Raw genomic sequence first — 54,659 nt, forward strand, 5'->3', positions numbered from 1 at the left:
AAGTTGAATGGAGGTTGTGTTTTCACCCGTTTGTCTGTCTGTCTGTGAGCACGATATCTCAACGAGTTATGGACGGATTCAGACGAAACTTGGTGGACACGTTGGGTGTGTGACGAGGCCAAATTGATTCGATTTTGCTGAAGATCCAGATCCGGATCCAAGAATTTTTTAAAAGTAATTCTTCACCATTGAGTGATAGGGCCAAAAACGACATGCAGCAGGAGAGCTCAAAAAGTTATGGACGGATTCAGACAAAACTTGGTGGATGCGTTGGTTATGTGACAAGAACAAGCTGATTCCAATTTGGTTAAGGTATGGATCCAGATCCGGCCTATCAGTGGGATACAAAACATAAACTGTTCAGGCTGGCGGAGGTATGCGCTCTCACGAGGGCCGTGCTGGTTTCCTCTCTCGTGTAGTTCACTGTTTTACACACAGCACTCCCAAGCAACTTCGGGAAGCATATTCTTCCAATAAAAGCAACCCCCATCCTGGTTCTTCCAAAATCCAGGCTTGTAGCCCATCTCTGTTCCTTTTGTGGAACTGCCAGTCTGGAGGCAGTTCTATCCCACTTATCCCTCCAATGCAAGTTAGTGGTACTCCACCATCTCATGTCATCCTCCATCTCTACCTGCTTAATGAAATCCTCTTTATTTGTAGGGTCTTGTTTCCTCCCCTCTTTTTCTGTTCATTCGTTCCCTTGCTTACTGCCATCCATCTGTGGGCCTATTGTTAGTACGTTGTCCTTTTACCCTCTGTCCTCCTCTCTCTGTTCCACGCGTCCAGAAAAGGGGGGGGGGGAAATAACAATAACGACATGCCAAATTAAGTCACTCAAAAGTTAAAAAGAGGGGATTACAAAATTTACAATGAACTCTTCAAATGCTGCATTTATTACCTGGTCAGTTTTGGACTTCACTCTTTTTGTATTAAATTTAAAATGCACAAACTACTTGGGCCCATTGGCATACCCGATAAGTGTTGGGCTAATAAATCAATTTGAAAAGACACAGACCCGACTTTCAAAGACACAGATCCTACTAACTATAGATGAGTGAGCTTTCTCCCAATTACAAGCGAAGCCATGGAATCCATCATTACTTCTGATGTCATCTTTCCTGTAAAACAGCCTGATCTCGGACCATCGGTTTGGATTCAAACCCAGGCACACCTCTGGTAATGCTTCGGCTCCTCTCTCAGAAATGGTTGGAGGCCATCAGTCTCAAACAAGATGATTGAACCATCTCCGTCCACGTACAGATCGTGGACTAAAAGAAATGGAAACACCAACAGATTGTCACTTATTTGGGTGTTGGGCCACCACGTGTATCCACGATGGCATGGATACGACGTGGCATGGAGTCAAGGGTCTGGAACTGTCCTGCAGGAATGTGGCACCATTGTTCCGCAAGGAAGTCCTCCAATTCACGTTGGTTTGATGGAGATGGAAACCACTGCCTTAAACGCCTCTCCAGACCGTCCCACAGATGCTCTATGGGAATGAGGTCCGGTGATTGTGAAGACCATGGAAGATGGGTAACTTTGTCCTCCACAAACCACCTGGTGAGATGGCAACAAAGCCGGCTGCATCAACCCTGCCTTCTCATGGCATGAATGGATCCAGGCCACGCCAGGAAAATGCACCCTACACAATTATAGAATCGCCAGAACCTTTTACTGTTGGAACCAGGCACTTGGGGCTGCAGAAATCCCTGGGCTGTCGCCAAACGTGCACATGTCCATAAGTCAAGAACATGGTGAAGGATGATTCATCATATTATATCACATTCCTCCATTGCTCGGCAGTCCATTGCCTATGTTCCTTGCACCACAAGACCCACAAACGGACATTTCCCGTGAAGTTCCCACTCTGTGAAGTTCCCCTCTGACTGTTTTCAACGATACAGGATGCTCACGGGCCACGTTGAACTCGACACCACAGTTTGTCTGCCATTGCTTTCCTGTTTCGCCTCGTGGTCCAGACTAATGCTCATGCATCACTTCAGTCCAATAAGTGCTTCCGGTCACTGTTGCCTTTCGATGTTGATGCCTCTCCTTCCCAGACTAGTATCACCTTCGAGGAAGTTCCTCATTAGACGTTATCAATTTCCCCAGCCTTTGTCACTGAAGCGCCCACCAACAATGACATATACCCAGGTCTAAGTCACTGCGGTCTCCAATTGTGACCATTCTGGCTCTTAACACCGGACTCGAGCTGCAGCTCAATTACAGAAACATGACGAGAGTGCTGCCAAAAATAAATTTGCATATTTCACGTGCCGGTCATGTACTTATGGCAGTCCAAAACTTTGCATATATGTTGTACAGCCCGTGTACCGTGGTATTTTCATTAATTATTTTGTCCATTATCTGTATATCGGGAATTTGACAGTCTGGCATTCAGACATGCTTGCCAAGCTCTGCATATGGTATAGAAAGCCACCTTCATTCTTGGATTTCTGACTTCTTCCACTCACGGTCAACACGTGACCATCATTTGAGCCCTCTCCTCTCTCTCCCAGTGGAGGTTGGAGTTTCCTAAGGCAGAGTTTTTGATCCAGTTTTGTTCCTCTTATATACAGTACAAATGACCTCTCTGATGCTCTGGAAAACACTATTTTTGCAGCTCACTCCAGTCATCCAATCCCCAATCCCAGTCCTGGGCAGACTCACCTGCATCACTCTGCTGATCTGGAATCGATTTGATGCTCGTCTGACAAATGGAAACGTCCTTCAATCCTTGAAAATCTTAGTCTCACCCTGTTGCTCCAGAAGGATTGTCAAACTAACCCACCTGTCCATTTTCACGGTCAGTCACGAGAAGAGGTTCAGTATCTTGCACTTCTCGGCCTGATCGTCAGCTTTGACCCTTCCTGGGCCAATCACAGAGAAAAGCTGACCTCCAAAGACAACTGTTGACTGGGCATCCTCCGTCGATCCTAGTCCTCCTTGGAAAATCAGAGCGACTCAATCGACAAGAGCTTTGTCCATAGCTAAATGGAGTACTGCTTTCCACTATGGGCTGGCACCCATTCCTCAAACTGTCTCCTGGATTTTGTGGCATCAAAAGTTCTTTAGAACTGGAATGGCACTGTTCGTCAACCAGGTATGCCTCTGCCCACATTATTACATAATTTTACATGCATATGCCGAGTGTTGGCTTAATGGTTAGGGTGGTGGACTTGGGATCCGAGGGTCCTGAGTTCAAATCCCGCCCCAAACTGTTGAATGAATACCAGGTGGGGTTGACTCAGCTTGTCATCCTTCTGAGATTGGCAAACTGAGTACCAGCTTGCTGAGATGATTGAGTCATTGGAATATCCTGCGTCGGAGTGGTGGCCTGTCCAGGATTGTGCCCAATAACCCAGGAGACTGCTTCGGCAGCAACAACGCTCTCCATAGAGTATGGTCCCAATGGATTTGGATTGGATTTTTTTTTTGTACATGCGTGTACCAAGTTTAATTTAAATCCCTTCAGCTGTTCTCAAATATCACATCTTTACCGGCCGTGACCTTTGACCTCTTGATCTAACCAGTTCATCTTTGCATCATAATATATTGTTGCGGACTCAGGGTTCAAGGTTCGCCATGAGGGGAAGCGCTCGGGTACTTCTCGAACGACGGGTCCTGAGGCCGCCGGGCACAGATAACTCTGCACACCGGCAGGTTGCTAGGCAACCATGAACGCCAATTAGCATGGCCAATCTGGGCAGGGTTACTCTACTTCACGTAATACCTTACCTGTGGACAGCCGGCTCATTAGGGTCACGTGCCCTCAGTGCACACTCAGATTACTGCCGAGTGATACAATGAGTGTTTGCCAACCAACAAGACAGATTGTTGGGGAATGACCTCCCAGATAAGCTGATGGGAGGAACATGCTGGACCAATAAAGGAAAAGATGAAACGAGCTGGGTACATAAAGCAATTTATTACAAACAAGGCAAGGAAGGTTTTAAAAAGGGGTTTATTCACAAAATGTTCAGCAGGGGAAAGCAAGGAATTTGCTGGTGCAGCAAAAGAAATGCAATGATTATTTCAAAAAGAAAGAGGACACAGAGCAGAATTAACCCGAGATAAACTTTTACACTCAACTTATGTTACACATCACAGGTGCCATCACAAACACACCCAAGGAATCTGGAGTCCAGAAAGAGGAGAAGCAGTTGAGGTGTAGGTGTCCTCATTGTACCTGGCGCGGTCGATGGACCTACGCAACCGAATCGCTTAGGAAGGGGGAGGAGGGAAGAAAACTGGGAGTGTCTACACAGTGTGTGAATGGGAGGTGAAAATGTGAAGTGCAGAGTGATGGAAGAGGAAGGTGTGAAAGGTGCAAATCGGTAATGCTCTTTTTGTGGGCGAGATGCAGATGGAGAAAAGATGCGTGAGAGATAGCTTTACGGGACACATGTGAGAAAGTTTTTAAATGTTTGGTTAATGAGGATGACTGTGGAACGCCATCAAAGCCAAGCGCCGATGACCAGGCAACGCTTCCTCCATCGTGCAAGCTTTGCTCGGTTGCGCTGCCCTCTCAGCTCGGATGACGCTTGGCTTGGCAAAGGCTCTGGCCGAAAGAGACTCTCTTAACGGCTTCAATTTGCTCTCTTTTATAGAGCCTGGAGTGGAGGAGGGGCCAGAAAGCAGATCAAAAGACCCCGTAGGCGTTTTCACATGTCCCCATTGGTACGTGGATGTCACCCCGAGCCGTAGCCATGCCCCGCCAGACTCCAGAGCTGAAAATGGCTTCAGTTATGCTCCAGCTTGGCCACATGACACAGCTCCGTAATTAACATTGGCCGAGGGTCTTCGGGAGCGCTCTCCGGCAATGAACGTGCACTGAACTCCATTTGAGTGCTACTGAGAGCACAAAAAGTCTTTTGTTCCCCTGGCATCCTCATAGACTGTGGTGAGTGTCCAGGGAGTTAAATGTGGTTGCGGCGGTTTGCAGCGGTTGTTGTTAAGTAGAGGAAGTGCTGTGGAAGTGGTTGAGGCGTTTGTGGTGGAGGTTGGGCGTAGATTGTTGTGGGGATTTTTATAAGGTGTTGTGAGAATTATGGTTAGGGTTGTAGCGTTGTGGTGAGGGTCTGAGATGAGGCGTCGGCCTCCCAGAGGCCGTTCTTTCCCACTGCTCCCCCTCCAGGGATTCAAGCAGGCAATGCACCGCCACATTCTCATCCTGACCCATGATCTTCATTACCCCATTAACCCCTGCTAACCCAACCCATTTGCTGGCTTCAGGTTCCTCCCCTTCTCCCTTCCTGGTCATGCCTATGTGCGGCCCTGCTACCTATTCCCTGAAGTGCAGAGAAATTATTCACTCTTCCTTCACACAAAGATTTCTGGTACCGGTTGCTGCACATTTGAAATTGCCCTCGCCCAGCTATCTCACAATTTTAGTGAGAACTAGATGACCCGTGAACCCGTTGGGTTCCCATTGTGACAGCGGCTGATGAAAAAAATTTCAAGAAAACAAAAAAGATAGCTCCAGCGAACTATACCACTGAGGTTGTTTGCATTGATCAAATTCTCCCGGAGTACTTGACTGAACTGGGAATTGATTTTTTTTAGAATTTTTTTCGTTGCCCGATTTGAACGAAACTTGATACTGCCCACCGCAGGCGAATGGTGAGTAAGGTGGCCCTAAAATTTTTGTGCTATCGTGTACTGTTTTGGCTGTATTTCCGGAACATACATACATATATACAAGATGAGAGTTTTCGTAATATATCGATGTCAGTTTCAAAAAAAAAAAGAAAAAAAACAAGAAAAAGAGCAATCAGAGATTGCAGACCTTCGTCAGGACTTGTTTTGTATAGTTTTGTGTAATGGTGAGTTACATAATTAATAATAGACACAACTAGAAGGGCACTCGGTAGAGCGCATATCTCTGCCGCGCAATGCCTGATCCACGAGAACATATCAGTCCCAATACAATTTTGAAATATCATGCGATGTACTACTATATCATTTTTTGCCCGATCTCTCAATGGTGAAGAATCACTTTGATCATTAAAATAATATGCAAAAAGCAAAGATGAAGTCATCAGGAGGAATCTGGATAGGATTTAGGCTTCAGCTGCTACTCTTCTACCCTCAAACCCAGCCAGGTGCAGTGAGTGGTGAGCCTTATTCCAAAAAAACAAAACCCATATGAAAAAACTTAAATAATTCTGGTCAGAACATGCGTCTTATCAAGTTGAAATTTAAAACTTACATTCACTATCACTACTCGATCATAATTGCAAAGGTTCATGTCAATCGATGAAGCGGTTCAAGAGAAAAGATTTTAAAAAAGATTTTTGTTCATTCCAATATGGCTGCCAGACCATGTGACCAATCAATTATTAGTTCAGTAAAATGAGCAAATGAGATGGAGTAGCATCAGTAGGTGAGCGAGTCAGTCAGTCCATAAACAGTTCACTCATCGCTTGAACTAAACACACGATTTTGATGAAACTTGGCCATAAGCTTTATATCTGATGCCGAACGAAGGTTGATTGACCGCATCAAAATCTGCGCTCATTATGGGGGTCTTCGGGGTTTGTTCGTTTTTTGACCCCACCAAAATAGGTGTTTTTTTCCTCTTCTTCAAAACTACACACAATTTCGATGAAAGTTGACCACAATCTTCATCACCTGTAGCGTTCCAAAGTGTATCAACTGCATCAAAATCTGCACTCATTAATTTCTGTGCCTTCTTGATGCTCGGATTAAGGGTCAACGGATGGGCTGGGGGTTGAAACCTCTAAAATAGATGAGCTCTCTTCTCCAAAACTACACATACGATTTTGATGAAACATGACCATAAACTTCATCACCAGTGATATACCAAAAAGTGTATCGATGGCATTAACATCTGCGCTCATTATGGGGGTCTACGGAAGAGGGGGGGGGGAGAAGTTAACCCTTCAAAAATAGGTATTTGCTGTCTCCTCCGAAACTAGGAAACGGAGGAAGAACGGCTGTTCTTCTTCCGCTCCAATCGGTTCTTCTGACCACGTGCTTGTCAAAGTATACATCTCTCTGGCTGTTATGAGAGAACCACCTCAGCACCGTCGAGTCTGTCACTTCACTCAAGCTGACTGGCAGGGTCTCCGAGCAGCCATCAAACTTCTAGACTGGTCTCCCATCGCTACTTTCTCAAACATCACCTCGTCATGGGAATTCTTTCAAAGAAACTTGCTCTCCCTCCTGCACAGATTTATCCCCTCTCGTCTTCAGTTGGCCTCTCGTCTACAGAGTTTCAGTAGAATAAACAACTTCTACTGAAGCTTGTGGTGAGGCAGTTGTCCTGAAACAACTTGCCTTTGCCTTATGGAAAGCAAACCCAACTGTGGGTAATCTCAGTTCCTTCCATAAAGCTCAGAACAAGTGCGTCTACCCTCAGGAGAGCCAGAAAACATCTTTCTAATCTCAACTCTGAACTCTCAAACCTCTCTCCCTCTTCTAAATCCTGGTGGCATCTAATCAAATCTGTTTCTGGTGTATGTTCCCCCTCCATCCCTTCCCTTACCTCAAATGGCCGCACTGCTGATTCCACACGTGAAAAAGACTGAATACCTAAACTCGGTCTTTGCATCTAAGTCTTGTGTCCCAAACCCATCACTTTCTGTACCCACCTTACCCAGTCGCACCCAACTGTCCCTGGACTCTGTGTCCTTTTCTCCTGACAAGGTGGAGAGCTTGCTGTCAAACCTCAACTCAGATTCTGCAACTGGTCCAGACGGCATCAGCAGTGTCGTAAAAACCTGCTCCTCTGCTCTTGCTCACCCTCTCTCTGTTCTATTCACCCTCTCATGTGCTCAAGGTCATCTGACATCTGCTTGGAAATCAGCAAACATTACTGCCCAGCATAAAAAGATCCCTGCAACGACAGACCAATCAGCCTTCTCCCATTCATCAGCAAGGTTGTGGAATCCATCATCGCTTCAGACATTAAATCCTTCCTCTTCTCCAATGGCTTGATTTCCGATCATCAATTTGGTTTCAGAACAGGTCTCTCTACCCTGGATATGCTGCTTCTGCTCTCCCAACAATGGATGGAGGTCCTCAATGCCAAATATGAAATCAGAGCCATATCCCGAGACATATCATGTGCTTTTGACACAGTCTGGCACGCTGCCCTGCTCACCAAACTCTCTTCCTATGGTATCCAAGGCCATCTCCACTCATGACTCGCAGACTCTCTCCTGTCGCAGTCAACGTGTGGCCCTAAATGGAGTTCTTTCATCCCCTCTTCCTGTCCAGGCTGGAGTTCCTCAAGGCAGCGTTCTGAGCCCTGTTATTTTTCTGGTCTTCATAAGTGATCTCTCCAACTCTGGAAAATCCTCTTTATCTCTTTGCTGATGACTCCACACTCTGTCGTATCATCTGTCATCCCTCAGACTGGCAAGTAACAGCTTCTTCGCTCTGCAGATCTGGATAAAATCACAAACTGGTCCAACACGTGGAAGACGTCTTTCAATCCGGACAAATCTCATACTCTATGTCTCTCCGAAAGAACCGCTTAGAACCACCCCCCCCTCCATCTACTTTCTCAACAATCCTGTGGAAGAAGTCCTTTCATTCAAGCTTCTGGTCTCACTATCTGCCATGATCTTTCCTGGGAAAGCCACATTTCCAACCTGGCCTCCAAAGCCAGTTGCCGACTGGGAATCCTCCATCGTGCAAAGCCCTTCCTCGGCCCACCTGAGCTCCTGACCACATACAAAGTTTTCGTCCGCAGCCCGATGGAGTACTGCTCACCCCTCTGGGCTGGTGGTCCTGCCTCTCACCTTTCTTGGTTTCACGCTGTGGCAAGCAAGGCATCTTGGATCATTGGCATCTACCGTGATGAGGCTGAGTCTTTGGGCCTCTCACTCTCCCACCGCAGGCAGGTCGGTGGTCTTTGTCTTCTACAGTCTCCTCTCTGGTCTCACCCCCTCACCCCACTTTGTCTGCGATATGTCCCCACCATATTTCCGTGGGGCGCTCAAGGTCCGCCAACAACCCCCTTCTGGTAAAACTACCAAAATCACTGTTCACCTTCACTCTTTCATTCCTGTTTTCCCCACCTTTGGAATAAACTCCCACTCTCTTCAATCCCATTCTTCCCTCCAGGCCATCAAAACAGCTGTTCACCACCACCTCTTATCTTCCCCCATCCAAAACCTCGATCTTTTCTACCCCCGTTAATCCACCCCAAACCAACTTCCTTCAAATTCCCTGCTTTCCTTCGTGAAAGTCCCTGTAATGTCCATCTTGTATACCCCATGTTCCCCACCCCATCCATCTCCCTTCTACAGATATGATGTCTGTTCCCCACTTTGTTCTCCCCTCTCCCACCCCTCTTGTTTCATGCCCCCCCCACCCCTTGATGTGCATTGTGTTAGCTCTCATACGAGCCTCGACAAAGTATACAAAAAAAAATTAAAAACCTACACACACAATTTCAATGAAACTTGACCACAACATCCATCACCCGTGATGAACCAAAGTTTATCGACCACAACCAAATTTGCACTCATTAAAGGGTTCTATGGGAGATGGGGTTTCAGAGATGGAGGGAGGTCCAAAGTTTTTTCCATTTTTTTACAACATGGCTGACACACCTCATGTCATAATTATCAATAAAACACTTTACACGAGGAGTCGCTCATGTGGTGGAAATTTCATGTCAATCCGACAAGCGGTTGCAGAGAAAAACACTCGCATTGTGTGGGAACAAACGGACCCAAATGCAATACTCTCTCCTCTGGGCGAAGGTAAAAAGGTAGTTGTAGGTTTGATACAGCATGAAGTACAAATGATATACTCTGTCATAACAAAACCAGAACATGTAGAATTTGTCACCAGAAGCACTCACTCCTTCCAAGAGGGGGTCATTATTATTATTAATTTTTTTTTATTAAAAGCTGCCTTTGAAAAATAAAATAAAAAAAAAAGACACTAAAGCTGCTGTGTGTATAAATGGCGTTTTTCCAAGGTGGAAAAAACGTAAGAAAACATGGGAATTCCTCCACATTCTTTGTGGTCGAGTTGAAAGCACCACAGGCTAAGCAAGTAAGCAAAAGCCTCTTACTCGTGACACAAGAGGCTTGTGAAACAGCACTCGTAATTACCTCTGCCGTCACCACTGGAAGGTGGTACGACAACAGAATTTGCACCGGTCCAATTTTTAAGAACCCCTGGGGAAATCAAGTAGCTACAAGCTTTATCTTACGACCATTAGGCCCCACCCCAGCTTAGCAAGTTTGGATAAGTGACAACCGAACGCATCGGCCACAGAGACAGACACCAGATTGCGTATTTTATTACCATTGTTTAAGAACTGTCCCAGTGTTCATTAAAAGTGCCTTTATAGCACGAGGGATGTGTAGAACACCTGATTGCGAATAAATATGAAAGCCTTTTTGAGACATCAGTCTGTGGATAATAATATAAATTACTACATTCTTCAGCAATCAAATACAGTGCCGAGTGTGTGTCAGAAAATGAGAAGAATCAAATCATTGAACACCTTCAAGCAAGGTCTTCCATTAACCATGTTGCAAGGCTCTATCATGAAGAAAGGAACTTGACCACAGAAATAATCAAACAAGACATATGCTAAAAAGTAGACGTCGCACGACAACTCCCACTTAGGATCGATACATTCGCACGACCCATCCACGTCATCAGTTTCAAACTACCCATAATGCAAACATAGCCCCTGGACCTCACAGGATGTTTCAACACCATCTTGAGGCATCTCCATAAGCACACTTGCATTGGTGAAATTAGCGTGACCAATGGCCATGTGTTATGTTGAGTGACCAATCCAGGTTTCTCCTTGAAAGGCATGATGGCCATGCATGGGTCTACAGAAGATTCAATGAACGATTTGCCCTAGGTGCGTCAGGAAGCCATAAATTTTGGACGTGGAAGTGTCATGACGTTGGGTGGTATTGCTGAAACCTTTCACACCGATTTGATCCCTGTCCATGGCAATATAATGGCAGATCGATACATTGAGATCTTGCAGCAGCAAGTTGCCTACCCTTCAACATGGTCCAGGAATCATCTTGATGCACAATAATGATCCTGCTCACAGGGCCATTCGACCAAGAAGCAGTTGTCAACGTCAGTATTAATGTGGCCTGCCATGTCGTCAGATTGAAATCTAATTGAACATCTCCAATGGCGATGAATGTCACAGTTGAACCTTGCCAAGGGCAACCACAGACCATCGATGAGCTGGAACAGGAGCCGATTCAGGCAAGGAATGCCATTCCCCAGGATCAGATACAAGTACTGATATGGTCAATGTGATGATGGTGTGATGCAGTGATTGCTGCCAGAAGGTGGACATGCTCCGTATTGAGATTCTTACTTCCACATTGGATCCTTGTGTGAAAACATTCACCACAACGTAGCATTAGGTGATGGGGTCACAATGACATGAACATGCAATTCTTCAGCATTCACCTGTCAGCGGCTTGCACCTCATCCGTCCCATGCTACAAAAAAAAAATTGCATCAACAATCAAGTGGTCAGTTTTTTTTTTATGGCGGAGAGTATATTTCACTATGGACAGAGGTGGAGTTTAATGGAGATATTAACATGCCAATCTTAATAAACAAGGCACGAACAAAAAATGAGGTCAAAAGAAAAACAAGGTGGGAAAAAAATAATTCTGAAGGAGCAAAGATAACTTCAAATATGCGCAGATCTTTTATTGCAAATTCATGGCCACCTTTACACAGCACTTGTCAGGTTGATTCCTTTTGAGTTTTTATATTTATTGGTCTTGCATGTCATGGCCTGACATCATTCTGCAGCTTGTTGCTGTTTGGCACGCAGGTAGCTGGCCTTCTTCTGGGCCACACGATCATTCCGCTGAGCTCGAGACAACCTGGCACGGTTCCATCTACACAAATGAAGATAAAATATGTTGGAAAACAGCGACGAGATGTACAACCCTTGCATTGGCAATCTCCAATCCACCACCACAAGCAAAACTCGCCCTACTTCTAACCATGTGGACGACGACATGACAACAGCAGCAGCATAATCTATCCCCATCTACAACGCACCTCTTGGGTTTACCAACCCACTTGGGTTTCTTCTTGTGCACTGGGTTCTTCCTTATTTGGGTGTGTGCGCTTTCATACATGGACTCCATCTGTATGGGAAACAAAAGAAAACCGTTACCCCCTTGAAACCTGAATTTTGACATGCCTGGACATCCAAGTACTGCACAAAAGTAACTACAGAAAAGAAACTAGAACTGCACTCGGTAGAATGCATACCTCTGTTGGCTGAACAGTTTTAGTTTTCTATCCCACTGATAGGCCGGATCTGCATCCGGACCCAAACCAAAATCTAATCGGCTTGTTCTTGTCACCTACCCAACTCATCCAAGTTTTATCATAATTAGTCAACAACTTTTTGAAATATCATTCGAATCGGTTTCATGCAACAAATAAATAAATAAGAGTTTTTGTCCCGATCTCTCAATGGTGAAGAATCACTTGATATTAAAAAAAAAATTCTCATGTCCAGATCCAGATCTTCACCCAAAGTCGAATCAATTCGTCCTCGCCACACACACAACCTGTCCCACCAAATTGCCCGAATCTGTCCACAACTTTGAGATATCCTGCTCACAGAGACAGGCAGATGGGGGTGAAAAAAATACCTCCGTCCACGGCAGAGGTAATAAAAACAAACAAACCATATCAGGAGTGATGGCATGTTTGATGTAGCGTGAAAACTGCCGTTTGTACGCATCTTCGTCGTCATCGAGCAACTGTTTCATGTAGTTACTGATATTCGTCCCAAATATGTGCTGGCGATGCATGTCAGGATTAAACTCCTTGCTTTCCGAATCGTATCCAGGGAATCGGCGCGTGCTGGAAGGAAAGGAAACAGAAAGACAGTCACCACGTGGGGTAAGAGGGAGTGCCAGCAGCAAGTTTACATGAAATTTACAGCAATACAGGGCTCTCAGGTACCTCACCTGTGAGGAATAGACAGCCCTCCATCTACCGCTCCCTTTAGTGCACCAAACACTTTGTTGCCTGTGGTCGTTCTGGCCAGCCCAGCGTCCAGATAGCAGGTGAATGCACCTGGCCCGTGTTCTACACTCTCCACATTGAATTCATCCCCAGTGACCTCAGCCTGACCCTCATACACACGGTCTATCCCAAACTTCCGCAACACCTGCAGTACAAAAGTTGGGGATGGGAGAGAAAAATACCTATTAAAAAGGCAAGTGGGGAGGGGAGGAGGAAGTACTGTGGAAGCAAACAATTAAAAAAACAAAAAAACAAAACAAAAACAACTAACAAACATTTCCTCAGTTACAAATTTAGCATCGACGTCACACTTTTTGACATTTGGAATGACCAAGTCACACCTTACCCTGCGTGCAACCATCAGACCGGTACAATAGGCAGCTGCATAGTTGGTGAGCCCCACTGGAATGCCATATCTTGGTAGTTCGTGCGAATAGGCAGCACACACGATGACATCACCCTCAATCTTGGCGTACGCCAGCTGGTGAACACAGGAAGAACAATAGGTCAAATTTTTTTTCAAAAATTGATTTTTATTTTTTAATAGACGATCCATGAACCCGTTGGGTTCCCGTTGTCACAGCGGTTGATAAAAAAAAATCATTTAAAAAACAAAAATAAAAGATAGCTCCAGCGAACGATACCGCTGAGGTTGTTTGCATTGATCAAATACTCCCGAAGAGTACTTGACTGAATCGGGAATTGATTTTTTAATTTTTTTCGTTGCCCGATTTGAACGAAACTTGATATTGCGCGTCAATGTGGAAGAAAAAAAAACGGAGAAAAGAAAGTCGAAGAAATTATTGTGCGTAATATTCTAAACACAATTTTATTTATTAATGAACACGGAAGAATTAGATCAAAATGGCGATGTTTATTTTATGCTTAAAAATAAATAGTTTTGTCGATACTAAATGTTTGAGATTTTTAAATAAATCATTGAAAAAAAAAAATAAAAAAAGAGATAGCTTCAGCGAACTATACCGCTGAGGTTGTTTGCATTGATTAAATACTCCTGAAGAGTACTTGACTGAATCAGGAATTGATTTTTTTAATAATTTTTTCGTTGCCCGATTTTAACAAAACTTGATATTGCGCGTCAATGTGATTAAAAAAAACCAACGGAGAAAAGAAAGTCGAAGAAATTATTGTGCGTAATCTTCTAAACACAATTTTATTTATCAATGAACATGGAAGTATTGTTACGAATTTGGAAGCTTACTGCACACAACAGCCAGAGTCCCTATAGATCAGTTATATCGGTATGTGTTTCTAGTTAGAATCCATCCCCTGTGTCTAATGGGAATTAAGTGAACGTGCACTGTGGGTTATTTTATAGATAGGATTTTTTACATCTTCACTTTCACACAACACTCTGCTCGCGACTTTCTTCACGCGCTCGCCAGCAAGTGCGCGCGTGGGCGGAGTCTAACATAGGCATGACGTCCCTCTTTGGCCAATCGACAAGGAGCGGGCGTCTCACCCACCGCATTTCCGATTCAACACCATCGCCATTACGCACGTGGCCAGAGGTGAGGAGGTAGGCAGAGCCACATACACCACCGATCGGGACTCTGCCCAGAAGGGTGGGAGTTGTCCCACCTACCGTGGGCCTGTCCAATGGGAGACGGCCAGGGAATCGTGCGATGGGTCCGACCAATCAAGAGGCAAGTGGCCAGGAGAAGAGGCCCCTCCCTCCAGAAGAGAAAGAGTGTGGTTGTCAGGATGAGCATGAGGAGATTGCGTCCCGTGTGCTCGAGCGAGTCTTCTGTCTGGTCTGCGGCTGACCGCACCCCACGCATCCGAGGCAATTTTTGACCAAGTTATAAAAATGATCAACATGATGTGGTAGGAGTGACAGGTTATTAGCTGCAAAATGTCGAAAACCCGGTTTCGTTCAACAACTTTCAAAATTTGACCTTTGCATAACCTTTAAAGGTCACAAAACAATGTTGTGGACATTAAAATAAGGAAACAGGATATGTGCTATAGCTTATTGGAGTTAGTTCGTCGAAGGTCGAAAACCCGGTTCGATTCCCACATCTTTGAAAATTTGACCTTTATGAACTTTAAAGGTCAAAGGTCAAGGATTATGACCTTTGGTGCAAAACTTCCTCTGGAACATTCCAGGAACAATATAACGTCATATAGGCCATATGGCATTTCACACTCCTCGGATTATCCATAATTTAATGAAATCAGCGTAAAACAAAGTGGAAGGGGGCGCCACGGGTAAGGTGTTCGAGATAGAGCAAAATGGTTTCAAGACTTTAGGTGGGGAATGACCTCAAGATTATGCATAAAAAAATATTGTCATCCTCGCTCTCAATGTTTGGGCGGTCATATGATTTTTAATGTCAAAATTTGCAATTTTCTAAGTTCGTGACCTTGTACGAAAATGAAAAATTGAGCTCCGTGGGGCTATGCAGGTGCCATTGGGCTAACTAAATACCGAAACCCCTGTCAGATTCGACAAACCCCTTGGAGAAGATAATTTTTTATGTCAAAATTCGCAATTTTCTAAGTTCGTGACCTTGTGACCTTGACCTTTGGACGAAAAAGAAAAATCGAGCTCCATGGGGCAGGTGCCATTGGGTTAACCAAATACCGAAACTCCTGCCAGATTCGACAAACCCCATTGGAGAAGATGCAAATTGAAATCGGCTACCCCCTAAAAACACGTTTTTTTGGGCGTGGCTCCACCCATAATGGGCGCATCACGCCCATTCTCAGGAAAACAACGAGATCATGATATAAACCTCCCACCAAAATTTTATCAGGATCGGATCAAAACCCACGGAGCTATGCTCGGGACAGACAGACAGACAGACACACAACAATAACAAATATAGTGGACACTTATTTTTTTCGTGAAAATTTTTTTTTGTGAACCAATCATTTCAAGAAAAAAAAAAAGATAGCTCCAGCGAACTATACCGCTGAGGTTGTTTGCATTGATCAAATTCTCCCGAAGAGTACTTGACTGAATCAGGAATTGATTTTATACAGCCCCCACCCCACCCCCCCCAGAGGGAGGGAGTGGGACATTGTAATAGTTTTGTTGGTTAATAATTGTTTTTTTGGGGAGTTGATCTCATCGGGAAAAATTTTTTTTTTGAGATTTGTTCTACCCTTATCAGTACAGTCATGCGCCACTTAACGACGGGGTTACGTTCTGAGAAACACGTCGTTAAGCGACATCGTCATTGTGCGAACATCATTTTTTTTTTCATTTTCGAACATCGTACTTACACAAAACTACACACCGAGGCTATATGGTATAGCCTATTGCTCCTCGGATACAAACCTGTACAGCATGTTACTGTACTGAATACTGTCGGCAATTGTAACACGCATCCAAGAGAGACTGAAGACACGTTGGTTTTACCTTTGTGCTGTTCATGCCGGCCATCGGTGTTGTTAGCAGGAGCTCACAATCTCCTCTCGCATCGATTATAGAAAGATGAATAAATAGCGTTTGGATTTTATAAATACGAAATCATTGCATCAATGTTATAATTTATAAATGAAGAAACGAGCTCCTGTCAATTGTGATATATATTTTCGGAAGTGCGCTTGTTTGAACAACATGAAAAGCTTCACCAAAAAGAAATATGTGTTTTAATTTCAACTGCAACAACGATTTATTCGGGGAATTCCTCAATGCAAAGGTAATTTACTTGCTGGAAGGTAAACGTGCAAACATTGGTTGTTTGAAAGCAGATTTCCTTGAATCACGATTTAGCACGACCCTGCCTTTTTCGCGATGACATTTTATGGACCTCAACGATCGCATTGTAACAGGGCCACTGTGATTTATTATCATTATGAAGTATTATGTACTGTACAGCGTACATAATTGTACGTGCTATTTTTATACGACTGGCAGCGCTACGTCGGCTACATCACTCGGCGATAGGAATTTTTCAGCTACATTTTTTTCATAGCTGTCAGATCCGTCGTATATGCGATCCGTCGTTGCCCGGAACGTCGTTAAGCGGCGCATGACTGTATTTAAAATGGCGATTTCAGTTAATACAATGGCGATTTCGATGAAACTTGGTTGGTAGATTCATACCATGACCTAGTTGTGTGCAAATGAGAACCGTTGCTGTGGACACCACCGTTGCATAGCAACGGGACTTTGAAATGTTTGAAAAATCATAAAAAATTAATTTTTTCGAAAATCAAAAATCGGGCCATGAGCGACTGTGGGCAGTACATTTCAGCCATATTGTCAAAAATTTCAGCCGGATCCTATGAAAACTGTCGGAGAAGATAGACTTTGAATGAACCCTGGTCGAAAACGATAAAAAAATGGTTCGTTATATCTCAGAGACTATGAGTCAGATATACATGAAACTGGTATGGTAGGTTCATGGAATGTCCTAGTTATGTGTGAGAAAGAACCGTTGCTGTGGACCCCTCCGTTGCCGAGCAACGGCCGAAAAACCTCTAAATGTGGGGGTATTTTAACGAAAAAGCAATCTGCAGCATTAACCCTTGAAGCTAGAATCATGAATTTTATTGTGCTTAATCCTCACGTCATTCCCCATCGAACAGGCCCATCACGTCAGGTAAGGTTCTATTGGGTAGTTGACTACCCATGTCCGCCTACCGGCTTGTCTGTCTGTTAGCAACTTTACGGAAAAACGGCTTTAGCAAACACTATCAAATTTAATCCACAGGTGGGCAATGAACCTTGGATGACCCCATTAACTTTTGGGTCCAATTGGATCAAAGATCAAGGTCACGAAAAGATCAAAATCGTTTTTCGCTCATAACTTCGTCAAAAATGATCTGATTTACTTCAAACTAAGCTTATAGTGAACCTTATTCTATTTGTCACTTATAATCCTACCCATTCCTATTGTGAAAAATGCTGATTTGTGAAGATCGGTAGAGTCCAAAGTTTTGGGGGTCATGGTCATCGGTAAAAATTACAAATTTTCCATTATAAATCAAAAAAGGTTAGGAATATGCGTGTTTACTATGGAATACATATATCAAGTCCTTTATTGGCTTTCATTTGACACCATGACCTTTGACCTTACGTGGCGTTGAAAGGTCAAAATCATTTTACGGTCATAACTTCGTCAAAAATGGTTTAATTGACTTCAAACCAAGACTAAAATATTCCTTATAACCAACATTTAGGTTAACGATGTATCAAATTTAAATTTGATCCCCAAAATAACTTTATGCCTGAAATGGGCGGGATTTGTTGTGCCTGGCACGACTTTTTAAATAATTTTTTCGTTGCCCGATTTGAACGAAACTTGATACTGCATACTGCAGGAGAATGGTGAACAAGGTGGGCTGAAAATGTTTGCACTGTCGTGTACCGTTTTAGCTGCATTTCAGGAACATGCATACATACAAGATGAGTTTTAGTAATATATAGATAGACGGGTGAATGGAGAGTTCCTTGAACAAATAAATAAAATAAAAAATTAAACCCAAAGCCCGAGACAGTATAAAGTTCAAACGAGAAAGAAGATTTTTATGTGACATCATCAATGGATATGTCTGTCCACATCAGAGGTCAGAGGTCGAGAGAAAGAGGAGACATCAGATGCTTCGAACTCGAGTTATGGTCTGTAAAATGATTTTCAAAGGGCACATGACCTTTGACCTGTTCAATAAAATGGCACAAAAATTGAATCTGTTGACCTTTGTATTCCTGTCAACACACAAGTATGGTTTAAATCTCTTCAGTAATTCATAAGTTATTGCAGAAACAGATTTTCAACAAGAGTAATCGGTGGAGCGCATAGCCACCATGCAATACCTGTTCCACAAGAGCATATTGGACCCAATACATTTTTCAAATATCATGCTATTCAGTCCGAGAACGTTTTTGTCCCCATCTCTCAATGGTGAAGAATCACTTTGAAGAATAATTAATTCTCATATCCAGATCCGGATCTTCACCAAAATCTAATCAATTCGTACTTACCACACACCCAACGTGTCCATCAAGTTTCATCCAAATTTATCCAGAACTTTTTGAGATATCGTGATACGAGTTTAGCCCCATCTCTCAATGGTGAGGAATCACTTAAAAAATTATTGGATCGAGATTCAGATCTTCACTAAAATTGGATCAATTCGTCCTTGTCACACACCCAACATGTCTGCCAAGTTTCATCTGAATCCCTCCACAAGTTTTTGAGATACTGTGCTCTATATCATTTTTGGCCCTGTCAATGGTGAAGAATCACTTTAAAAATTCTAGTAGTCTGATCCGAATCCGGATCTTCATCAAAATCTAATCAGTTAATCCTTGTCACACACCGAACCTGATCACAAAATTTCATCCAGATCTGTCCACAACTTTTTGAGATATCCTGTAAACAAATAAACAGACAGACAGAAAGGGGTGAAAAATATAACCTCTTCCACCTTCGGTGGCGAAGGTAATAAGAGGAACAAAAAAGTGGAAGTGAACAGTGATTCTGGAATTTGGATGTTTCACTAGGAGTGGGTTTACTGGTCGACCACTTGCACCCTGTAGATACTTGGGGGGGGGGGGAGAAAAAGGCATGGAATGGGCAGAGGGTGCAAGACCAGATACGAGACGGATTAAGAGAGACCACCGAACAACCGGCGATGCCAAAGTGATAGGCCCATCGACTCAGCTTCGATACGGGAGATCCCGAGGTACGTCCCCACGTCCACCACTGAAAGCTCGTGAAAAATGGTTCTGAAAGCCCCCCCCCCCCCTTTCCAATTCCTCAACACGTGAGAATTCAGCTATTTATATCGTGGGTAGTAATTTTCCCACGGAGGGAGAGGATGCGCATTGCACACATTTAAGTACGCTGAAGTGGGCTATATAATCACCAGACAGTTTACTTGAGCAAATGCAATCACTTCTGATATGCGCGCGTGTGTGTGTGTGTGTGTGTGTGTGTGTGTGTGTGTGTGTGTGTGTGTGTGTGTGTGTGTGTGTGTGTGTGTGTGTGTGTGTGTGTGTGTGTGTGTGTGTGTGTGTGTGTGTGTGTGTGTGTGTGTGTGTGTGTGTGTGTGTGTGTGTGTGTGTATATGTATATGTATATGTATATGTATATGTATATGTATATGTATATGTATATGTATATGTATATATATATGAATATGTATATGTATATGTATATATATATATATATATATATATGTATATATATATATATATATATATATATATATATATATATATATATATATATATATATATATATATGTATATATATATGTATATGTATATATATATATATATGTGTATATATATATATATATATATATATATATATATATTGTTGCGGATTCGCGCCCGCCGGCGTGCGAGCGGCCACGTAACTCGAATCGCGGCACGTCGCCCACCGGACGGACAATCCCGTCGTGACCCTCTCGGACTAACGCCGGGAACTAGTCACGGGTGGACCTTTCGGCCTCACCACCATCGTGCCAATCGGCCCCCGCGTGGGATAGGGTTGCTCGCCAAATTCGACTTACCTAAGTATCCACACGGAGGGTAGACCGGGCGATCGCACCTCGCCGCAGGTCGACTTCGGACACGGGCCACTTTAAGCGACCCGTTCCGTACTATCGGGATAACCATCGGTGTTATCGTCAGCCTCGACGGTTCGATTAATTATCGGGCGTTTTAGCCCACGACCAACCCTTTACGTGAAGTAAGATGGAGATTCAATTAGAGAAAAGACGAAGCGAAACGGGAGAAACAGTTCAACATAGAGCACATTTATTTCGCGATGGCACACGGATAGCACACATATACAATTATACACCAAAAGCAAATGTAAAAGAAGAAGAAACACACAATAATGCACAAAAAGCAAATGTAAAAGCAAAACACAATGCAGATCTACCACCGACTACCGAGCACACGGCAACACTTATACAGTTTTACTTCACAGACGGCGCCGACAACACATATACTCAAAGCAAAAGAAAAAGGGACCACCCTCCACTATGAGGGGGCAGACGGGCCTGGGGGCCGAGACCGCGTCGAGCTTACCCGTCTGGTGATGAGCCGCAAAATGGCGGTGGTGCCCCGACTCCGCGGGCCTCGCGGACAGTGTCTGGAATGGGGTGGGAACGGGGCCCCCTTCTCGCACTATCTCAGCGCGGGGGGGGGGGAAACAGGAGGGGGTTGTTGATGCTCGGGGGGATGAGGATATCTCGCTGGTTCGGGTCCCGCGACGAGCGTCTCCACCGGGACCTCGGTCGCGTTGCCGGCCTCTCCCCTCCGCAGCTCCCCGACTCTGACACGAGCACCCCCTCGACTGCCTTCGCCGCCGCCACCTCTCCAACTCTCCACAGCTCCGTCCAACCGCCTTCTCAGACTCCTCTCCTGACTGGCTCTTCCCAACTCCACCGACTCGTTACTACTGCCCCAACTCAACTTGACTGACTCCTACTACTTCTTCCCAACTCAACTCCGAACTGCACTTGACTGACTCAACTATGAGCGAACGCGGTCCTTTATAGCCCCCGGGGCCTCGCTCCTTCGCCTTCGACCCTTCACCTCTGGCTGGCTCCCCATTGGACCGAGGAAAAGTGGGCGTGAATGCTTTTTGATCCATGAATTTGCATATAGCGATATTACTCCAACGCACCTGGAGGCGGGGCCAAATCGCCCCACGCTCGCCGATAGGACGGAACAGAAGTGGGCGTGAGTCGTTTTTGATCCGTTTTCTTCGGAAAGGCTGTGATGTTTCTGCACACGCTGCTCGATGCACGCCCTGCACGAGTCCAGTATCGGTGCCCACAAGCGGCGCGGAAATGGCGGTGATGCGATGGTTGCGAGAGCGAGATGTGACGGTAAAGGTCGTGGCTGTTGGCGTTGTTGTTGTTGTGAAGCGGCGTTGCGGCTGGTGGTTGTTGTGTGATGGCTGTTGAGACGTGGTTGGTGGTGGTAGTAATGGCGGCTGGTCCAAAATAAAGATAGTAAAAGAAAAACGGCTATCTGGAAGGGTCGCAGCCCGAATGAATGACATTTATTCCCTCGAAACAACGGGTTTGGGCCTAACTACACATATACTTACAGAGATATCTCACCTAAGGGACCTGAATGGTGGTTTGCGAATTTCGTCAACCACAACAATATATATATATATGACTAAAACTCTCATCTTGTATGTATGTATGTATGAATGTATGTATGTACGTATGTTCCCGAAATACAGCCAAAACAGTACACGATAGCATAAAAATTTTTAGGGCCACCTTACTCACCATTCGCCTGCGGTGTGCAGTATCAAGTTTCGTTCAAATCGGGCAACGGAAAAAAACACGATAAAAAAAATAAAAAAAATCAATTCCGATTCAGTCAAGTACTCCGGAAGAATTTGATAAATGCAAAGAACCTCAGCGGTATAGTTCGCTGGAGCTATCATTTTTTAACCTCGCCATCTTCGAAGATGGATGGAGGTTACTGTTTTCACCCCTTTCTGTTTGTTTGTTTGTTTGTGAACAGTATTACGGAAAAACGACGGATTTCGACGAAACTTGGTGGGGGTATGGTCCAAGGATCATGCCATTAAATTTTGGACTTGGTCCCCCCCCCCAAAAAAAGAAATTGTTAGAAATTTTTTTTCTTTTTTTGCATTTCTACAGGTTTTAAGTCATTTCCAACCCCCCCCCCAAAAAAAATTGTTACCCCCCCCAAAAAAAATTAGAGAAATTATTTTTTTCATTTTTACATGTTTTAAGTGATTTCCAACCCCCCCCCCCAAAAAAATTGTTGGAGAAAAAAAATTTTTTTTTTTGCATTTCTACATGTTTTAAGTGATTTCCAACCTCCCCCCCCCACCCAAAAAAAAAAATTGAGAAAAAAATTTCTTTTTGCATTTTTACACGTTTCAAGTGATTTGCAACCCCCCCCCCCCAAAACAAGGAAAAACTTTTTTTTTTGCATTTCTACATGTTTTAAGTGAATTCCAACCCCCCCCCCCCCCCCAAAAAAAAATTGGAGAAAAAAAAAATAAAACTCACCACTGTTGACATCATATTTAATGAATAAGATATAAGGTTCACTTGAGTGAGCCAGCAGTATTGGCGGCGGAGGTTTTGCACTCTCCCGAGTGCTCCCCCTCTAGTTTTTTCTTGAAATGATTTTTTTTTCCATCAACTGCTGTCACAACGGGAACCCAACAGGTTCACGGGAGATATGTATAAATATATATATATATATATATATATATATATATATATATATATATATATATATATATATATATATATATATATATATATTTCAGGAGAGATATTTACAGCTCTTGCAGAATTAACAAACACGAGTCTGAAATGTTGTGCAGATAAAACAAACGACAGTAGAACATGGGCAGTCATCGAGGACGACTCCAGAGCAAATAATCCACACGACAACCCACCTGGCAGATGATGTCTTTGTTTGTAATTCGTACAATAAGGCGGTATTTCGGTGTGTTGTACTTGTTCTTGTCCTGTATGACGAGTCGTTTGCGTGCATAGTAATCAGTCTTGCCCTCTGCACAGCACATAAAAGTATAGCAAAAAAAAACAAACAAACAAAAAAATAAAACATTAATGGGCACTCTTTAATAAATAAATAAATTAAGAGAGGTAATGTGTCATGTGACATGAAAAGTTTGCACACAAAATGATATGAAGCCATGCATCCAAGAGCAAGTCGTACAAAAAAAAATCTTCATATTACGGCTTTGAAATTGGCATCACTTATCATAGATAACAATGCCTGCGTTATTATTTGTTTTATTGACCTTCAAGCGCAAGTACTTTACTTCTTGAAACTTAACGATGGATAATTGTTTCGGATGTAATCGGGAGCATAAGGAGCATCAAGGGGAATGCATTGAGTGAGGGAGGAGGAGGACAGAGTATGGGCAGACCGTCCATTACCCGAACACCAACAATGTATCTGATCGACAGAACCTTCGAATGGAGAAACATCTCAGGTACGTCACACAGTTCTTTCACTGGCAACGGGAACGGCGGCAACAGAATGAACGATGTCATCATATCCTGACGATAAGCCTGGCGTTGGCTCAGTGGTTAGGGTGGCGGCTTGGGATCCTAGGGTCCTGAGTTCAATCCCCGTCGGCCGCTGAATTAACACACCGGGGGGGGGGGAGGGGGGGTTGACTCAGCCTGTCATCCTTCTGAGGTCGGCAAAATGAGCACCGGTTCCAGTGTGTGTACTGGTGGAGGGGCACTGCATCAGCGACAGTCATGCTTCAAGAAATGATAGCTACATACGACCACCACCATATCCTGACTCGGCAATAAAGTAAAATTATATATTTAATTCTTCAACAACTGTGATTAGGGCGACTGGAGCTCGATATTGATCACACACACACACACACACACACACACACACACACACACACACACACACACACACACACACACACACACACACACACACACACACACACACACACACACACACACACACACACACACACACACACTTCCCCAATGCATCCCCCCATGACCACTCTGCGCTTTCACGCCATGTTGGAATGAAACTCATCAACGCAGGCATGTTGTCGTCCAACTGATATACTCACCGCGACGACGTTTGAACTTGACCTGGTAGCGCCTGAAGTAAGCTTTGTTCTTCACCACCTTTACGAAACCCTAGGGGAACGAGGAGTACAAGCTCATTTTATGGTCATCTCACTTCGCAGCCAATACAATATAGCACAAGCGTGTACAGAGGGGGGGGGCAATGCCATCATAGAGGGGGGACAATGCCATCGTACAGAGGGGGCAATGCCATCGTACGGAGGGGCAATGCCATCGTACGGAGGGGGCAATGCCATCGTACGGAGGGGGCAATGCCACCGTACGGAGGGGGCAATGCCATCGTACGGAGGGGGAGCAATGCCATCGTACGGGGGGGAGCAATGCCATCGTACGGGGGGGAGCAATGCCATCGTACGGGGGGAGCAATGCCATCGTACGGGGGGGAGCAATGCCATCGTACGGGGGGGAGCAATGCCATCGTACGGGGGGGGAGCAATGGCATCGTACGGGGGCAATGGCATCGTACGGGGGCAATGGCATCGTACGGGGGGCAATGGCATCGTACGGGGGCAATGGCATCGTACGGGGGCAATGGCATCGTACGGGGGGCAATGGCATCGTACGGGGGCAATGGCATCGTACGGGGGCAATGGCATCGTACGGGGGCAATGGCATCGTACGGGGGCAATGGCATCGTACGGGGGCAATGGCATCGTACGGGGGCAATGGCATCGTACGGGGGCAATGGCATCGTACGGGGGCAATGCCATCGCACAGAGAGGGGGGCAATGCCATCGCACAGAGAGGGGGCAATGCCATCGCACAGAGAGGGGGCAATGCCATCGCACAGAGAGGGGGCAATGCCATCGCACAGAGGGGGGGCAATGCCATCGCACAGAGGGGGGGCAATGCCATCGCACAGAGAGGGGGGGCAATGCCATCGCACAGAGAGGGGGGGCAATGCCATCGCACAGAGAGGGGGGGCAATGCCATCGCACAGAGAGGGGGGCAATGCCATCGCACAGAGAGGAGGGCAATGCCATCGCACAGAGAGGGGGGCAATGCCATCGCAGGTTCATCATGGAAGGCCTCAAAGTAAACCATTTCGACGTCAAACACGGACCAGGCCATCAACACGACCGATTCTGACCACTGCAGATGAGATAAAATGCACACCACAACGGGCAACCACGAGGAATCGATCGACAGCGCGTAGGAAACAAGACTACAGAAGGTAAGAGCGAGCAAGCCTTGACACGTCGCGCCATTGGGCCTAAATGAGGCGACCGAATCCACGGCCATCCACACGCAAAACGGACGCCACATCGGCCACAATGGGATGAAAGAAAAACCATCAGTTCCCACGAAACATGAATCGTGATGATTTAAAAAAAAATTTCGCCAATCGATGAAACTTACCATTGCTATCAAAGTAACGTCGGGATTCCGCACTCGGAAAACACAGCCTCATCCACTCGCAAGGGTCGACGGGAAAGGATGGACGTTCTGCGCATGCGCGTTTTGTTTGGATCGGTTTGGAGGTTGAGATTCTGGGGCTTATACGTATAAACACGCCGTTTGTTCAAGCAACTTATATACTCTATATATATATATGTTTACACGAAGCAATGTTAAAAAACACATTCCACAAAAAAACCCGGAAACTCCAACGACGATGCATACCAATACACCGCTTTATTAACATACGGCCGTGACTGACGTGATTGATTTATCTCTCTTTCGAGTGCAGCTACAACTCAAGATCTTAGGATAGAATCCTGTACGCTGAGGCAATGTGAGTTTTCCTCGGAAAGTCGCAGTGGAATTGGGGGGGAAAACAAGGAAATCGGGAAATGAAACTTGAATCGACCGCGTCAGAAATATCGGCGTACTAAGATGGCCGCCGGAGCACTTCAAATCGGCTTCACTCGCGCCAATGGAGATGCGCTGTGCATTGCGCGCGCATCCAGGTTGTATTTCTTCGACCTCCGTGATCGTGGTACTCGGGCAATATTGTCCCGGCCGTCATTTTCGTTTTTACTCCATCCTCTTGTGACAACTTCCCCAAAGGAATTTATTGCGTTATCAGCAGCTACAGAATGCCAGGGAGAGGCAAAGAAAGATAAATAAATGGAGAGTCAGAAGGAGGAGCCCCCTGCCGAGCTTATCTATGCACCTACCACTGTGCATTTTTAGGAGGGGGATTTTGCATGTTTGTAGATCATGAAGAATTTGGATAAAAAGTCGAAATAACAATAAAAGTATGAAATGCACGTTTCACTAATACTAGCAGAGTACCCCCTTCTGGGTGGGATAGAGTTTGTGCATTCCTTGCTGAAAAAAAATATATTGTTTGTATAGTCCAAGAACTCTTTTTGATGTTTGTGCAGTGTGTGTTTCAAGGTGTCTAAAAGAGTGTAATATTATTAAGGGTCAAAGAGGTCTAAAGGGGACAAAGTAGTTCAATGGGTCAACGGTGTCTTTAGGGGTAAAAGGGTCTATGAGGTGTAAGAGGTCTAAAAGTGTCTCAGGGATCTGAGGATCGAAAGGACGAAGGGGTCGAAAGTGTCTTATAAAAGGTCTTAAAAGATCTAAAGGTTCTAAAGGGTCTGAAGGGTATGTTCCAATAGTAGTTGGTTGAAATGGATCTAAATTAGGGTATACACGGTCTAAAAGTCAAAAGGGTCTAAAGTGTAGTGACGGTTTTGGAGACCCCAAGGGAGTATATACCAAGACTCATTAAAAAAACCCTAATGTAATTATTTCCGTCGTATATTGTTTGGCTAAATTGCACCCCCACCTTCCCCCTTTCTATCTTTCTGGCCTCCCTTGAATGACAAGTTTTGTGTGTTCCAACAGTGGCACCGTGTCGGGAAAGAGAAGAAAGAACAATTTTTCATTCGAGCAACGAATGGGTTTAATCGAAATAATCAAGGTTCACCAAGGAACAATCCGAGGCATGAGAAGTGATGTGAGCACAAACAAGAACAAGCAGCTCCCACGGGAAGATATTTCAAAAATGATGGGGGCCTATTTTCCCAGGGCGCACAATATCCTCTGCCAGTGACCTTCAAGAACTCCGGAGGAGGATGAAGGCAAAGCCACTGGACCGTGAGAAGAAACTCGACGAGGAAACAAAGGACTGGGCAATACACCTGGGTGCTCACCTGGCTGGGTAAGATACCAGGGAACCACCGGTCGGCATGGATGACCCACAAAATATGTAACGGAGAAGAAAGTAAATATCTATGGATTTTTTTTTTTTTAATGCCGTGAACAAACTTTGGTACATCATGGGCGATGAAGGTTGTGGTCGTTTCATCACAATTGTGTGTGTCGTTTCTGAGATGAAAGCAAATACCTCTTTCGGTGGGGCAAACTCCCACCCCTCCCCCCATCAACATAAAGTTCCTTCATAGACCCACTCAGTCCCTGATTTTTTTTTAATGCTGTGAACAAACTTCGGTACATCACTGGTGATGAAGGTTGTTGTCAAGTTTCGTCAGAATTGCGTGCGTAGTTTCTGAGAAGAAAACAAATACCTATTTGAGGGGCAACTCCTGTCGACCCCCTTTGGGCCCGATTTTTTTAATGCCATTAAAAAAAAACTTTGGTACACACACACGGTGATGAACGTTTTGGTAAAGTTTCATCAAAATCGTATGTGTCGTTTCAGAGAAGAAGTTGCAAGTATCTGTGGACGGACAGACAGACGGACGACGCACAGTACCATAAGCACCCCGGAACTACCATCCAGGTGACATAAAAAACAGGAGGTGAGGAGGCTGTGACCGGTGAATGAACTGGGTGAAGGAATTGTTGCAATATTGACCATCATAGCTTGAAACTGGGATCAAGCACATCATGACGTGGATGATGATGCTCCGTCAGCAGCTGGTAGTTGTGGATGATGATGCGCCGTCAGCAGAAATCAGTGTTGAGAAAGAAGAGACAGGATGGAGTTTTGCTGGAAGAGCTTTAAGAAGAAGAAGACCATATTGATGGCGATTTAATGCAGAATGCTCATACAAACAAAAGGGGCAATTCCAGAGGCAAAGGGAAAGGAATGATTGGCTTTCTTGTTTAAATTTTTTTTTCGCAGTCTGCACTTCACATTATATGCGATCAGCTCCATCTTGTCGACTCTTACGTGAACGTGGTTTTATTCCAGGAAAGGCAATAAATCGTCGACATCTCCAGGTCAGCAGGCAAACCAGTTAATACCAAAGACTACACCATTGTCTTGCCTGAAAGAAGAGCATGAAGACAAGACGATTCTGATTGTTCTTCAGCAAGAGACTGCAAAATGTAAATGAAAGGCGTACGAAACCGAAATCGAGTATTACATGGAAAAAGGAAAATGGCTTTGCCTAGATCTGTGAAATGATTAGATTTTTGAAAATAAATAACAATACTAAGTAAAAAGTGTGATATGTTGTACTTACCGCATAAGGTGTTCCATAATGAACCTTAGTCGAAATAATATTGCGGTTCTACGAAGCCGGCACTGCCCCTCGGCAAATGCATTCAACATATAGCGGTCCCCAGGCAGTTATTTAATTAGTATCCATTTTAATTAGCCCTTTCCTCATGTCTAGTGGGTATATGGGACAAAATGTGTTGCGAGGGCTTTCAGGCAGGTCTTATATCCCATTCTTTGTTCTCTTCTTTGCTATTTTACTTCACACATGGCCTTCTTTATCATTGAATGGCGGACTGGTGAACGCGGTGCGGCATGTCAGGCTATGTTCAAGTTTCACTTTTAATATATTTATGGCAGAAAATTCACTACCTAAGGTTCTACTGTGAGCCTAAACCAGAAGAAAGGAAGAAAAAAAACAACAACAGGAGAAATCAGGTATCTCCCAAGGAGCCTGATAATCAAGGAAAGCTCTTTGAGTCATCGGCTGGGATGGAGACGGATGTGGGAGGAAACTTAATAAATATTCGTGAAAATTTTGGAAATTTGAGCCTGCTTTTAGAAAAAAATAAACCTAAAAACCTCTGTGATTGGTTTCTCGGAGACGTGGCTCGATGACAAACCCTGTTCTGTTTTTTTTCATTGCCAGGTTTTGAATTAATAACAAATGATAGGCTAACTGGAGGAGGTGGAGTTGTATTGTTCATTTCCTTAAATTATGATTAAAGATACTTTCTGAGTTAAATTGCATGACTCCTGTACTAGAAACGATTTTTATAGAAATTCTTAATCCTGATGAAAAAGGAATGGGTGATGAAGGTCATGGTGAAGTTTCCTTGAAATTGTGTGTGTAGTTCAGAGAAGAGAGCAAATACCTATTTTAGGCGGTCTACCCCCCCCACACCCCAACCGCCCCCCACACCCAAAACCACCCCCCATAGACTCCCTCAATGAATGCAGATTTTGATGCAGTCAATACACTTTGGTAAATGATGGGTGATGAAGGGTGTCGTCAAGTTTCTTAAAATTGTGTGGTTTCGGAGAAGAGAGCAAATACCTTTTTTGGGGGGGGGAACCCCCATAGACCCCCTCAATGAGCACAGATTTTGATGCAGTTGGTAAACTTTGGTACGTCACAGGTGATGAAAGTTGTGGTCAAGTTTCATCGAAGTCGTGTGTGTAGTTTTGGAGAAGAGAGGAAATGCCTATTTTTTTTGGGGGGGGGTCAAACCCTGCCCCATAGACCCCCTTAATGAGTGCAAATTTTCCTGCGGTCAATATACTTTGGTACATCATTGGTGATGAAAGTTGAGTCAACTTTCATCAAAATTGTATCTGTAGTTTCGGAGAAGAGAGCAAATGCCTATTTTTTTGGGGGGGGGGGTCAAACCCTGCCCCATAGACCCCCTTAATGAGTGCAGATTTTCCTGCGGTCAATATACTTTGGTACATCATTGGTGATGAAAGTTGAGTCAACTTTCATCAAAATTGTATCTGTAGTTTCGGAGAAGAGAACAAATACTTATTTTTTTTGGGGGGGGGTCAATAAAGCCCCGGTAGACCCCCTTAAGATGCGCAGATTTTGATGTGCTCAATAGACTTTTGTATATCGAGGGTGAAGAATGTTGTGGTAACTTTCATCAAAATTGTGTGTGTAGCTTCGGAGAAGAGAGCAAACACCTATTTTTGGGGGGGGGGTGGTCAAAACCACCCCCCCAGACCACTTCAATGAGCACAGATTTCGGTCTGATCGATAAACTTAGGTCCAACACAGGTGATGAATGTTGAGGTCAAGTTTTATCGAAATGTGTGTAGTTTTGGAGGAGACAGCAAATACCTATTTTAGGGGGTCAAACACCCCCCCCCCACCTGTATATCCCCATAATGAGCGCAGATTTTGATGCAGTTGATATACTTTGGTACATCAGTGGTGATGAAGGTTGTGGTCAAGTTTCATCAAAATCGTGTCTGTAGTTTCGGCGAAGAGAGCAAAAACCTATATTTTTTGGGGGGGGGGGTGGGTTCAACCACCCCATCCCCCGAAAGAGCCCTTAATGAGTGCAGATTTTGATGTGGTCGATACACTTTGGTATATTACAGGTGAAGAAAGTTGCGGTCAAGTTTCATCAAAATTGTGTGTGTTTTGGAGAAGAGAGCAAATACCTATTTTGGGGGTGGTTTAAAAAAACGCCCTGTAGACCCCCATAATGAGCGCAGGTTTTGAAGCAGTTAATATACTTTCATTAGGCATCAGATATGAAGCTCGTGGCCAAGTTTCATCAAAATAGTGTGTTTGGTTCAAGTGATAATGACTGGTGTTTACCGACTGTTTGACTGACTCACTCACCTGCAGACACTGCTCGATTGCAAAAGCTCACCTGACTAAAGTCCAGGTGAGCGACAAAAAAACAAAAAAAACACTAGACTTTTAAGCATTATAAAAAGACATTATTTCTCTAATCAGATGCATGAGAATAAAAATGATATTTAAGGGCACATGGAGAATCATAAATGGAGTTATGAATAAGAGTAAGAAAGATACTTCAGTTAAACAACTTTAGAGAAATAATGTTCAAGTTGAGGATAAAAGTGTTGTTTGTCCAACATTTTAATGATTATTTTGTAGATATTGAACAAAATTTAGCCAGGAGTATTCCTGTTCCAGACAGAGTTTTGACTTATTTTTTGGATAAGCATCCCAATGCAAATTAATTATTTCTTTTTCCAACTCATGCAGATGAAATTACGGACATTGTAAGTCATTAAAAAGAAAAGAAAAAACAAAGCGCAGGTCATGATGGAATGAATAATGTCTGAGTTAAACATATACTATGCTCTTTTAAAATTCAATAAGTAGATATTAAGTTTCTCCTCATTGTGCTGGAGTCAAAAGGGCTATTCAAAGTAAATAAAGCCAGTCTCCTCCCCAAACTGCATTTTGATTCCAATATTGATATAGAATGAACATGCAAGTGGAGTAGAAGTTATTCTATGCTCTTAAACTTACAAAAATACATTTATGTATAACCAATATTAACAAATCACCACATAATAAATAACTCTGTTGGCTACTGGGGACAGGTGCCTTGTTGTCTAGGGGGAATTAAATAACTGTTGGCTGCTGGGAACAGATGTCTTATTGTCTGGCCTGGCTGAAGGAGGGCTGTGAACTCTGAATGCTCTGAGAAACCCTTTGTTATGTCATAATTGGAATGCATATTTCGAGTAATGAGCCCATGCTTCCCTCCATCCTTATCCTACTTCCCATTGTAAAATTCTTTTCAGCCTTCTCTCATTGGCTGACCTCTCATTGACCACTGCAAAAGGCTTTGAGTGTCCTTCCCCCCTCCCTCAAAAGCTGGCCAAGATGCAGTTCTTCTTATCTTATGTCTGTCAGCCTCTTAGTAATTGACTGTTGCCAGATGTCCCACCTCCTCGTTTGGGTATAAAAAAGCTCTGATCCGTGTATGAGATCAGAAAGAGGACTGAGCGTAATTTTTTACTTGTATCTTGTATTGTTTAATAATTCCTCTTTCTCCATGCGCGTGACAGTAAATGCTTCAAACTCTGATGTGAAGAACTAAATTCTTCAACAGTTGTAAGTGCCATTAATAATTGGTTCACGAAAAATATAAGTGACCACTATATTAGTTATTGTTGTGTGTCTGTCTGTATGTCTGTCTGTCTGTCTGTCTGTCTGTACGTATGTCTGTCTGTATGTCTGACTGTCTGTCTGTCTGTTTGTCCCGAGCATAGCTCCGTGGGTTTTGATCCGATCCTGATGAAATTTTGGTGGGAGGTTTATATCATGATCTGGTTGTGTTTTCCTGAGAATGGGCGGAGCCACGCCCCAAAAACATGTGTTTTTAGGGGGTTGCCAATTTCAATTTGCATCTTCTCCTAGGGGTTTTGTCGAATCTGACAGGGTTTTCGGTATTTGGTAAGCCCAATGGCACCTGCATAGCCCCACGGAGCTCGATTTTTCATTTTTGTCCCAAGGTCAAGGTCACAAGGTCACGAACTTAGAAAATTGCGATTTTGACGTAAAAAATTTTCTTCTCCGAGGGGTTTGTCGAATCTGGCAGGGGTTTCGGTATTTGGTTAGCCCAATGGCACCTGCATAGCCCCACAGAGCTCGATTTTTCATTTTTGTCCCAAGGTCAAGGCCACAAGGTCACGAACTTAGAAAATTGCGAATTGTATTTTTAGGGGGTTGCCAATTTCAATTTGTATCTTCTCCTAGGGGGGTTCGGTATTTGGTTAGCCCAATAGCACCTGCATAGCCCCACAGAGCTCGATTTTTCATTTTCGTCCCAAAGTCAAGGCCACAAGGTCGCGAACTTAGAAAATTGCGAATTGTATTTTTAGGGGGTAGCCGATTTCAATTTGCATCTTCTCCGAGGGGGTTGTCGAATCTGGCAGGGTTTCGGTATTTGGTTAGCCCAATGGCACCTGCATAGCCCCACGGAGCTCGATTTTTCATTTTCGTCCCAAGGTCAAGGTCACAAAGTCAAGGTCACAAGGTCATGAACTTAGAAAATTTCGAATTTTGACATAAAAATCAGACGACCGCCAAAACTTTGAGACCTCGGATGATGATATTTTTTATGCATAATCTTGAGATCATTCCCCACCTAAAGTCTTGAAACCATTTTGCTCTATGTCAAACACCTTGCCTGTGGCGCCCCCTTCAAGTTCGTTTTTACGCTGATTTCATCAAGGTATGGATAATAATCCAAGGAGTGCGAAATGCCATATAGCCTATATGACGTTATATTGTTCCTGGAATGTTCCAGAGGAAGTTTTGCACCAAAGGTCATAATCCTTGACCTTTGACCTTTAAAGTTCATAAAGGTCAAATTTTCAAAGTTGTGGGAATCGAACCGGGTTTTCGACCTTCTTCGACGAACTAACTCGATGAAGCTATAGCACGTATCCTGTTTCCTTATTTGAATGTCCACAACATTGTTTTGTGACCTTTAAAGGTTATGCAAAGGTCAAATTTTGAAAGTTGTTGAACGAAACCGGGTTTTCGACATTTTGCAGCTAATAACCTGTCACTCCTACCACATCATGTTGATCATTTTTATAACTTGGTCAAACATTATCACATTGTCTCATCCTTGACTTCTGAAACAATCTACATCGTCAAATACCGCTCGTGAACCATCGTCGTCTTCAGACTTGTCATTCTCATATCATCACTATTTTCCTTGACTTCTCCAAGGCTTTTGATACCATCGCTCATAACATTCTTCTGTATAAATTATTGCACTATGGAATTCGAGGCAAAGCCTTGGAGTGGTTTGAGAACTACCTCACAAATAGAAAACAGTTTATTATTATTATTATTTTGTATACATTGTCGAGGCTCGTATGAGAGCCAACACACAACGCACAACAAGGGGGGCAGGAGACAAGAGGGACGGGAGAAGGAAGGACAAAACAGCGGGGAAGAGAGACACTAGGAGATCTGTGGAAGGGAGAGGGATGGGGTGGGGAATATGGGGTATACAAGATGGACACCACAGGGACTTTCAGGACCTTACACGACAGGGAACTTTCAGGAAGGAAGGCAGAGAATTTGAAGGAGGTGGGTTTGGGGTGGATTAACGGGGGTAGAAAAGATCGTGGTTTTGGATGGGGGAAGATAAGAGGTGGTGGTGAACAGCTGTTTTGAAGACCTGGAGGGAAGAATGGGATTGAAGAGTGTGTGGCAGTTTATTCCAAAGGTGGGGAAAAAAAAGGAATGAAAGAGTGAAGATGAGCAGTGGTTTGTGATTTTGGTAGTTTTTCCAGAAGGTGGTTGTTGGTGGACCTTGAGAACCCTGCGGAAGTATTGGGGGGGGGGGACATATAGCAGACAGAGTGGGGGGTGGGGGTGTGACTGGAGAGGAGATAGGAGAAGACAGAAAGGCCACCGACCTGCCTGCGGTGAGAGAGTGAGAGGCCCAAAGACTCAGCCTCACCGCGGGAGATACTAATGAACCTAAATGCCTTGGTTTCCACAGCGTGAAGCCAAGAAAGGTGAGAGGCAGGAATACCAAACCTGAGGGGAGAGCAGTACTCCATTAGGCTGCGGACGAAATCTTTGTGTGTCGTCAGGAGCTCAGGTGGGTAAATTGTGCAAAATAACTGTGAATTGAGCCATAAACTGGTTACATCCACAGGGCTCTATGTTCGGGCCTCTGTTGTGTGTGTGTGTGTGTGTGTGTGTGTGTGTGTGTGTGTGTGTGTGTGTGTATATATATATATATATATATATATATATATATATATATATATATATATATATATATATATATATATATATATATATATATATATATATATATATATATATATATATATATATATATACACATATACACACGAGGTGTGTTCAAAAAGTATCCAACCTTAATTTTTCGTGCGTAAACAAATGAAGCTAGGGAGGCGTGGTTTGGTGCACGTATGTAGGCGATCCTAATCCGTATGCGTGAATATTTTCCCGCCTGCAGAAGCTGTCAGTCGCCGACAGACCGCCGATGAGTGAGGAAGTGTAAGTGAGCGTCGTCGGATTTTCGTTTTTGACAAAATGACGGATCACTGTGGTCTCATCGCCAGTGATCACTGTGTTGAAGATGTTGGGATCGCTGTTCACAGTCTCCAGCATGTCCTATGCGATCTCCAAACGGACTTGCTTCTGCTCGATCGTTAGCAGCTTTGGCACGAACTTCGCTGAGATTCTCCTTAAGCCCAAATCCTCAGTCACAATGGAATGAACGGATCCAATGCTGAAGCCTGCCACGTCTGCAAGTTCTCTGATCGTGATTCGACGATCCTGCATCAGCAGGGTCCTCACTTGGTCAATGACGATCTCATTTCGGGATGTTGAGGGCCTACCAGAACGTGCTTCACTTTCCACTGATGTGCGACCATCTTTGAAGCGGTTGTACCACTCTTTTATCTGTGTGGTGCCCATTGCTTCGTTCCCGAAGGCCTGTTGAATCTTGCGGATCATTTCCACTTGGGAATCGCCAAGCTTTACACAAAATTTGATGCAGTAGCGTTGTTCAAGTTTTTCCGTCATTTTGTCAAAAACAAAAATCCGACGGCGCTCACTTACACTTCCTCACTCATCGGCGGTCTGTCGGCGACTGACGGCTTCTGCAGGTGGGAAAATATTCACGCATACGGATTAGGATCGCCTACATACGTGCACCAAACCACGCCTCCCTAGCTTCATTTGTTTACGCACGAAAAATTAAGGTTGGATACTTTTTGAACACACCTCATATATATATATGAACATCGCCATTCTCTCTCTCTGTGGATGTCTATCAATGTTTGTTCCTTTTTCACAGCCACATCTTTTGAGTTACAAGCTCCAAACTTGGGGTACCAATACAACTGTGTGTGTGTGTGTGTGTGTGTGTGTGTGTGTGTGTGTGTGTGTGTGTGTGTGTGTGTGTGTGTGTGTGTGTGTGTGTGTGTGTGTGTGTGTGTGTGTGTGGGGGGGGGGGGTAACATCAGCTATGTGGCCGCGGCCTCACGCTGGGGTGTGGGTGGTGGGGGGCATAAATTCTCTGTAAACGTGCATCACGTAGCAGCACCTGGTGGTGGTGGCAGAGGGAAATACAATTTCCAATTTTCTTTGGCTACAAAGGATTACTTCTTCACATTTCTCTTCCCACACAATTACAAATAAATATCGATTAAGGAGAATAAAAAGATTAAGGGCTTAAGGAGAATAAAAACGAGAAACACAGTCAGTCCATCCATGAAGCCGTGTGACAACATGTCTATTATTTAAGTATTGTTTGAATGTCAATTGCACCCTGATTTTAATGACTTCACACACGTATGTCTATTAATTATGTACTATTGGAATGTACTTTACGACCCTTGAGACTGCTGGTGACTCAAATCTTTTCGACCCTTGCTGATGACAAATCTTTTCGACCCTTGCTGATGACTCAAATCTCTTTTTCTCACCCAGATCCAAACATTCCAATTGAAACAATGAACACTCAGCTAAAAGGTGTTTTTGATTGGACAACAGCTAATAAGCTCTCATTAAACTTACATAAAACCAACTACATGGTTTTTAGTCACACAATCTCCATGCTTCCAGGACCCATTGTTATTCACAAAAAATGTTTGTGCAAAGTAGAGACCACCACATTTCTTGGTGTTGTCATTGATGAAAATTTGTCATGGACAATGCATGCGAATAACTTATGCAAAAATATTTCTAGAAGTACTGGCATCATGAATACGTTAAAAAAAATTCCCAAAACAAACACTTCTTTCATTATATTTTACTCTGATCTTGTCTTGTCTGAATTATTGTTTACTTGCTTGGGGAAATTCTTTGAAGCTGCAGATAGATAAGATTTTAATGATTCAAATATGAGTTTTGAGATTTATTTGCAACAAAGGCTATCAATCTCATACAAATGATATAATTCAAAAAAACAAAATTTTAAAGATAAACGAATCAGTTGGGAAACCTTGTGTTCCAGCTAGATAGACAAGAATTATCAAATAACTTTGTGCAATTGTTTACCAAAAGTTATCAAGTCCACGGTTACGCTACAAGACAAAACAGGATGCTCCACCTCCCACAAGTTAGAACAAATTCTGCAAACAAAACTTTCGTTTTTGCAGGACCCAAATTTTGGAATTAATTAGATTTGAACCTGAAATGAACTCCTGGCCTTTATTTATTCAAACGAAATTGAAATTAGTACAATTGAATAAATATAGAGCTGACACATAAATAATCTTATTCTGTTAACCAGTATTACAAGAAAGATAATTTCAAGATAATGGTGAAATTTATATTGTATTTCCTGGATATATATATATATATATATATATATATATATATATATATATATATATATATATATATATATATATATATATTGTTACAGATTCGCGCCCGCCGGCGTGCTAACGGCCACGTAACTCGAATCGCGGCACGTCGCCCACCGGACGGACAATCCAGTCGTGACCCTCTCGGACTAACGCCGGGAACCAGTCACGGGTGGACCTTTCGGTCTCACCGCGATCGAGCCAATCAGCCCCCGCGTGGGATAGGGTTGCTCGCCAAATTCGACCTACCTAAGTACCCACACGGAGGGTAGACCGGGCGATCGCACCTTGCCGCAGGTCGACTTCGGACACGGGCCACTTAAGCGACCCGTTCCGTACTATCGGGATAACCGAGCGGTGTTATCGTCGGCCTCGACGGTTCGATTAATTATCGGGCGTATTCAGCCCACTACCAACCCTTTACGTGAAGCAAGATGAGGATTCAATGAAAGAAATGACGAAGCGAAGCGGGAAACAGTTCAACACAAAGCACATTTATTCGCGATGAACGGAAAGCACACATATTCAATTCCACCAAAAGCACATAGAAAAGAAGAGAAACACAATGCAATTTTACACAAAAAGCAAATGCGACAATGCAGATCTAATACCGATTACGCGAGCACACGGCAACACTTATACAATTTTACTTCACAGACGGCGCCGACAACACACATACCCAAAACCAAGAAAGAGAATACCCTCAAGGATGAGGCGGGCCTGAGGCCGAGACCGGGTCGGGCCTACCCCTCTGGTGATGAGACGCGGAGCGGCGATGGTGCCTCAACTCCGCGGGCCTCGCGGGCAGTGTCTGGTAGGGGGTGGGAAAGGGGCCCCCTTGGTCGCACTATCTCAGCGCGGGGGGAAACAGGAGGGGGTTGCTGATGCTCGGGGTATAGAGGATTCCTACTCTGCCTCGAGTCCCGCGACGAGCATCTCCACCTCGGCCAGGTCGCGCCGTCGGCCTCCCTGGTGTGCAGCTCCCTGCACGACGCGAGCACCCCCTCGTCTGCCCTCGCCGCCTCTCCACAGCTCCGTCCCCTCCGTTCCGACTCCAACGCACACGACGACGACCAACTCCTTCTTGCTTCTTCTTCCCAACTCCACCGCCCGCGAAGTCTTCACTCTTCTCCACTTGACTGACGAACGCGGTCGCTTATATCAGCCCCGTGGCTTCGCTCTCTCATCTTTGACCCCCTCCCTTCGACCTTTCACCTCGCTCCCCATTGGCCCGAGAAAAAGTGGGCGTGAATGCTTTTTGATCCATAAATTTGCATATATCGATCGCCCTCCAACGCCCTGGAGGCGGGGCCAAATCGCCCCTCGCTCACCGATTGGACGGAACAAAAGTGGGCGTGTGTCGTTTTTGATCCGTTTTTGAAGTGGAAAATCCGTGGTTTTGTACACGCTGTTCGGCGCGCGCCCTGCACGAGTCCAACACCGGTACCCACAAGCGGCGCAAGAACGGTGGCGATGCGACGGTTGCGAGGTGTGACGTGAAGCGGCGCCGCGGTGGGTGGTTGATGTTGTGGTTGGTGGTGGTGACAATGGCGATTGGTCCAAAATAAAGATAGTAAAAGAAAAACGGCTATCCTGAAGAGTCGCAGCACGCATAAATGACATGTATTCCCACTAGACAACGGGTTTGGGCCTAACTACACATATACTTACCGAGATATCTCACCTAAGGGACCTGAATGGTGGTTTGCGAATTTGGTAACCACAACAATATATATATATATATATATATATATATATATATATATATATATATATATATATATATATATATATATATATATATATATATATATATATATAGCCTGGTGTTGGCGCAGTGGTTAGGGCAGCGGCTTGGGATCCAAGAGGTCCTGAGTTCAAGCCCCGTTGAGCCACTGAATTAATACACCAGGGGTTGACTCAGCCTGTCATCCTTCCGAGGTCGGCGAAATGAGTACCAGTATACTGGGCCGGTGTATACCCCGGTTAAAATAGGTGTACCATATCCCTGTGTCGTAAGAGGCGACCAGGGTTGCGTCAGGAAGGGCATCCGGCGTAAAACATGTGCCAAATCACTATGCGGATCATACGGATGATCCGCTGTGGCGACCCCTAACGGGAGCAGCCGAAAGAAGAAGAAGAAGATATATATATATATATATATATATATATATATATATATATATATATATATATATACATATATATATATATATATATATATATATATATATATATATATATATATACCGGGCGTAGTGGCGTGCGCCTGTAATCCGGCTACTCGGAGGCTTGGGTTGGAGGATCGCTTGAGGACGGGGGCTCTGCACTGGGCAGGGTGTAGAGCAGCCCAGAATCATGGCGAAACCCAAATCCTGATCCCTGTGTCGTAAGAGGCGACCAGGGTTGCGTCAGGAAGGGCATCCGGCGTAAAACCTGTGCCAAATCAGTATGCGGATCATAACGGATGATCCGCTGTGGCGACCCCTAATGGGAGCAGCCGAAAAATGAACAACATATATATATATATATGTATATATATATATATATATATATATATATATATATATGTATATATACATACATATACAGTATATCACTGTATAGGTATATCATATACATACATATACAGTATATCACTGTATAGGTATATCATATACATACATATACAGTATATCACTGTATAGGTATATCATATATATACATATACAGTATATCACTCACACGTGCACACGCACACGCACACGCACACGCACACGCACACGCACACACACAAAAAACACACACACACTCTGGCTTTTAACATTGACTCCTCCACGTCACTTTATATTCATATTGTCTTCATTAATAATTTTTGTATTTTATTGATGATTGTGGAAATAAACTTGAACAACTGTGGCTCTGTATGACTTGGCACCACATGGTAAGATCCAAAATTCTGGTGACATAGATCCTCCTGTCCATAAACCACCTGGACTGGTCACGGACGCAACCGGGGGGATGGGAGGGGGTGTGGGGGTTATACCACATAATCAGCTCAGGATTAGTCATGAAGATTCTGCCGGTGTCTCAGATGTTGGAAGTACAACTAAGAATGAATGTTCCTGATGTGCCTCCACTGCGCAGATCTGAGCATAACAGAAAACCACCTGATCGCCGAGATCTGTAGGGGTGACGAGTTTTCTTTTTTCAGAGGGGGAGATGTCATAGATTGTCATTTCAGGTCCCCTGCACTGTAAGCCAAAGATCCTTCCTTCTATTACCCATAGTTCACTGGAATATTCAAGATGGATGCTGTATGGACAATTGTGTGTCTTAATAGTCGCAGAATCAACTATGGTAGGCCCACTAATAGCTGTGATCATAATTGACTGAGAGTTTAAAATTCTGTTGTTTTATGCGTCAAGTTTAGGTTTGCATCTCTGTTGTTACAGGTTGTCCTGCTCTTGATGAATAAAGCCTACGCTGTGTCTTCGACACTCCCTTGGGCTTATCTCAAACATACCAGCACATAGACAGTACAAAAAAAACAACAACACACAAAGGTCCGAGCGAGGGTTTGCAATCTCTGATTGCTCTTAATTGTTTCATGTGGATCTGAAATTATTGCACCGTTATCGCCAGTTCTGTTCTGCTCTTGCGTATGTCAGCGTGGCTGCCGGGTAGCGATCATTTCTTGTAAGCGTAGCTATGCCGCTGATGTTGTGCCCCTACACTGGTACTTATTTTGTCAACCTCAGGAGGATGACAGGCTGAGTCAACCCCACCTGATGTAAATTCAGCAGCCAACGGGGCTCAAACTCAGGACCCTAAGATCCTAAGCCAGCCACCCTAACCACGAGCGAATACCAGGCTTATCACCAGTTAAAGCTGGCAGACTTTGGCTACAGAATAAGGCGAGCTTGGAAGGAAGTTTGAATTTTGTGATGTTCATGGCATGAAAATTTCCTTGTTACATGCAGTCATATTTCAAAATAAGTACTCGGTGATGATGGTGATGTTTGCTGCAAGTATGTTTGGCACAGCCAGATGAACATCATCATTGAAGGTCATTTTATGGCTCTGACTTTTTCATTATTTTTTTTCAAAAAAAAAGGTTAATAAAACAACCATCAAGCCAGAAATCAAAACCAGAATAAAAAAACAAACAAATAAACCACAATATTAACTAGACGGGCACTCGGTAGAGAACATACCTCCATCCTGCAATGCGTCATCCACGAGAATGTATCAATTGGTTCGTGGGCGCCAGCAGTGACCACTATTTTCGTTGTGTCTGTGTGTCTGTCTGTCTGTTTGTGACTCTCTCCATAGCATAGCTTCGTGACGTTTGATGCGATCTTGTTGAAACTTGGACACAAGCTAGATATCATGGTCTAGTTGTGTCTTTTTGTATGAGGGACATCCCACGCCCCTTGGGGGCGGAGCCACGCCCACTTGAACTTTTTATTTATATATTTTTCTCGCAATTTCATTTCCTAGAAGCTGTGCATAATGTCCATAAGTACAACACATAAAAAAATCCGATTTGATTTGGTCAAGTTTGACGGAAGAGATAGGTTTTTATGAAAGGGCTTCCTCAAAAGCTTCCACGAACTCAATCGTACCTATCGTGGCATTGTTAGCAGCGTGAATGCTGCTCTAAGAACGCTCGGCGCTTCTTCTTCTTGTGAAGAACAAAATCTTTATATTCGGACTCGGCTCTTTTATATACATGATCCGGATCTCCTTAAATACTAAGCACTTGTACACATCCTCGCATTGAGGGTGCCTTTTGAGAGTGTCTATCATGAACTTTTAAATATATTCGGACATTTGCTTTTAAGTTTCGAAAAGTTCATGTTACTATTTAAAGATTATTCCATTTTATGTATTGTAAATTCGTAAATACATTATTTATTTGGTAAATACACTATATTTCGTAAATACACTATGACGGGTCTCGCTATTGGCTTAATCAAGGCACGTGACAAAATATCGGAAGTTGTTGTTTTTTTTACCTTCGCATTCTGCGAAAGGTTATGTTTTGGTCGGCGTGTATTTATTTATTTATTTATTTATTTATTTGTAATCTTGTGATTCGTATAACTCAAAAAGTATTAAACCGAATTGCATGAAATTTGGTGGGATGATTGGTTATTAGCCAGGAAGCATTCGATTAGATTTTGTGATCGTTCGGGTCAAAGGTCAAGGTCAAGGTCACGAAAAGGTCAAAATCATCTTTTTACGATAACACGGTCAATTTTTATTCAATTTGCGTGCAACTAACGCCAAAATGTTCAGAATTCAACGCCTCATCTTGTGATATGCAATATGACACAATGACGCCCATACTCTTGTTACCGGTTAGGGGTCAAAGGTCAGGGGGGTCACGACCTTGAAAAATATGCGGTTTTTGTCATAACGCGGTCAATTCTTGTCCGCTTTACATGAACCCAGCACCAAAATGTTCAGAATTTAATGCCCAATCTTGTGACACAATGACGTCATAACACGTCACTGGTTGGGATAAAATGTCGAGGGGGGGGGGTCACGCCCTTGAAAAATATGCGGTTTTCGGCATAACTCAGTCAATTCTTATTCGATTTGCATGAAACCAGCATCAAACGAGATTACCTTCTCTTGTTGAAACGTTGTATTCACCGAGCTTGCGAGTGAAGACTCGCCAAAACGATGTGAGTTGATTGTTGTTTAGTCCGTAGCCCCCGGAAGTCGGGGGGGGGGTCATGACATTATAGATATGTGGTTTGTGTCATAAGACCATTCATATGAAACCAGTTCCCCACACTCATACCAAGAACAAAAAAAGTAGTGGCGGCGAAGGTATGCGCTCTATGAGTACCTGTTCTAGTTTTGTTGTTTTTTTATAGCCGACAAAACCTTTCGGACGCTGCTCTTGGACACATTTGTCCTTGTTCAATAATGCCCGCGAACCATCGTCGCCTCCCGGCTTGTCCCAATACATTTTTGAGATATCATGCCATATATCGATTTTGGCCCTACGACTCTCAATGGTGAAGAATCACTTAAAAAATGAAACAATTCTCATATGCGGATCCGGATTCGGATCTTCACCAAAATCGAACCAGTTCGTCCTCGTCACACACCCAACCTGCCCACCAGGTTTCATCCGGATCCGTGCACAACTTTTTTTGAGATATCCTGCACACAGACAAGAAAAAACAATCAAACAAACAAACAGACAGACAGGGGTAAAAACATAACGTCCTTCCACCTTTGGTGGCGGAGGTAATATAATCAAACAAGTAAAAAGAACAATAAAAGTAAACAATAGGCCGGCCATAAATCAATTCGACAAAAAAACCCATCAAAATAATGTCAAATCAAAGTCCAAACCCCCTCCCCAGTGAGGAACTTCATCTCCGGGAACGAGGGGGGGAGGGAAAGCTGGGAAACACTCTCCTTACGCCAGATGCCGTTCCCCTTCCTCCCCGGCCCTGTGAATGGGCCGTCTAATGCCCGGGGGGCTCTCCGCCTCACAGGCTTTCTCGCGTCGTTCCGAAGGCTCATCGCTGAAGGGAGTGACGCGTTCACCTTTGGTGTTTGCGAGAAGCATCCTCGTCACAGGATTATCATCTGATTAAAAATGATTCTTCGGGTGTTTTTTGACCTTTAATATAAATCACACGCAGATTAAACGGCGCAGTCGTTTTAGTTTTTCTGAAATTCTCGTTCTGACAGACTTTGAACCAATACCTTTTAGATTTCCGCCATCGGATTGTATTGACTGGAGCGGTGTAACGGCGGCGGTTTCGTCGGTGGTGTACCGCCACAGCGCTCTTAATAGTCCCTTAAATCAAATCGTGATTGAAAACAAAATTGTATATTGCGGTGTTGGTGCGATGGCGAACGCGGCTGTTTTATCGGACGGACGTTCAAACTTCCGTGAAGTGACAGTTTACGGAAAAAAGACGATATAGCGCTTGGAAATCGTGGAGGACTGAAGTGATTGGCGCTACGATGGCGTTGCACGGCTCGGATGTTATTGTAATTGAGAGCTCCTCGGAGGAGGAACAGGTGGAAGGACGCGCTGAGATGGCGGCTCCCGACTCCAGAGATTCGGAACGACCCGCGGAAGCGGCACCTTCGGACCTCGAGGACCCGGGATACTCTCCCTGCGATACCGGCGCAGATTTATTCGCGAAGGTAAATTGGGATTGTTAGGCCACGAAGGCCTCTCTGCGCTTGCGGACGCTGTCCGTCGTTCGTGCGAACAGCTGTTTATCTCATCGTGGAGGGGCGGTAGTTTTGGATGAAATGATTGAAAAGAAGTTGTCGTGAAGTCGACGAACACGACCGTTTGGAAAATGCTTTTCTTGCTCTTCTTTTTCGTTGACCACGTACGTACTTTTGCCGTTCGCTCATCATTTAACGAGGATAGAGCACGGACAAACGACCGTAGGTTGGTAATAATCGCTCAGGTAACGATACCTTTTTACCTTCTCGCTGGTTCAGTGAGGAAATTATCAATATCCTATCTTGTACTGATGGGTGTCGGTGTTTCTCCTGCAATACTCCACCACTCCATGACTCCAAAACCATAAAACCTAGCAGCCTGAAACTTTGCATGCATACGAAGAAAACTCCAAGGAAGTACAAGAATGAAAATTGGGTGTTTGGGTTAATTAAACACCCCCCTTTTGTAGATAATTAACTGCCTTATTTAATTACATCCTTTATCAGGCGCATCCTCGGTCGACTCTCTCTCTGGGGTCTTGAGTTTCCTGGGTAACCTCGCTGGGGTCTGAAGCCGCCATGTTTTTTGGCCTGCTCAACCTCACCTTGACTTGGAATAGGCCGCAACGATTTCTTAACGATAAAGTTTTTATTTTTTTTTCCTTTTACTTTCCTCAATCATGTTATCGAATGCCTGTCGTAGTGATGAATCGCTGCGTACATTGCATTGCTTATAAATGCTCGGAGACGTTAAGTAACTCAGGAGAATTTTTAGGGGCGTTCCCGAAGAGGTTTGTTTTTTTACAGCGCGTACGCTGTATACAATTGCACCGAGTTTGAAATGTCCCCGGTGTCTACCACACTCTGGTGTCCCCTGTCCCCCCCCCCCCCCCCACGTGCCTCAAGACGGCCAATGATGGTCGTCCGGTAGATGCAGTGCATAACCTAGACGGCAATAGCGAGAATTGACGGAAATACCCGAGTATTTCAATGGAAATTTGTGAAACTAATGTGTTATATATGTGAATACCATTTAATTTATTGTTGCTTGATGGGAAAAAAAATGCGCCCCTCTCATTTACGAACGAACGAAAGACGTCATTTCTGCCTGCCATCGCATTTCGCGCCGAAAGACGTCATTTCCGCCCACCATCGCATTTCGCACCGATCGCCGAATGCTGAAAGCTAATTTCTTCCTATGCTATCATTCTTTTGCGGCCTCCTGCCACGCTGTATCGAACAATTTCATTCCTTCTGTTATATATATATGCTTATCACAATAATAACAAGATTTTTACATTTCAAATATTAAGTACGCTTTTTTAAAATTGTTTTTCAACTGAAAAAGCATAAATTTCATATTTTAACATGAGTGTACTCATTTGCTTCACCACACGTGCTGTATTGAAGGATTTCACTTGTTTAATTTTATATTTTACAGAATGAGTATTGTGAAAAAACATTGTCAGATCTGAAATCACGATGAAAAACTCCGATAGGACATGTATAAATGAAATTTCAGTACTTTTGCGTGTCAGGGGACCTTTAAGAGACGGGGCCCACACACAGACCCACACCCAAAATAAACGGACCCCGTCGGGTCTTTATTGAAGGCTTCCAGCTCGAGGAAAGGTGAGCTGGAGGCCAGAGCCTGTGCTTGGACCTGTCCGCCTCATGCGGTCTTCGACGATCCGGCTCAGTGGCGGGACTCAAACCCGCAGCTTTCACGTGGCGTCAAGGACGAAGGCACTAGGAGTGGAGCGGCAGACGCCAGCACGATCCGGATGGCAAAAACAAGCAAGGAGGCGGTAAGGCAGGCGAAGCAAGTGATTATCCTTGGGCTCCGACGCCAACACGAACACCCACACTCCAAAGGGAGCCTGGTCTTTTTATCCACTCCGTGAGCTGGGCGGAGCATCGGTGTCGGACGCTCTGTCCGCACTTGGTTGGACAGGGATCAGGTTTGTTAATGGGCTGTGCGCTCCAACTGAACAGCAAGGGCAGCCTGGTAAAGTGCTAGTTCAGTGGAGGAGTTGTGAATGGGAATGGCAGGGTGGTTGGTTTATTGGATCTAAGGATTTAAAGACCTGACTATAAAACAACTTCACAGCGCACGTATATTTAATTACCCATTAAACAAGGGATGGGACCCCAACTAGAAACACATACTTACCGATATAACTGATCTATAAGGACTCTGGCTGTTGTGTGCAATGGGTTCCAGATTCGTAACAGTATTGTGAAAGTCGATTGTATAAAAAGGGGAAGTAAGACAGTGTAAAATAAAATTGTGCATTTTCAGCGAGCGAGTCACTGCACGACGATGCGAGTCGGGCAAGAACTTTGTTCAAGTCGATCAATATATTCAGGAACAGTTCGAATACTTTTTTTGCCATGAATGACCAGGGCTTGGAAATGACCAATCAAGCAGCTTGTAGAGCGCTCGCCAATTGGCTTAAGCCCTCAATAGTGGGGCAGATAATAGCAATTTTTGAGAGGAATCGTGCAAATGATGCAAGCGTCAAATTTGGCACATTTGTTCTCCAGGGGATTCTAATCAAATCTGCTTGATTGGCCATTTGAAAATCCAAATTTTGAAAAATTTGAAAAAAAAAAAAGAAAACTTCAAAAGAGTCAAGATCACGAATCAATGATGGATGCTGGCTGAGATTGGTGAATGTTTCAGAAACTTCATCAAAGACGTTCCAAGTCTGCCATGCAGTTTTCTTCCCTTTACCGCGGAAGGCAGACACGACGTCACATCCAGTGAATGCATGGAAGTCTGGGATCCCTCTTGCTTTCTCAGGCCCTATTGCAGAAACTACCTCATGGACTGGAATCCATCGCACATTGGCTCTTTGGCCAAAGGCAATCCACATGTTCTCAAGACCTAGTTTCTGCAAGGATGGCAGTACAGATATTGCTATGACTAGTACGTCCGTGTCATTAGCCTTAATGATAATGGACTTGCTACCGTTCATCGTTGCATCCCTGGCGTGTACAAATATTCGAGTGTCTGCTTCTTCATGACAACATGGAGACACAGCATCCAGTGACTTCCTTGTGTTACGAATTTGGGAATTCGATTGCACACAACATACAGGTTCCATTAGTCAGCTATGCCGATAAGTGCTTGTTCCCAAGATAGCTCACCTTTCATTGTTTAAATGTTCAGAAATCGATTTAATAGTTAGGGAACGAACAATGGAGACATCCCTCCCCCTCTTCTGCGAAGAGGAAGAACCCTGCCGGCCCGTGACTCGTGATGTCAACAACTCCCTCCCACCCGCGGTTGAGCGGGGAGGGGGGGGGATGGATCACGAGGGCATGTCACGCCGGGCGTGGAGGAGGGGGGGGGCGGAGAAGGATAAGAGGGGATCTTTCTTTTGTTCAGGAATAGAGTTGGAGTGGGCAGAGTTGGAAGGGCAGAGTTGGAGAAGGGAGTTGAGGGGAGTCGTTCAGCCGTCGGGTCCTGGTTGGCTTGCGTTAGGTTTGAGGCTTTCGGAAGCTTTTTGCTTCGGCTGGCTCAGTGAGCTTCGGCTGAGGCCTGACTCAGGAGGAGGCTTTTTTGGAGGCTCTGGGCTTTGACGGTTCCGTGAGCTTCAGCTTCTGCTTGGCTCGGGAGAGCTTTTTGCTTCAAGCTGCCCTGTTTGGAAGGAAGTTAAGCTGGTCGCTCGGCTCGAGCTGCGAGTGGTTGCTTCTTCTTCTTGGTTCGTGGAGCTCTTTGTTCTCCATTTTGGTTCCCGGCTTGGTGTGACTCATCGACCTCTTCGTGCAGGTGGTTCCTCGGGGAAGCGACGCATTGACGGGAAGGTTCGGCGCCTCGTCTCACCAGCACGTGTTGAGAAGCGCGGGAGGTGGTTCCTCGGGGAAGCGACGCATCGACTGGAAGGGACTGCGCGATAATACCCCGCTCGGTTATCCCAAAAGGAAGCGAGCAGCTTAAGCGGCTCGTTTCCAAGCGGTCCCGTTGAGGTACAATCTCTCGGTAACCTACCTGCGCGAATAATTAGGTAAATCGAAGATTTGGCGATCGGACCCTGTAGCGCGGGTCGAGTGCGGACAAGGTTGTGGTGGGATTAAAAACCCACCCGTGACTGGTTTCTAGCGTTGTTCCAGAAAGTCACGACTGGATTGTCCGTTCAGTGGGCAAAGCGACCGCTATTGGTTCGATGCGGTCGTTCGCACGCCGGCGGGCGGGAAGTCTACAACACTTGTATCATAATTTGCACGATTTTTCTACTATCGACAACACTACAAGCTAGCACTCAAACAACGGTTAAGGAATGGGTGGCTTGGCAAGCGATTGGCAATCGCTGATCAGTCATATAAACACCGTGCATATGGAGACTCCCGGAATGTAAAGCAATGTCCGAATTGGACAAAGGAACGCGTTCTGTTTTTTTTTTAATTTTTTAATTTTTTTTTAATCTTTTTGATTGTTTTTAATTATTTTTATTTTTTTCAAATCAGTCTGAACTGAGGTGCTGAGGTGAATTAAGAAGTTGAAATTTTGAAATTTGTCTCGATTAAGAGATTCTCGAGGTTATGGCACGTGCAAAAATGAAACAACTCTACGCATGCTGGTGTCTCCCGCTGTTTATAAGTGTCGCAATGTATCCAGTGATTTATAGATATGATGGAGAAAAGTTGAGGGCGGCGGGGGAGGACAAAAAAACCGTTGCAGCCTGTTCCAAGTCGAGGCTTTGTTGAGCAGGCCAAAAAAACAATGGTGAATTTAGACCCCAGAGAGGTGACCAAGATGAGCCTTGATAAAGGATAATTAAATAAGGCAATTAATTTTCTTCGAAAGGGATGTTTAAGTTAACCCAAGCACCCAGTTTTCATTCTTGCACTACCTTGGTGTTCCTTGAGTATGCTTGCAAGGTTTCGTGGTTTTGGAGTTATGGAGGAGATGGAAGGACTGACACACACTGACATTAGTATAGAAGATGGGAGGCTGTTACCTCTGCCACCAAAGGTAAAGGAGGTTATGTTTTCACCCCCTATGTTTGTGTACAGGATATCTCAAAAAGTTGTGGATGGATCAGGATGAAATTTTGTGGATAGGTTGGGTCTGTACCAAGGACTAACTCATTTGATTTTGGTGAAGATCCAGATATGGATCTGAATGTGATTTTTTTTTTTTTTTTTTTTCAGTGATTCTTCACCATTGAGAGATGGGGCAAAACCGATATATATATATATATATATATATATATATATATATATATATATATATATATATATATATATATATATATATATATACACACACACACACACACACACACACACACACACACACACACACACACACACACACACACACACACACACACACACACACACACACACACACACACACACACACACACACACACACACACACACACACACACACACACACACACACACACACACACACACACACACACACACACACACACACACACACACACACATCACGATATCTTAAAAAAAAGTTGTGGACTGATTCAGATGAAACTTGGTGGACAGGTTGGGGTTGTGACAAAGTATTGATTCGATTTTGGTGAAGATTCAAATTCAGATCTGGATATAAGGGTTATTTAATCTTCAAACGGATTCTTCACCATTATGCCTGGTGTTGGCCTCATGGTTTGGGTGGTGGGCTTTGGATCCTCGGGTCCGAAGTTCAAATCCTGCTCAGCTATTGAATTAATACCAGGTGGGGTTAACTCTGCCTGTCATCCTTCCGAGGTCGGCAAAATGAGTGCCAGCTTGTTGGTGTCCTGTGTCGGAGTGGCAACCTGTCCAGGATTGTGCCCAATAGCCAAGGAGACTGCTTAAGCAGTACCAATGCTCTGCACAGAGTATGGTCCCGATCTCCTCCTCCTCTCCTCCTTCACCATTGAGAGATTAGGCCAAAAACCATATACAGCATGATATTTCATAAAATGTATTGGGTCTGATATGTTCTCGTGGATCAAGTATTATATGGCGGAGGTATGCGCTCTAACGAGTGCCCTTCTAGTTCAATTACCATATCTGAGGCAAAATCCATTTTTCCTAATTTTCTTTGCGATTTAATTCTGGATTTTGACATCATTTAGGTCGTGAGTTGTGATCGAATATGGAATCAAATTTTGAATTTCAGCTTTTAAGAAACGTATACAATACATTATTCAATCTTTCCATTAGCCAATCAAATTGCACTAACCATCACACAGCCAATCAGAGTTTTAGTCCCAATTTCATCTCCTCTCACTGTTAAGCCTGGAGTTCCCCAAGGCAGTATTCTGGGCCCAGTCCTTTTTGTGCTTTGTCCCACCCCCACCATCCCCCCCTTCCCATCTCAGGTTTATTCAGGGCTCATGATCCACTATCAAACCCCTTTCTGGTGAAACAACTTAAATCCAGGATCACTGCTCACCTTCACTAATTTGTTCCTCTCCCCCACTCCCCCTTTTTTTTTTTTTTTTTTTTTTTTTTTTTTTTTTTGTATACCTTGGTCGAGGCTCGTATGAGAGCTAACACACAACTCACAGCAAGGAGGCATGAGACAAGAGGGGCGGGAGTGGAAGGGACAAAACATTGGGGAACAGACACAGGTGAACTGTGGAAGGGAGAGGGATGGGGATGGGACGGGGAACATGGCGAGGGGAAGATGGACATTAAAGGGACTTTCAGGAAGGAAAGCAGGAGAATTGAAGGAAGTGGGCTTGGGTGGATTATCGGGGGTAGAAAAGATCGAGGATTTGGATGGGGAAGATAAGAGGTGGTGGTGAACAGCTGTTTTGAAAGCCTGAAGGGAAGAATGGGAAAGAATAGAGTGAGGAAGTTTATTCCAAAGGCGGGAAAAAAGAGGAATGAAAGAGTGAAGATGAGCAGTGATTCGTGATTTTGGTAGTTTTACCAGAAGGGGGTTGTTGGCGGACCTTGAGCGCCCTGTGGAAATGTGGTTGGGACAAATCGCAGAGAGAGCAGGGGGGGCAAGGCTGGAGAGGAGTCGGTAGAAGACAGAAAGACCACCGACCAACCTGCGGTGATTGAGTGAGAGGCCCAAAGACTCAGCTTCATTGCGGGAGATGCCAATGATCTTAAAAGCCCTGGTTTCGACAGCGTGAAGTCGAGAAAGGTGGGAGGCAGGAGCACCAGCCCAGAGGGGAGAGCAGTACTCCATCAGGCTACGGACAACAGCTTTGTAAGTGGTCAGGAGCCCAAGAGGGCCGAGGAAGGACTTTGCACGACGGAGGAGTCCCAGTCGGCGAGTGGCTTTTGAGGCAAGGGTGGAAATGTGACTGTCTCAGGAAAGGTCATGGCAGATAGTGAGACCCAGAAGCTTGAAAGAAAAGACTTCTTCCAGAGGATTGTTGAGAAAGTGGATGGGGGGGTTTTGTAAACGGTCCTTTCGAAGAGACATAGTGAGAGTGTGAGATTTGTCTGGATTGAAAGACATGTTCCACGTGTTGGACCAGTTTGTGATTTTATCCAGATCTGCAGTGAGCGAAGAAGCTGCTGCTTGCCGGTCTGAGGGATGACAGATGGTACGGCAGAGGGTTGAGTCATCGGCAAAGAGAAATAGAGGATTTTCCAGAGTCCGAGAGATCATTGATGAAAACCAGAAAAAAGAACAGGGCCCAGAACGCTACCTTGAGGAACTCAGCCTGCACAGGAAGAGGGGATGAAAGAACTCCATTTAGGGCCACACGTTGACTGCGACAGGAGAGGAAGTCTGCGAGCCATGAGTGGAGATGGCCTTGAATACCATGGGAAGAGAGTTTGGTGAGTAGGGCAGGGTGCCAGACTGTGTCAAAAGCACGTGATATGTCCAGGGATACGGCTCCGGATTTCCTGTCTGGCATTGAGGACCTCCATCCATTGATGGGAGAGCAGTAGCAGCATATCTAGGGTAGAGTGACCTGGTCTGAAACCACAAATTGATGATTGGAAATCAAGCCATTGGAGAAGAGGAAGGATTTCATGTCTGAAGCGATGATGGATTCCATAACCTTGCTGATGATTGGGAGAAGGCTGATTGGTCTATAGTTACAGGGATCTGTTTTTGCACCTTTTTTATGCAGGGCAGTGATGTTAGCAGATTTCCAAGCACATGGCAGATGACCTTGGGAAAATGAGAGGGTGAATAGAACAGAGAGAGGGTGAGCAAGAGCAGAAGAGCAGGCTTTGAGGACACGTGGGCTGATGCCGTCTGGACCGGTTGCAGAATCTGACTCGAGGTTTGAAAGCAAGCTCTCCACCTTGTCAGGAGAAAAGGATACAGAGTCCAGGGACAGTTGGGTGCGACTGGGTAAAGTGGGTAGAGATAGTGATGGGTTTGGGACACAAGATTTAGCTGCAAACACCGAGTTTAGACATTCAGCTTTATCACGTGTGGAATCAGCAGTGCGGCCATTTGAGGTAAGGGAGGGGATGGACGGACCACATACACCAGAAACAGATTTGATTAAACGCCACCAGGATTTTGAGGAGAGAGAGGTTTGAGAGTTCAGACTTGAGATGAGAAAGATGTTGTTTTCTGGCTCTCCTGAGGGTAGCTACACACTTGTTCCGAGCTTTGTGGAAAGAACTGAGATTGCCCTCAGTTGGGTTTGCTTTCCATGAGGCAAAGGCAAGTTGTTTCAGGACAACTGCCTCGCCACAAGCTTCAGTAAACCAAGGGCGGGAGGAAGGGTAAGACAACTGAACACGAGAGGGGATAAATCTGTGCATGAGGGAGAGCAAGTTTCTTTGGAAGAATTCCCAGGATGAGTTGATGTTTGAGAAAGTAGTGATAGGGAGACCAGTCTGTAAGTTTGATGGCTGCTCGGAGACCCTGCCAGTCGGCTTGAGTGAAATGCCAGACTCGACGGCGGTGAGGTGGTTCTCTGATAACAGCCAGAGAGATGTCCACTTTAATAAGGACGTGGTCAGAAGAACCAATTGGAGCGAAGGAAGAGCAGCAGATATTGTCAGGGAAATTTGTCAAAATCAGATCCAGAAGAGATGGAGTACCATTGGTTGAGATCCGGGTCGGGAAGTTGACCGATTGAGTCAGTCCCAATGAGTCACAGAAAGCTTTTTGCTGATGTCCCATGGCAGGTGAGAGAGGTACCCACACCTAGCCAACTGGCGTGATGACAATTGAAGTCGCCACATAAGAGGAAGAGAGAGTTTGGATGAGAAGATAGAAGATGGTCCATGTTTTCGGAGAGTGAGGTGTAGATGGAGTCATCACTGTTCGGTGGACGGTACAGTACACATATAAACATGAGGTGGGAGTGGAGGGGAAGCCGAAGCCAGAGGTATTCCTGGGGGTGTGGGGGAGTGAGAGCAGTGCAGGGAGAGTGAGGAATAGAGTCTTTGATGAAGAGAGCAACACACTCCACCAGGACGAGGCTCAGGTCTGTCATACCGTAAGAGGGAGTAACCAGGGAGAGATACTTGGGAGTCAGACACGTCTTGGGAGAGGAAAGTTTCTGTTAGGCAGATAATGTCTGGTTTGTCAGTGGCAACCTGCATGGAAAGATCTGAAAGGTTTGAGCGAAGGCCCCGGATATTTGGGGTCCACACTTTTAATGAAGAGGTAGGGAGGAGGCTTTTGGTGCAGGAGGTGGAGGGC

At 44.5% G+C, this 54,659-nt stretch overlaps 2 protein-coding genes and 1 long non-coding RNA gene across 8 annotated transcripts in view; 2 read left to right on the forward strand and 1 right to left on the reverse strand.

Annotated features, from left to right (window-relative positions):
• Positions 1–11,669: 11,669 nt before the first annotated feature.
• RPL5 (ribosomal protein L5) lies at positions 11,670–26,136 on the reverse strand. Its single transcript, XM_085844869.1, has 8 exons — positions 25,996–26,136; positions 24,618–24,687; positions 23,436–23,551; positions 13,385–13,519; positions 12,981–13,183; positions 12,696–12,873; positions 12,055–12,143; positions 11,670–11,888 (listed from the first exon to the last, which is right to left on the reverse strand). Exons 1-8 carry the CDS (start codon positions 25,996–25,998, stop codon positions 11,789–11,791), a joined length of 894 nt encoding a protein of 297 aa, XP_085700995.1. The 5' UTR covers positions 25,999–26,136; the 3' UTR covers positions 11,670–11,788.
• A 132-nt stretch (positions 26,137–26,268) lies between these two features.
• On the forward strand, positions 26,269–29,586 carry LOC147035596 (uncharacterized). The gene is made up of 2 exons (XR_015049022.1): positions 26,269–26,371; positions 27,436–29,586. It is a non-coding gene; the product is annotated as an uncharacterized LOC147035596 (long non-coding RNA).
• A 15,049-nt stretch (positions 29,587–44,635) lies between these two features.
• The window catches only part of LOC147035597 (uncharacterized), a 203,559-nt gene continuing 193,535 nt past the window's right edge, over positions 44,636–54,659 (forward strand). For 5 of the 6 annotated variants that reach the window (XM_085844903.1, XM_085844912.1, XM_085844928.1 and 2 more), the window contains exon 1: positions 44,637–45,025. In XM_085844903.1, coding sequence (XP_085701029.1) covers positions 44,840–45,025 — 186 coding nt within the window. In that variant the 5' untranslated portion in view covers positions 44,637–44,839. Of the gene's footprint in view, positions 45,026–54,659 lie in introns of all 6 variants that reach the window. The other variant, XM_085844919.1, reaches the window with a different exon arrangement.

Source organism: Eptatretus burgeri, chromosome 1 (assembly GCF_056783735.1).
Source record: "Eptatretus burgeri isolate ZD-2024b chromosome 1, Ebu_testis_v1, whole genome shotgun sequence".
Taxonomy (NCBI): Eukaryota; Metazoa; Chordata; class Myxini; order Myxiniformes; family Myxinidae; genus Eptatretus; species Eptatretus burgeri.

Excerpts from the sequence above, each read along its gene's own strand:
- RPL5 (XM_085844869.1), bottom strand. Across the intron at positions 12,874-12,980 it reads GGGCTGTCTATTCCTCACAG|CACGCGCCGATTCCCTGGAT; the intron begins GTGAGGTACCTG and ends CTTTCCTTCCAG. Across the intron at positions 12,144-12,695 it reads ATGCCATCACTCCTGATATG|ATGGAGTCCATGTATGAAAG; the intron begins GTTTGTTTGTTT and ends TTTCCCATACAG.